Below are 72,089 nucleotides of genomic sequence, written 5' to 3'. Positions count from 1 at the left end.
TTTGTAATAGGACCATAGAAGCATTGTTGAGAAAATACGGAGTTCACCGTCATGTAACCCCGTATCATCCCCAAACAAATGGCCAAGCGGAAATCTCAAATAGAGAAGTGAAAAATATTTTAGAAAAGATTGTGAATTTAAAAAGCAAAGATTGGAGTTCAAATACAATGATGCACTTTGAGCTTATAGAACTGCTTATAAGACGCCTATACGTACAACCCCGGATAGAATTGTATATGGCAAAGCATGTCATCTCCCAGTAGAGGTTGAACACAAAGCCTATTAGGCAGTTAAACAATGTAATTTGAACTTAGCCCAAGATGGAAAGGAAAGACTCTTAGAATTACAACAATTATAAAAACTAAGAAGAAATGCTTATGAAAACTTAAAAATTTACAAGGAGAAAACCAAAATCATTCATGACAAAGGTTTAATAAGAAAGGACTTCAAAATAGACAAAAAGTTTTGCTTTACAATTCTAGGTAACAATTGATCCCAGGAAATGGTTAGGTCCTTTTGAAATTACTAATGTTTTCTGTCATGGTGCAGTGGAAATCAAAAGTCTTGAAACAGAAAAGATCTTTAAGGTGAACGGGCATAGGCTCAAAGTCTATAATGAAGGGCATGTTAACCAAGTCGAATTCAACTTGTGTTTAGCTAATCCCTCGTACACACGATACCTCTCTTCACCAATGTCGAGTAAACGACGACAAAAAAAAAAAGGACAAATTTTATTTTTCTTTTCTTTTTTTTTCATTTTTTTTCTTATTTCTTCTCATTCCTTTTCTCTTTCTTATTTTTCACATAAAGAGAATATTGATTCTTTTCTTTTTCTTTGTAGGTCAACCTTCCACCTTAAAAAAACACACACACACATACAAACAAAGAAACTCTCTCAAGAAAATAAATATCAACAATGAAACCAGGGAAGTTTCTCTCTACATCCCTTCTTTTTGCTTTCTTGAATTCATTTGCTTGTTTTAAACATTGAGGACAATGTTCCATCTTTAAGTTGGTGGTGGGTAAACATTGCATGTTTTTGGTTATTCTAGTGACTATTCTTTGATGAACTTAAATTTAGCCATCTAAAATTTTTGCATAGCTGGTTCGGGCATCTGAGCTCAGGATTAATAGATTGTTGATTACTTAAGTTGATTACATATATTTTTTTATATATGAATAGATTTGAGGCTCTAATTCATCTCGATCATATAATTAGATTCTTTGATAAATATGTCTATTGAATTCTTTAAATCTTCAAAAGACCTTTTTTTCTTTGAATTCAATAAATTCATATTTCCACATTCATGAATCTCATTCACTTTGATTCTATGTATTAATTTTTTTTACTCAATCTTTCGATTCTTATCAATGAAATTTTGATGGCGCACTCTTTCTAATAAGGATACAAATGAAATTTTAGATTTTTAAAGTTTTTCAACCAAAAATTTGAAACTCATTTTTCAAAAGAAACTTTCTTTTCCTTTTAACTTCATTAAAAAAATTGAATACTTAGTCCTTAGATTTAGTTAGAACCTTTAAACTCTTAGAAATGTCATATCTACTTAATTTTCTTTGTTACCCCGATATGACAAACTTTGGTCTAAGAACAACCATCTTGTTTTAAAGGCAAGTCTAGACATGGAGGAATAAAAAGGGTCTAGTGTATAAAAATTGCTAGTGTAAAAAGAAAAAGAAGCGAGCTTGCGTATTGACATAACAAAATAACATAGCCTTCACTAACGTGTGTGTATGTGTACATGGGTAGAGGTGAAAAGAGCTACCTTTATCGTGTTTCTGTTAGAGTCTGCGAGAAAAGAGTGATAGGTTCCCGACGGTGCAAGTGTGAAAGCTATCCCTCTAAGTAAAAGAAATGTCAATTACGTTTGGTGTGTGTGAGTTTATAAAAAGGCACCCTTGTATTAGAATTGCCTCTATCCAATGCAAGTTAGGTACATCATAGATCGATAACCAGGCCAGTGTAAGTCGAAGAGGAATTGAAGGTTGGATATCTCCTTTCTATTAGTTTAGACTTTTAAGTAAACTAAAACTAGGTAGTCTTTTCTTTTATGATTTTGCAAGAAAAATATCTTTTCTTTTAAAAATAAGTTTCAACCTTTTGTTAGCAAAACTTTAAATTTCTAAATGTTTGCTTATATCCTTATTTCCTTGGTTGTTGAGAAAAGAGATGAGAATCAATTCATTGTGTGCAAAACACTTCAACGTATAGATCATTTGGATGTGAAGATGAAAGTGTACCAACTTGAATTTGTCAAATTTGAATGAAACTTTAGATAAACAATAAAAAAAAAACAATCATGATTTTGCTTGAATGTATGCATGTTTCTAGTTTAGGCTTGCTTGGGACGACCAAGAGTTAAGTTGAGGTTGTTTTGTTAGGTTCTTAAACAATGTATATTTTCTACATTAATTCTCCCAAAATTGTGTTGATTACTTGCTTTAAGTGCTAATTTTGTAGGATTAAACAATCCCATAAGCATTTTGGAGTCATTACAAGAAAATTGTGCCAAAAAGATAACAATGACCAAGAAAAGCAACAAATTGAAGAGAATCGAATAAAACCTAGGAGAGCATCGAGTAAGGCTGTTGTAGCATCAAACATCGAGTATTTAGCAGAATACTGTCAAAAAGCATCAAGTAAAGACTACCGAGTATTCAACCATCTTCCATCGAGTTATCGAGTTTCGTCTGATTCATCTTGCATCAAGTTACAGCAATCAAGTAAAGAGCATCCAGAGCATCGAGGGTCGAGTATTGACCGTTGAGTATCGAGGAGCGAGTATTAAACAAAAAAACTCGACGCACTCAATCTTCTTTTCGGAGTTTGACGCGATCCATCCGTGCACTTCGCGATGACTTCTTGTTGGTATAAATGAGCTTAGTTCAGAGAGATCATTTTGCAGAAAATCCATCATTTTCTTGAAAGAAAAACTTAGAAGAAGAAAAACCCCATTTTTTTAGAGAGAGATTTCAATTTCCAAGAGCGATTTTTGTAATTTTCTATGAGATTGAGTCGATTTGTACTTAGACTTGTATCAATATGCAACTATCAATGGAATGTTTAAAGAACTTCAACCTCCATAAGTAGGTAAATCTTTTTCTTGGGATACTATGTAATTAGGCATTTTCTTGAGACTTTTCTTGAACTTTCTTTCATGTAATTACTTTCTTTTGAATGTTCTTGTTGAGATTTAGAATAAAACTGATTAAGATTGAATTGAGAAATCAAGATTAATCAATTTTTATATGAAAAAATTACATAGTTCTATAACAAAATTGTAATTGTAGTTACAAAAAATTGTAGTCTTGATAGAAAATTTGGATTTCTTTTCCTCTTTTCTTTAAAGTATCTATTAATTCATAACATTCATGTAATCAATCTTGAATTTTCAGTCTTTTGATTTCAAGATTGGAATAGTTAAGAAAACTCATAAGTTCAATGCAATTTAGGGATTAGTTGTGAAATGTCTTTAGGAAGCAATTAAGACCTAGATTAGAGTTAATTATGAAATTAGCTAATTAGGGCATTAGGAATTTATTCTTAATGAACTATTGAATAATCTAATTGTATGGTTTCTTATTAAGTCAATAATAGAATTGCCTAGTTATATAAAATCCCCAAGATTTCATTTCCATTGAATTTTATCTCACAATCTCTTTCTTATTTCTCTTATCAATAAATTTCCTATATCAATTATTGCTTTTTGCGTAGTTAGTTTCTTTTAGTTCTTAAAATAAACAATCCCTCCCCCCCTCCCCCCTCCCCAATTTAATATTTTGAAATAGTCAATTTTTAGGCCAAATATTTGCAGTTCTCTTGGGTTCGACCTCTTACTTCCACTATTACTACATTTTAGTTCTAGTTATAGTTAAAGTTTAAATAAATTTCATCTGTTTTGGGTAGATAGAATTAACAACACCTACTTTACACCGAACAAGCTACCAAGGGGACCTCATGGACCTGTAGCTTGAAGCTTCAATGGTACATGATAATTAATTAAACTCTTTAATTACATTATTCACCATCTGTTAACTATCGAGCACTCCACTAAAGACCGACAACTGCATTTTTCGCACTATAGATATATTTCTGTGTCCATTGGATATAACCAATCAACAATACGGTTGTTAATGTTGATGTCCTAAATCTTGTAGGGTCCTATAGTTTGTAAACCTTGTATGAATAAACATTTAAGTGATTTATAATATTTGATATTTGATTCACTCTATCTATAAAATATATGATATTTTAGTTGCATTAACCACAAACCAATAAACTCACATCCATGGTTATCATTATAACTTAAACATGTATGTGGAGACATACAGGTGGATCATGTTTAAGTGATAATCTAAATGATATGTACTATATGGATAAGGTTGGGTACCTTATCCTGGTGACACTACGAGTATGGCCCGCTTTGTATGTGTTATAAATGTTGTAAAGTACTACAAATGATCTGATCCCGATCATTCATGTATTAGATATACGAGTTGGGATATTCTATACAAAGGAGTTTGTATAAGACCAAACCACGAAATATTTAGTCTCCTTATATTATGTCGTTTATAATTGAGACTTTCATTTCACTAGGATGACTATAGGTAACATGATCTTAATCCTGAGTGAGTTGTGAACTCCTGCCTAAGAGGGCGGTCCTTTGATTTGTATGGGTGAGAGTAGCCAGATCGTCAACTCAACAAGCCTACCATTTTGCAGATTCGTCTGATCGGGGAGCTAGGAACTCAGCTACACAAGATGGAATTCACTCCTTCCTCAAAGCAGGGATAAGTAGATAAATTACTCCCTTAAGGGCTGATTCCGAGTCTTGAACAATGTGGCACCACATCCTCTCTTGGGTCGAGAGGGGTTAGTCATTGTGGGACTATGATCTATTGTTTATTAAAGGGATCGGTCGTACTTAAGGAGTTAGATATGGGGCAAAACGATAATTTGGCCCAGCTGTACTTACGAGCAATTTGTGAAGGGTCATTGTACTATTGATTGGTTATATCCAATAGATACAAAAATATATCTATACTGAGAAGAATGCAGTTGTCGGTCTTTAGTGGAGTGTCCGATAGTTAACAGATGGTGGATAATATGATTAAAGAGATTAATCAGTTATTCACGTACCGTTGGAGCTTCTACATGTTCATAAGGTCCCCTTGATAGCTCAATGGATTAAGTTGAGAATCAGTTTTTGGGTTAATTTGAAATGTTCAAATTAATAAGAGGGAATTTAATTATATATGATATAATTAAATTAATTCAATTATATGTGATATAATTGACATAATGTATTTGATATGTTATTGTTTAATTGGAGGAACAAATATTTTCTCTATGAATAAGATTTACAGTTATTAAATTTAATATAAATATAATTTATATTAAATGCCATAAAATGGAGAAAAAAGAACAATGGTTTATATATTGTATATGATGCAATATTAAAACTATAGGTTATAAATAATGATAAGTTGGTTATCATATTTATTTATAATTTATTAATTATTTGAAAATGAACCCTTTTTTCTCTACCCACCTTTAGTGGGGAGTTATTTGGTTTTATGGCAAAAATGGAATAAAATAAAATTTTGATTTTGTTATTCCAGAGAGAATTGTTACACGATTTGTCAACTACTGCACAATTTCCTTGAGAGACTATACGATCGAGTAAGAAAGTCTATGCGATAGACTTGACCGCCTACACGATAGCTTTGTGTCTTCCTCGATCGTCTTCCTCCTCCAATTCCAAACTCCCCTCTAACCAAAATTAGCCAGAGCTCACCACTCCTGGATTCTCACACCAAGAATACCAAGACCACTAAGTGGTAGTGTCTCTTTTGGTTCGAATTCACGTTGCTGTTTGTTGTTGTTCGTTTGGAGTGTTCATGACTTGTTCGATGTGTTCATGAACGAGTTAGATCGAGGGATTAATGCAAAGAAGGGTTCTTCAAACGTATAACCTCTAAACCTTTGTTTATTATTTCAATAGCATGCTGTAATTTAGTTTTATGCATAATCTGTTCTTATTGACTGTAAATGTATGCATTCAATCAAAATGGGATTTGGACTATCCACTTCCGCTCATAGGTTCTCTGTCAAAAGAGTTCCTTCAACGATGATCCTTCACAAATTGCTCGTAAGTACAGTTATGCCAAATTACCGTTTTGCCCCTGTAGTTACATCTAACTCCTTAAGTACCACTGATCTCTCTAATAAACAATAGATCATAGTCTAACTATGACTAAACCCCTCTCGGGCCAGGAGAGGGTGTGACGCCACATTGTTCAAGACTCGAAATTAGTCCTTAAAGGAGCAATTTATCTACTTATCCCTGCCTCGGGGAAGGAGTGAATTCCTTCTTGTGTAGTTGTGTTCCCAACTCCCTAATCAGACGAATCCCTAAAATGGTAGGTTTGTTGAGTTGGCAATCTGGCCACTCTCACCAATAAAAATCAAAAGGTCACCCTCATAGACGGGAGTTCACAACCCACTCAGGATTCAGGTCATGTTACCTATGGTCATCCTAGTGAAATAAAAGTCTATATTATGAACGACAATATATATTAAGACTAAACATTCGTTGTCTGGTCTTATACAAACTCCTTTGTATAGAATATCTCCGCTCGCATGTTTATACAATGAATGATCAGGATCAGATCATTTGTAGCATTTTACAACAATTGTAACACCTATAAAGCGGGCCATAATTGTAGTGTCACAGGATAAGGTACCTAGCCTTATCCATTTACTACAGATCATTTAGGTTTATTACTTAAACATGATCCACCCATATGTCTCTACATACATGTTTAAGTTACAAAGATAACCTTGGATGTTAGTTTATTGGTTTATGGTTAATGCAACTAAAATATCATATATTTTATAGACAATGAATAAAATATCATATATTTTATTAAATACATAATGGTTTGTTCAATAATGTTTACAAATTATAGGATCCTACGAAAATTAGTCATTAATCCCAACAACTTAAATGTATGCATACTTCTATTTTTGACTTGTTCTAGACAACCAAAATCTAAGTTGGGGTATTTTTGATAGGCCTTGTAAAGAGCTATCTTATTTACTAATTTACTCAATTATTCTTCAATTATTTGCTAAATTGTCTGTTTTGGTAGGTAAATTCCAATCCTGACACAAATGGAGTTATTTCGAAGGATTTGGAGCTAATTCAAGCCAAACAACACCAAAGAATCACTTAAGAAGAAGACCGAAGATAAAATTACCATTTCGCCCCTTAAGAGGAACAATTCAACACACTTCAGCAATACTCGGAGTATACAACGCTCCTCACAACACTAAGCCTGATGCTAGCTCGACGCTTTAAGACAGAAGCACCCATTGTTGCAAAACAGGTCAGCGTCACAACACTTCACTCAGAGTCGCAATGCTCCAGATATTGACGGAATCGTCCACGCACGCCTTGTGCACCGAGCGTCAGCGCAACGTCAAGACCCTAAGCCCAACGTTTCTTGGCCTTTTTTACGATTTAGCATTGCAAATGCTAGCCTGAATCATGACGCTACACCTACAGATATAGATTTAGTTGTTCATTTTCAGCAGAGAGGAACGAGAGAAAAATATTTTCTTTTTCTTTTTTCTTTTCTTTTCTTTCTTTTTTTTTCTTTCTTTTTTTTGTTGAAAAGAAGTTAGAATGAAATTAGAGAGAAAATTACCCAAATTTGTGTTTGTATTAAGAGATTTTTTTTGCAAATTTACAATTCCTTAGTAGAATTGCTTCATGGAACTCATCATACTTTCAAGAATTCTTTCAAGACTTCTCGTCTCTTATGGCTAGCTATTCTTTGATAATTCTTATTCTAGGTTTAATTCTTGAGTTTTTTTGTATATTTTCTTGAATTGTCTTCATTCTTGAATGTTCTTGGCTAATTGAATAGAAATTAATGGAGGATAATTGACGCTTTGATTCCATTGAATTCTTGTATGTAATTCTTGCTTGACACTATTGCATAATGGTGAGATAGGTTACAAAATTACGTTTTCTTGTGTTAATTAGGATTTTTTTCCGAATTTAACTCTTGAAATTCTTAATTAGAACATTCATTCAATCATTCTTGAAATTTACTCTCATGTGTTTCTTGAATTTCATAATCATGATAACATATGTCGTTAAAACAATCTAAGAAAAGAACATGATAAATGTTATATGAAAGTGTTTTTTACCTAGATTAGGGTTAATTGATGGGATTCATATTAATTAGCTATATGGGTTTTTAAGGGTTTTTGTTTATTGGATTATGGGATGTTGAGTCTTCATGTAATTGTTCAAGAACAATGATAGGATTAAACCTAGTAACATGAATTCCTAAGAATCCTTTTTTATCAATTCTCTTCTAAAAAAAATAGTGAGTTTGTATCTTATATAATTATGTTTTCTTGTGTTAATTAGGATTTTTATCATTTGCTTGGGTAAGATAGAATTAACGACACTTATTTTGCACTGATCAATGGGGATTTTACGTAAGAAATTTTGGTAATGAGATTAATGAGAGAGAGTAGGAAAGAAATTATGTAAGAAATTCAATTGAAAAAGAATCTTGGGGATTTTATGTTGATTAATCTAATTCCATCATTGACTTGAATGATTTCATTCAATTTAATTGTTCCATAGTTCATTAAGGCTAGGCCCTAATACCCTAATTAGCTAACTAACCTAACTTGTTCAATTAACCCTAATTTAGTTCATAAATGCTTCCTAAAGATATTCCATAATTTAGTTCCTAAATTGTATGAATTCTTGGGTTTTCTTAACTATGACATTCTTGAAATTAAGAAGACTAAAATCAAGATAGATTAATTTGAATGTTCTAAACTAGGAAATCGTTTCAAGAAAATAGGAAAAAGTCCAAATTCTCATTCAAGATTACTAGTTCTTGCAACCTAATTATAAATTTGTTATAGAGCTATGTAATTTTGCATTCAAAAACCTATTAAATTTGAGTTTTCAATTCAATCTTTAAAAGATTTTATTTAAATTTCAGCAAGAACATTCAAGAACAACAAATTGTAAGAAGAAATTAAAAGAAAAGCCTCAAGAATTGATTAATCAAACATAATCCCCAAGAAAAGAACTTACCTACTCATAAAGTGGCAAAATATTCAAGAAATCCATTGAGTCTTGCAAGAATTTGTACAAAGATTGAAGAAATTATGGAATTTCTCAAAAAAAAAAATATAGAGAAAAGCTTTTGAAATCGTAAAAATGGGTCTCTCTCATAAAAATGGCTGAAAAACTGCTTTTACACAGATGTCCTAACCTTGCAATGCTCCCTTGCGTAGGCGCACACGTATTTTTATCTTTTCGTCAAAATATGTAGCGTTATAACACTATTTTTCAGCATTCCAATGTTGCCTTATATAACAGCATTGTGCTTTGACCTTTTAATGACAGACAAACAATGACAAATAGCAGAAATCTGCTTTTAATGACCCACAAAAGGTGTCGGTTGGTAAAAAAACTACACATCTTCATATTTTCTTCCTTCTTTTCTTCTCTTTCTTTGATCCATTGCTCGGTTTTTCCTTTTTTGGCTATATATTTTTTACCTTATAAGAGTTTCTAAACACGAAAAAGTCATCCATAAATATTTCCACTAATTGTTCCAGATAATCAGGAAAGATAGGCATCATGCACCTTTGAAAGATGTCAGGTGGATTTACACAGCTCAAATGGCATGCGCCGAAAGGCGAATGTCCCATATGGACAAGTGAATGTGGTTTTCTCTTGGTCTTCTGATAATGATCCCAAATTTTACATTATATCTAGGGATGTTAATTTCCAATTTTACCATTCATTAATCTAAGTCTATTAATTTAAAATCAATCAAAGAAGGATAAAAGAGGAACACTATACCACAAAAAAATTACCTTAAATAACAAATAAAAAGTACCAAAACATATACATTGTGGAAGCTCCTATCTAAAGAAAAATTAAAAAAAAAAAAAAAAAAAAAAAAGTAAAACTCTTTTGAAACAAAAGAAAACACGGTAACGCCAATGGTCACTCCTCGACGTTGTCCTCTTCATCACCTCGGTCACCATCCTCATCGATACTTACAAAATCAGGAGAGGGGTATAAGTACACACTTGTACTGGTACGTAACCTACACTTATTAGACCATCAAACACACATCATTTCGAAATCATGCAACATTCATAGCTATAAATCTCATCAAGCAAGTCTCACCATTCTAATCTCATGATTATAATGCATACAATCTTTCATAATAAGTATCATGTTAAAATCATAAATCTCATCATGCTAGACTCAACCAGTTTTCAAACAAATAAGCATGCATGGTTCTAGCCAAACTCCCCAAGTCCACTAGATACACCTATATATCGGTCACTAATTAACTGAAGCATGTATCTCAGAAATTCCGCTGGCCCTCGACCTTACTCAAGGCTACCAACGTTAACGATGCTCTGCATTCAACCCGTAATTGTACTTACAGTCTTGAACGTATACCAACCTGTAACCATACTGACGACCTTGATGTTTCCACCCAGAGCACCCAGCGACCACCCTTAACCATACTTAAGGCTCGACCATCTGTCAACCAGTAATCGTACTTACGGTCCTGACGTTTGATACAACACTTTCAGCGTTTGACCTGCAATCGTACTTACGACCTTGAACCGTGCTTCGACCCTTAATCATACTTGAGGCCTCGATGTTATGTCGTCACTCCGTAGTCTGAACCTTAACATACTTAAGGTTCCCAGACGGTACACCGACCCGTAGCCATACTTACGGCCTCAATCCTCGGATAATCTCGACTGTGACGTCACATTTCTCACATCTTCCACACACCATGCATGAACCCTATGACATAACTCTAGAACATGCTTTTACATACAACTCCATAAAATCCATACTCCATATGCTTTACATACAATAAGAACAATATTAATTGAAGCCCATAATAATATAATTTAAATACATCAATCCTAAATCACTTAACATGCTAAACTGACCTACTTTAAAACTAACAATAAATTACCCTAAAACATACAAGAAGGCTAAATCTTGAGTTGTAATCCTTAAATAACTTTATGAAAGTTTTTAGACGATTCTTGAACTACAAGCCTTTTGACTTCAAGAACGTAAAAGTTCTTAGATGGTGAGAAAGAGGAGAAACTTAATTGGAAATTGTGAAATCTAAGTAGATTCAACTCTTACCTAGGAGGGACTTTTCTCTCTAAATTGCCTCCCTTTGGAATGAAATGAGTGTTGTATTTATAGAGAGGAGAAATAATTCTAATCCTTAATTATTTGGGATCCCAAAATTAAAGTAGTAGATAGCTTGAATTTGCTTTTTAAATAAAACATTTTATCTAATTAGGTCAGTAAGAGTACATCTTATGGCTCAGTTGTACTTTTTCAAAACCTTGAGAAAAGCTAATTCATTAGCTAGAGTCAAAATAGTTGAAATGATGACTGGTAAAGTGTTTCCATCGCCAAGATAAGCATATTTCAAATAGGTTGGAAGAGCTTTCATCTCCAAGACTAGAGGTTGTTCCAGTGATGGTTTAGTTTTATGATCTAGGTCGCCCAAATCAAGAGGCGTAAAGTTCCTCTAGACTTCCTTCACAGCTCAACATGAGTCAGATTATTGTCCGTCCAATTCTCTTCTTCATCTTCTGCAACACTATCAGGATCTATTTCATATTCCCAATTGCCTTCTATGTCAATCATGTGGCACGTGTCTAATTCGTCAGGCTATTCTAACGCCTTGAGTACGTTGAATTTCACACGTTGTCCATTCACTCTCATGATTATTTCTCCTTTATGGACATCGATCAACGTTTGCCCTATTGATAGAAATGGTCTATCCAAAATTATGGGCACGTCTCTATCCGCATCATAATCCAGGATTATGAAGTTTGTGGACAAGATAAACTTATCAACCTTTATCAAGACACTCCGTTTTGCCCTCTAGATGCGCTAAGGAACGATCTGCCAACTGTAATGTTATTGATGTTGGTCTTGCTTCATTAATCCCTAACTTTTTAAAGATAGATAGTGGCATTGGGTTTATACTTGCCCCTAAATTGCATAGAGCTTTCCCTATGTCGACGCCTATAATAAAACATTGGATAGTGAAGCTCCCAGGGTCTCTCATTTTTACTGGGATGTTCTTTTGCATTATGGCACTACAATCCTGTGTCAATGCTTCAGTTTCAAACTTTCTTATCTTTCTCTTCTTGGAAAGTATATCTTTTAAAAACTTCATATACGAGGGCATCTATTTCAGGAAGCGTCGAAATTGACCTTCATCACTCTTTTTCTTTAGCCTCTATGGATAAGAAGATGAATGCATCTCTAATGACACTTTTGAAATTGTTCGTTCGGAGATGGTCTCTGCATTCACTATCTTGTTGTTCTTGCATCGAGTCTTGTGTTTCGAAATTCTTCGTTGGTTGTTGATTGGTTGCAAATTAGTGGAATTGTTGTTTTCCTCAATTGTTGGTCTAACTGTTGGGTTACTTTTTCCAAATTTTTTAGCCAATGTTTTTCCATTTCTCAGTGTCATATGACACTGCTTCTTACCTATATTTTTCACATGATGAGGGGCTTTGATGTTGCTTGGTAAAGTTCCATGCAGTCTGTTCTTTAGCTCACCAGTAAGTTACCTCATCTGTAGTTCTAAATTTCTAATTAACAATGTCTGACTTTGCAATAAGGTATCATTCTTCTACATATGCTCCTATAGATTCTCTAGTGAAGATGAAGAATGTGAGAGTGTTGTAATGAATTTTGCATTTGCTGGTGCCTTTGGTGACCTTGGTGGAACCCAATGGTCCACCTCAGTTCATATGCTAACTGTCTTGTTGTTCCACTTGTGACTGCTGATTCCCCCTCCCTCCAAGAAAAATTAGGAAAGTTTCTTTAACCAGGTTGTTTGTGAATGGGTTGTTTCTGATAAAGCACATAGATTGTGGGTTCTGCAGGTACATCGCGAAACTATGCAGTTTTCCGCATCCCACACATCCCATATCAGTCATTTGATTTACAAAGCTTATATGGTTGTCATTCCATGCGTTGACTTTGTTCATTGTCATAGTCTGTAATAGACTAGTCATGGCAGCCAATTGCGTCTGTAATGCGGCTATTGTGTTATTTCCAGTTGTCTTTTCATTGTTTCCTCTTCTAGTTGACCGAAGCCATAACCATTGTCCTTTAAATCCTCATGATTTTGTGAAATTCGATCTAGAATATCTTTTGCTTCAGAGTAAGTCTTATTTAGCAGACAGCATGGGGCAGCAGCATTTGCTATCGTTTATTACACTTCATTCAAGCCTTCATAAGAGAGTTCCATTTGTAAGAAAATCGGGACACCGTTATGCAGAAAATTTCTTACTAACCTTGCCCATGCATTACTTACCATTTCTTTGTCGTTTTGTTGAAAGTTTGTAATTTCTCTCCTTTTTGCATTCTCCGTGGGAGGGACGTATTTCTTCATAAACTTCTCTAATATTTGATCCCAAGTTGTAATCTCGTCTAGTTCGAACGAGTATGCCTACTACCTCGTTTCATCTCATAAAGAGAATGGAATAGAGACAGCTAGATTTTGTCGGCAATAATGTTTGGTAGCACGAAAGTATTGCAAATCTCAATAAAACTTTTCAGATGTGTATGGGAGTCTTCACCTGGTTCACCTCCAAACTGTCCAATTATCTAGATTATTTGGAGCATTATGAATTTCATCTCAAGTCTGGCCCTATCAAATGCAACACGCATGATTCTACGTGAGAAATCATATAAATTTGGCAATGTTAATCTCGTATAGATCTGTTTTTGTCATTGGCAAAGAGTATAAGATTAGTTTGTGCCAATGCATTGTTGATCAAATTGTTGGCCATGTTATTATCCACATTATTGTCTGCATTTAACATCATTGGATTGTTTTGTTGGTCTCCCGACTTAAGCTCTGTTTCTCTGTCTTCTTTTTCAATTCGTTCTGATCCGTCTATGATAAGTCCTTTCAATCTCAGGGTCATATAATAGCCCAGGTGTAGTGCCTTCACTCATATAATATTTTGCAACTCTTCTCGATCAAGTGCACAGTACTCCCACGATCAAGTAACTGCGAAAATCAAAGCAAAAATTTCAAATACAAATTAATTATCGAAGTCCCCGACAACGGCGCCAAAAACTTGTTGCATTTCCATTTGATTGATGAAATTATAGCTTTATGTCGTGCCTTAATCTCTAAATTAAATTAATAATATACTTTAAATACAATGTTTTATCTATTCAGACCCGAGTATAAGTCTAAATAGAGTTCTAGTGAGTTTAGGGTCGAACACAGAGAAAATCGATTGAGATGCGTTTGAATTTAATGTTTGATCTTAACTCGATGAGTTTTTATTTTAAAGTATGTGTTGAGAATGTTTCATTTTACTAACTAATGGATTAAAGTACAAGTGCGATGGAAGCGGATGATGGTGATTGATGTGAATGGTAGTTAATGATGATGTGTGGGAATAAAGTGGAAATAATGGTGGTAATTACAACGACAATGAAGTAGTGTGCGAAGAAATTGAATGAAATATCAATTGATAAAGCAGGGTTGAGAAAGGTTCACTGAAATTTTCCTAAGTAATGCATAAGTCATGAGTTCATGTTATTAACTCATAAAAATAAAGAACTCCCCTCATGGTCTTTTTAAGCCACAATACCCTATTTCTAGGATGCATGTCTGAGTTAATTTAAGACAAAACTTCTCTCCTTATTTAATGAGATCCACAATCACTTACTTTCTCAAGCAGATGATTATTTCTTACTTAAATCAATCTCTCGATTAGATTCAAGCAATATAATAGGCATACAATAAACAAGATGGAATTTAACTTATGCAAAACTTTAAAAAAAAATGCCAATTTATCTTCCTCAACCCATTAAAGACTTAGTTACTCATGATAAACAAAAACGAAGATATGAATTGATGGAATATGGTAGAAATCGTATTTATATTAAGAAAATGAGTTTTTCAATCTCAAATGATTTAATACAAATGAATAATAAGAACAAAATGATAAAGATGGAGAATGAAAGTGTCAAGCTACCGATCGCAATCTCTTGCTTCCTTTGGCTCGTATGGTGGTTACTTCGATGGTGGTTGTAATGGTGGTGATTGAACTATCTTTCTCCTTTTTCAGACTGAGTTCTCACTCAGAATTCTCCAAAGAAAAGCTTGAAAGATCGATGACAATGGTGGATTTGAGGTGGAGTTTAAGCATAACTTTAACTAATCTCTCGATGGAAAGTCTGATACTTAGCAAAATTCTGATGGGCTATTTATAGGCATCAAAAGGGAGCTTCTTTGCCTCTTTCTAATGATTCACTAACTCATTTGTATTTAATCCATACCATGCTGTGTCGACTGCTCACATCACAAGTTTATTGGTTCTGCTGCGAATGTCTCAAATCAGCTACCAACTTGTATTTTGATTTCATATCCACCGCCCACACATTTGTCGTTTTCTCTAATGTTTTTCTGCTCAGTGCATGGTTTTCTGCGTACAAATTGAGCATCGATCTTATCTCTTTCTATGTGTCCAGGGCTGCAGTTTTTGTTTCGTTTGTTATTGTTGCTTCTTTTCATTATAATCATGCATTTAATGATGTTAGATTCTATACTTTTCAAGATATTGTGTTTTGTGAAGCATAAACGCAAAGTATAATTATATATATTAATTTCATTTCAAGTTAATGCATTTTTCTCTAATTTTTTCTAATTATTCTAACTAAAATTATACTTTTATTTCTACAATTACTCTCCTCTTCCAATTTGGATTGTTGGCAAACTTGTTATTGAAAATGTGTTAATGATAATGAGAGGAAATTTGGATTGAGGGCAAACTTGGATTGAATGGGTTTATTTGTTTTAAATTTGCTTTCACATTTAAGTTTATTTTCTCTTATTTCTTTCAATTTTGGATTGTTGAAGGGTGATATAAGAGATTTAAATTTTTAGTACTTTCTAATGCTTGGTTTTCTCAATTTTGTTTCTTTGCGTGACTTATTTAGGCCCATTTAGTAATCATTTAGTTTTTTATTTTTATTTTTGAAAATTAAACCTATTTCATTTGCATCTTTCTTAAGTATAATAGTTGAATTCTTAGCCAAATTTCAAAAACAAAAACAACGTTTTGAAAGTTTTTTTTTTCCCCCAAAATTTGGTTTGGTTTTTTAAACCATTGATGAAAAGTAGATAACAAATGAAGAAATTTGGAGGTGGAAGTAATATCCATAGACTTAATTTTCAAAAACAAAATAGTTACCAAACGGTGTCTTAATTAGTTTAGTTTGTTTGGAGGTTGAGTCATGAATATGTGTTTTGATGTTAGGTTTTCTCTACTTTATGTGTTTTGATTTTAGGTTGCTCTCCTTTAAAACATCGATTATATGGATCCTGAAGAAATTGATTAGTTTATTTAATGCAATTACATGGTGCTTTGAAAATCTAAAACAAAAAAGAGTGATGAATTGAACAATACATGCTTTGAAAAAGCCTAGTTCAAAGAACTAAAAAACACATAATAACAAGGATGTGAAATTTGAATAACCCATAATTTGCCGATAACATACACAGTACCCTCAATGTTAAAATATAAGTTAAATATCGACTTGGAAATGCCATGGAAAATTGACATTTTTTATGCATAAGGTTTGAGGGCCAGCAATTTAAGGTATGCTACTTGAATTAATGTGTTTCTTTTCTAATTTTATTTACTTGACTATTAGCTAATTTACAGCTTTATAAGAAAATTGTGCATATGAACGAGAGGAATCTAGAGGAACTTGATTTTAATCATAAAACTTGAGGACTTTTTTGGTCAGGAGTTAAGCAATGTCTGTTCTTTTTATTTTGCTAATTCTAATGCAAATTGACTTTTTTGTTATTTAAGTATAGACAAAGAGTAAGACGGTTAAAAGAACAACTTGAACAACACGATTCAAGAACAAAAGGTAGAGGTAGAAGGCTTGAAAGATTTGATCAAGCAATTCATTAACTCACATGAAGGAACATCAAATTAGGTATGAACTAGAAGAATATATATATACATACACATATATATTAATGAAAAGTAGATACATAAGAGATTGTTTGTGAATTATGTTTGCTATCCTATAGTTATGATGGCAAATAGAGTACTTTGTATGATACATATTTTGAATAATTATTTTTGTTATTGTCGGCAAGGATAATGTAATTGTTCTGAATGTAAGGTGAGAATTTTTCTTATTGTGTTTTTAAACTTGGGGTGAGATGTGTTGATTTTTTGTGTTGTTTTGAATATGATGTTGATAAATGTAAGTGAATAATTTTTGTGTTGTTTTGAATGTGAGTTGAGAATTGTAAGTTGATATGTCTGTGTTGTTGGTATTTTGAACATGTGTTGATAAATATGAATTAATGATCTTTTTGTTGTTATTGTTATTTTGAATATATGTTAAGAAATGTGAGTTAATAATTATGTTGTTTTTGTTTTGAATGTGAGTTAATGATATTTATGTTGTTGTTATTTTGAATATGTGCTAAGAAATATAAGTTAATGATTTTGTGTTGTTTTTGTTGTTTTGAATGTGTTAAGAAATGTGAGTTAATGATTCTTGTGTTGTTATTGTTGTTTTAAATGCATTAAGAAATGTAAGTTAATGATTTTTTTTTGTATTGTTCTGAATGTGTGTTGTTTTTTTACGAATGAATATATTTGTATATATATGAGTCGAGAAATGTTATTAATAGAATTTATGTAAGTTGAAAATGTAATTTAATTCTAGTTGTTTTAATTATAATTTAAACTTCATTTGTATTATTGTTTGTTTGTTTTCAAGATCAATGTTATGTCCATGACTTCATCCCCCAACAAGACTCGAGTGTTTTATGTTAATGAAATGTCATTTAAACTTATGTGTTTTCTTTTATAAAGATTCGAGTGTTTTGCTACTTTTAGTTTATATATATTATTTTGTTTTTATTTCATCGTGGAACAACATAAGTTGTAACGATACCTATGACTATTTAAATGAAATTTGATTGTTTTTTCTTTTTAAATATTTTGCCTAATACAAACTGTTTAAATAGTTTATAAGGATATATAGTACAATTGAAGTAAGAGAAATAAACTATATTTAAAAAAAAAATAAACAAATAAAGTCAACGTTAATGTCATATGACGACATCAACAAAAGGTACCTATCCTGATGCAATCTATCAAGCATCGAGAAAAGGGTAATGTTTGCATGGACTTAAATAGATGGCATCAGGAAAGATCACTGCCAATGCCTATAAATGGCGTCGGCAAATATGGGTCTTGACCACCATGTGACCGATATCAGCAATAGACAGTCTATGCCGATGTCGACCAAAAAAGTGTCAAAATAAGGTCTCCTTACGGACCTGTCCCGACGATTTTTGCCAACGCCCTGTTGGCATTGGCAAGACCGATGCCGACGAAAATCAAGGCTTTCCCGACGATTTGCGGCGTCCGTAGAAGGTCAATGTTTGTAGTGAAATAGTCTCATTCCACCACCACTATGGATAATCAATATTCTTATGTGTTTAACTAAGCTAAACACTTCGTACACTTAGATGTCATAGTATACTTGGCTTGAACAAACCAATGATAAATTTAGGATCCAAGGAACTCAAATTTAATATATATATATATATATATATATATATATATATAATATATATATATAATATATTAAATATATAATATTAAATAATTTTAGCTAGCCGAATAATAAAGGTATGTCACAATCCTTCCTTAACCCCAAGTTTGAATCCTATTCTTTTCATTTATTTTGAGTGACTATTCAAGTATATTTTAAAATTAATTTTATATGTCTTTTTGTTTTTTTTTTTATAAAGCTTCAATTTGAATAAATCTTCAATTTCTTAATTTCTTCTTCAACTTCTTCTCCTAATTTATTTTTAAATTTATTTTTCTTCTTCTTTTCAAGTTTATTATTTCATTTATACATTTGGTTTTCAGGTTTCAAATCATTTTTATTTTTTAAATTTTTTAATTAATTTTTTAAATAATTTATGGATCTTAAGTAAAGATTTTAAACTCTACTTATTAGATTGTTTAAATTATGATATTTTTATTAAATTGGAATTTTTTTTCTTTATTTATTGTCGTTGCAATGTTATTTTCTGCTATGAGTATTATAAAACTCAGTTGCGTAATCGAATGGGAGACAAATTGATGAATGATTATCTTGCAACATATATTGAAAAAGATTTATTTGATAAGATAGATAATGAAGTTATTATGCATCTATTTCAAAATATGAAATCTCGTAAATGACAATTGTGATTTTCGAAAGTCAATAAATTTTGAATTTTAGAATTATTCATTTATAAATTATTTTTACTAAATTATAAAGTCTCCATAAATAAAATTTTTGGATCTACTACTGGAACAAACCATATTGGTACGAGTTCTCTTACCGATTTGCTCATTCAAATTCCTTGAGCAAAATGAGTTCCACTAGGAAATAGACGGCCTAAACAAATATGTGTGTCACAATTATATTTAAGTAACAAAAATTTTAAAACATCCTAGATAACAAAACAAAGAAATCCATATGGAGAAATGTTATTTTATGGAGTTAATATTTTCAATAACCAAATTCTTACCAAGGTTTTAATTTTTTTCAAGTAGAAGAGTTGAATTCTTAACCAAATTTGAAAAATAAAAATATTTTTTAAAATTTTTAAATTTTGGCTTGGTTTTTGAAAATATTAGTTGAAAGTAGACAACAAAGCAAAATTTAGAGGTGGAATATGCGTTTATAGACTTAATTTTCAAAACTAAAAACCAAAAATCAAAAATCAAATGATTACCAAACGAGACTTTAAAAATTAGTTTTTGAAAACTTTTTTTTTAATTTGGTTAAGAATTCAAGTGTTTAGTTAGAAAATTATATGAGAACTGTAGTAAAAAACCAAAAAAAATAGTTATCAAACGGGATTTAAAGTGTCATTCAATAAGTTATTAAAATTAAGTTGATTAAAATATCATGTTGGTCTATGTTCTTTAGAGTTTAATTTTAGTCAATATACTTTCAATTAATCTTAAACTCATTCTCTCAAATTAATTTTTTTTAATTAGTTAATAATAATAATAATAATTTCCGTGCAATAAAATACAATATGTGAACATGTTTACAAAATTCATAGAATAAATGGTAATAGTTAATAAAAAGTTTTTAAAAAAATAACAACTAGTATCAATGACTAAATTTAAGATTTATTAAAAATACAGAGAAAAATTGAATATTTGAAAGTACAAAAATCAAAATAGTATTTTAACCAATTAAATTTATGAAATTAAGTTTATAAAAATTAGTAAATTATCTTTTCTATTTTATTTTATTTCTAGCCATGTTTTAAAAAAAATAGAGTTAATTTTAATTAATTAAAAAAAAGGATATTTGTAATAGATAGAATAATAAAGAAAAAATCTAAAAATATAGTACATTTTTAAAATATTTGCAAATATGAAAATATTGACCAATCAACTTATAATTTTTCTCTAATTTCTAAGTTTGCCCTCGCTATTTTGTTGCATCCCTTCTTCTTCCCTTTCTTTTTTTTTTTAAATTTTTAATTTTTTTTCCTTTTCTCCATATTTTCCTTTTTTTCCTTTCTTCCCTTCCTTTTTTTTTAATTTTCTTTCATTTCTTCCCTTCTTTTTTTTTAAATTTTTTTCCTTTTCTTCTTTTCTTATTTAATTTCTTTATCCAATTTTTTTATTTTTAAAATTTTCTTTCCTTTCTCCGACTGAGTTTTATTTTTTATTTTCTTTCATTTCTATCTCCCCAATCTCCTCATCTCTTCAAACATTACATAATACATAAATACTATCAGTGATATCATTTACATTGATAACAATAAAAAATATCACTGACAGTTGCTATCAATGATATCCTTTATGATTATCAATGTAGAAAGATATCATTCTACACACTACATGTATGAATAAATTAATCAAAATACTCCGACTATTTACAAACAAGTATAACATGATATCAAATTCAAACAACAAAAAGCATCAAACATAACTATTGATAGAAACATATCAACAATAGCCACTATTTGGCTATCATAGATAGAAACATATCAGTGATAACAATTAATAGCCTATTTCTCAAATTGAAAGTTATGACTAATAGCAACATCACTAATAACAGCTACCAATGATAGCAACTTATAGCACATTTCTCAAATTGAAAGCTACAACGGATAGCAGCTATCAGGTGTTATCACTAATAGCAACTATTAGTGATATTCACAGATAGCAGCATCATTGATAGCAACTGATAGCACATTTTTTAAATTGAAGATTATCACTAATAACAGTATTACTGATTGCAACTATTAGCAATAGCAATTATTAGCACACTTCTCAAATTGGAAGCTATCACCACTATCACTAATAGCAGCTATCAGTGATAGCAACTGATAGCACACTTCTCAAATGAAAAAGCTACAACTAATAGCAACTATCAATGATAGCTAATGATAGCAACTATCAATGATGGCCACTTATAGCACAGTTCTCAAATTGAAAGCTAGCACTGATAATAGCTATCGGTGATAGCATTCAATTTAAGAAAACCAGGAAGTAACGCACAAAATGGTGGTTGGGTTTGGACTTTTTGGTCTTTTGCCTTTTTTGATTCTATATATGCAATTATCTTATACTTATACTACATATTCTATTGTTTTGGGCTTGAATTCTATTTATACAATTAGCACTTAAAAAATAGTTTTGTATTTGAAGTTTAACTAAAGATTTAAATTGTTTCTAGAAAAAAAATATGGCAAGAAAATTAAAATAAAATATGAATAAATTTGAAAAGCAAAAAAACTAAAAACTATGATTGTTAAACAAGTTAAAGTATTAATAAAAGAGTAACATTCATATGCAACCTAAGTTGCACTCATTTCCCATTACATTTCTTTTAATATTATAAAAATATAAAATAATATTTTAAAAAAAGAAAAAAAAATATCATGCAATAAAACCTCAAATTCGATACTTAAATGGACGGTACAAAAATAAATGCAACTAAATATTTTTCTTAAAAAAATCGAGTCCAATGGTTACTTACATGTACATTGTTTTTTTAATCCAGGAAAGTTGGAGGAATGAAGAAGGGGAAAATAATAAAAATAATTATTATTATTATTATTTTTATAAAAAAAAAAAAGGAAAGAAAAAGACCGTTTTGTCCTCCGTTGGTGCTTTCTCCGTTTCTGCCAATTTCCGCAGAGTTTCTTAGTAGCTTCTGGAATAGAAGCTTTGTTGTCTTCTTTTCCATCGCTATCAGCCTTCCCATCTCCATCTTCTTCTCTCTTCACTTCCAATAATATTTTTTATTTTTAGTGTTTGCAAAATCTTTACCTTTGCTTTCTACATATCAATTATTATCCACCACAATCCCCCATCAAATTTGCTCAAAATAACTTATCAATCTTCAACAAAAATCCAAAATTAATTACTTGTTTTAGTTTAATTACTCCTCTCCTTTATATTAGGTTTTGTTTCTTTTATAATTTTTTTAAAACATTGATGCAAATTGAAACTTTTAATTTAAGTTAGATTTTAAAGTACAACTATGATTACGTTGGTATACACATTCAGTTCAGATTGCAAATCTATGGATAGAATTCCTTTTACTTGAAAAATGTGTCCAAATTGACTTGTTAGAGAACTCGCACCAATCAATCAATCATATCATGAAGGTATAATTTCTTGGTATCGACCACTTATAGGTCCACTCTCCATTCAAATCCATATCCACACGATTTGATTAGACCATGATTCTAATTATACCAATTAATAATTAGGACAACAAAGTCTCTACCTACCTCTACAATAATGATATAACATGTTTGTTCACTTTAAACATAGATTTTCCTAATTTTACTTTTGAAACAACTCTAAAAGATTTGTACTGATAGAAATACTCATTCTTACTTATATTTCATTTATCTCTATTTCCTCATCAATATAAATTTTTTGCAATAATGTTTGAGTTGAGGAAGTAAAATTTTGTATAAAAAAAACTCTCTTTTTGTGAAGCTAATGCCAGGGAGATTTGTAACAATAATGGTTTTGGTAACTATTAACTTTTATTTTATTTTATTTTATTTTTTGAAATCTATGTTTGTTTTTCTTCAAATTTCTTTACAATGGTTTTTTTATATTTTTCAAACAAACATTTGAAATCATACCTAAATTCTGGAAAGAAAAATAAAATCAGATCTTATGTATTAATTATCTAAATAATCCCCAACCACCAAAGAAAACTCATTTAGTATTTGAGAAAAAAAACATGTCGGTGAAATTAGGTTGTTAGAAATGACAATTAGGAAAAGGAAATAGAAAAACACTTTAAGGAATTAGGTTGTTTTTAAATATAGAAAATTGAACTAAAATATTTACAAAATATAGCAAAATTTTAGAATTATCAATGATAGGCGTTGATAGACATGGATAGAAGTCTATCAGCGTCTATCATTGATAGTTTTAAAATTTTACTATATCTTGTAAATATTTTCAATACTATTTGAAATAATTTCTCTTAAGAAATTATGGATATACGTTAAAATTTAGAATAAGAGAGGTTTTATGAGCATATAAATATATGACCATACAATTAACTAAAAATAACTTAATAGGAATTCATAGTTCTATTAGGTACAACCAAATTTTAAATATGTATTAGACATATACTTTAAATTTAAATATCTAGTTTTAGAATAAACTTGTAAAATAACCTATCAAATATGTGATTATCATGGGCTTTAGGATCCAACATAAGTTTTCTCTTTCTAAAACATCAATCAAGTTTATCAAATCATTCAGTAAATCAGTGACAAATAAAAGATTCAGTAACATTTCAAACACGTACTGGTAAAATGGCGATATGATTAATTTTCATAGAAAGTACATTATAAAGCAATCAGGAGTTATCAGAAAACCATACCAACTCTGTACCCATATACTCGTTTACAACAACGAGTTACTCTAGACAAGGAATGCCCCCCACGGTGTAAACTAAATCACAAAGTCATACGTCCACACAGAGCTGCCTCCAAGACTAAACATAGATACACACCACAGGCCCAGATTTCTCTAGACTCCTTGGTGTACTCTGGCCACATCTAACCTCGATAACCCCCTGTTAACCTGAGCGGCGCTACAGGTGCAGGTTCCTCTAGACATCCCAGTATACTCTTGCCACATCTGACCCAGTAGCCCCCTGATCGCCTGAGCGGTGCTACTAAAACACATTCAAGTAGCACGAAAAAATAATCATCTCTCAAGTACAAGAATCAATAGTTTGAAACCACTTTCACAAACCATTCAACATCATTTATTCCACCATCATGAGGTTTTCTTACAAAACCATACAAATCATAGTAAAGTAAAATCAGGTTCCAAACTTCATTTTTAAAACTCTAGTTCATGTAAAATCAATGAGAGCTCAGAAATCATGAGTCGATACATTTCTAAAATAATAGTCAAGTAAAATAGATCATGCCAACACATTCACAAATCATAACATACTATCATACGTATATATTTTTATATCAAAATACTTAAAATAAAACAACCCACAATTCAAACATATAGTTTATATCAAGAACATTTGAAAATAAACCACTTATTTACTTTAGCTCATACTTTAATTGTTTTATGTTTTTCCCCCTAGGTAGCGACAAAGTTCCAGATGCCCGTTGAGCCGTCAAACGGCACTAGTATTGTTAAACATCTGTTGTATTGTTTGTGCATATATTTGAGAGTATTTTGGGATGGTTAAACTTGTGAGTTACATGTCATGGGAGGTTTTGTTAAAAATAATCCTTAATGTTGGTCTGTAAATCTTTTTAAATAGTGTTGTGATTTAAACTAAGTTGAGCTCTTAATGTTAATGAATGTAAACTATTTTTTGAAAATTGGTTTAAAAAGTCTAGTTTTGATCTTAAGTACAGTATATATGTTAAGAGTTGGGACGTTAAGTGTCATGGAGAGAAGTGATGTTTAACTTCTTCATGTTTCATTCTAGGTTAGAGGAGAATCTGGAACGGAGTATGACAGGTTAGTATCAGAGATTCACGTCGAAGTTTTGGCCAAGCTTGCAACAAGCTCTTAGTACTAAACTTAAGTTTAGCACCACCTTTCATCCCCATACTGATATACAATCAGAACGGACTATTCAAACTTTGGAAGACATGCTTGAAGGAAATCGGAATCGAGATTTCCATGAGCAGCGAAAGAAAGATTATTCCAAATCACAATCATGAATGAACAATATATTTACAGTCGACTTCAAACAAAAGGTTATACAATTAAAATGTAGAAATTACAACATGAACAAGAAATTAACAAGGAAGAACTCTACGGACATTTGTCAGCTCGTCACCACGTTCCTTGCTCACTAACGCTCGAACAACAGCAACCTTGAACGCTCGATCTACACGACCGCAACATCGCACGAACACTTCGCGCTCGTCCTCAATGATCGCCTCGGCCGCAAACTCCTCAGCAACACGAACGGCCTCCAGAATACCTCGACGGTGTCAAGTTGAGTCTGACACCACCAACAAGATGACCTTGGTATTCTCGGTGTGAGATCTAAAGGGTGGACTCTGTTCGGACTTGGTATTGAGGCAAATGAACGGAGGAAATACCGATCGCGTACACGACTGGGCAAGTGGAAAATGGCAGAGACCTATCGTATAAGTCGATGCCCAATCGTTTAGATAAAGCTAAGCGGATCGTCTAAAAAAGTTATGTGATCGTTTAGCTCATCGTTTAGCTTGGTTTGTTGCCTACATACCCTATACAATTATTTATTTTGGACAAGCGATCTTCTAGTAAAACTATGCGATCGTTTAGTAAATACTGCACGATCGTTTAGCTCGCCCAGTCTTCGTTTAGTAAATCCGTATTTACTGACGACTATGTGAGTTTCTTTTACGCGAGAGAGAAAACTCAAAAAACTTTTTTCAATCGCTTGTAAAACTCTTTAAAAAAAAAAAAAAAAAAAGGAAACCATTTTCCTTTTAAACTCACGGTTACCATGAATCCAATAACCACCCACTAACTTGGTTATTAAAGAAAAAGAATTAATTATCCAATAATTAATATTATTATAAATATAAATGATAACCAACTTAACATTACTATATTTATAACCTATAGTTTTAATATTTCATCTCATGAAACATATAAACCATAGTTCTTTTTCTATTCCATAGTACTTAATGTAAATCTCATTTACATCAATCCTTTACTAGATGTATCTTATACATCATACCGATTATATCATATATAATCAAAATACCTCTTGTCAATTTGAACATTTCAAATCGACACCAAGAATTGATCCTCAACTGAATCCATTGAGCTACTAAGGGGACCTCATAGACCTGCTGCTCGAAGCTCCAACGGTACGTGAATAACTTACTAAACTCTTTAGTCACGGGATCCACCATCCGTTAACTGCCAGGCACTCCACTAAAGACCGACAGCTAAACTCTTCTTACCACAAATATATTAACCAACAGCAGTGCAACAACCCTTCACATATCGCTCATAAGTATAGCTGGGCCAATAATTATTATGTCCCTTTAAGTATCACTGGTCCCTCTAATGAACATAAGTCATAGTCCTACTATGACTGAGTCTTCTCTTCCAAAGAGAAGTTATGGCCACTATGTTCAAACCCCGAAATCAGCCCTTAAGGGAGCAATCTCTCTACTTATCCCTCCTTTGGAAAAGAAGTGAATTCCATCTTGTGGATTGAGTTCCCAGCTCCCAGATCAGACAAGTCCCCAAAAAGGTAGACATGTTGAGTTGCCAATCTGGCCACTCTCACCCATACTAATCAAAGGACCGCCCTTAAAGGCAAGAGTTCCCAAAACACTCAGGATTGAGGTCGTGTCACCTATAGTTGTTTAGGTGAGATGAATGTCTCTAGTATCAACGACGTTATATACAGAGTCTAGTCATCTCGTGGTTCAGGTCTTATACAAACTCTTTGTATAGACACCCCCGCTCGCACGTCTCCACATGAATGGTCAGGATCTACCATCTGTAGCAGTTTACAACACTTGCAAACCTCTACAAAGCGGGTCGTATCCATAGTGTCACCAAGATCAAGTATCCCACCTTAATCCTTATACTACAGACCTATTTAGGTTATCACTTAAGGCATGATCCATTTGTATATCACATATACATGCTTAAGTTCAAATAAGATAACCAAGGAGTTTTGTTTATTGGATATGAGTAAATGCCATAATTAAATAACACTTATTTTATTCATTGAACAATGTGTATCTTTACAAAACAACGAGACTCCGGGAGAATTAAGACACCAATCTCAACACTTTGAGCCTGCGTGCTACAGTTTAAGGGCAACTGGGATTCTCATCTCCCACTGTTGGAGTTTTCATATAATAACAATTATCATTTCAATATTTAAATGGCTCCAAATGAGGCTTTGTATGTGAGGAAATGTAGAACCTGAAGGGATCGAATCCCGCAACGAAAGCGTTTGTGTGAGAACGACTTGCATCCCGTAATTTAATTTTTATATAAAAAAATTCATTATACTAAAACAGAATATAAACATATAAATTAGCATGCTTTGGGAAAATATTAGAACCATTCTTATCTTTATAGATTCATAAGTTTTACAAACAATCCTCTCGAAGTTCTAACGAACGGCTCCTCCAATGATCTTGATCACGAATGATTTCCTTGAACAATTCGAACACTACCACGAGAGTAACCTCGTTATTCTTTAGGATTCCAATAAAGGGATAGGTTGTTGGGATTAGTGTCCTAATTCTCCCAGAGTCTCGTTATTTTGTAAAGATACACATTGTTCAATGAATAAAATAAGTGTTATTTAATTCTAGCATTTACTCATATCCAATAAACAAGGCTCCTTGGTTATCTTATGTGAACTTAAGCATGTATATGTGATATACAAGTGGATCATGCCTTAAGTGATAACCTAAATCAGTCTATAGTATAAGGATTAAGATGGGATAGCTGATTCTAATGACACTACGGATACGGCCCGCTTTATAGAGGTTTGCAAGTGTTGTAAACTACTACAGATAGTTGATCCTGATTATTCGTGTGGAGACATGGAGTGGGGGTATCCTATACAAAGAGTTTGTATAAGACCTGAACCACAAGATGACTAGACTCTGTATATAACGTCGTTGATACTAGAGACTTGCATCTCGCTTAAAGAACCATAGGTGACACGACCTAAATCCTGAGTGTTTTGGGAACTTCTGCCTTTGAGGGCCATCCTTTGATTAATATGAGTGAGAGTGGCTAGATTTCCAACTCAACATGCCTACCTTTTTGGGGACTTGTCTGATCTGGGAGCTAGGAACTCAATCCACAAGATGGAATTCACTTCTTTCCCGAAGCAGGGATAAATAGAGAGATTACTCCCTTAAGGGCTGATTTCGGGGCTTGAACATAGTGGCCACAACTTCTATTTGGAAGAGAAGACTCGATCATATTAGGACTATGACTTATGTTCATTAGAGGGATCAGTGGTACTTAACGAGACAGATGTAACTACAGGGGCATAACAATTATTGGCCCAGCTGTACTTACGAGCGATCTGTGAAGGGTTGTTGCACTGCTGATTGGTTAAGATGGACACATAATATATCTGTAGTGAGAAGAGTTCAGTTGTCGGTCTTTAGCTGGCAGTTAACGGATGGTGGATCCCATGACTAAAGAGATTAGTTAGTTATTCACGTACCATTGGAGCTTTGGCTCTACAGGTCCATAAGGTCCCTTGGTAGCTTAAATTCTATTGAGGATCACTTCTTGGTGTTGATTTGAAATGTTCAAATTGACAATAGGTATTTTGATTATATATGATATAATTGGTATGATGTATGAGATACATCTAGTGGAGGATTGATGTAAATGAGATTTACAATGAGTACCATGGAATAGAAAAAGAACTATGGTTTATATGTTTCATGAAATGAAATATTAAAACTATAAGTTATAAATATAGTATGATAAGTTGGTTTTCATTTATGTTTATAATAATATTAACTATTAGATAATTAATACTTTTTCTTTTAAATAACCAAAGTAGTGGGTGGTTATTGGATCAAGGTAACCGTGAGTTTAAAAGGAAATTGGTTTCCTATTTGAAAAATGGGGTTTTACAAAAGTTTGAAAAGAATTTTTTAGTTTTCTCTCCGCGAAAAAAACTCACGTAAGTCGTCAAGTAAATACGGATTTACTAAACGACGGCTGGACGAGCTAAACAATCGTGCAGGTGCGAGCTAAACGATCGTGCAGTGTTTACTAAACGATCATATAGCTTCGCTAGACGATCGCTGGCCCAAGGTACACAATTGTGTAAAGTCTGTACGCCGCATAGCTTTTGCTAGCGATCGCATAGCTTTATCAAAACGATTGGGCATCGACCTATACGATAGTCTCAGCCTTCTCCCACTTACCCAATCGTGTACACGATTGTTCTTCCTCCGTTCGTCTGCCTCACACAAGTCCGAACAGACCCACCCTCTAATTCTCACACCGAGAATACCAAAGGTCACCTTGTTGGTGGTGTCAGACTCAACTGGACACCGTCGAGGTTTTCTGGAGGCCGTTCGTGGTGCTGTGGAGGCCATTCATGTCCTGAGGCGAGCACGTGTGTTCTGTCGTGTTGCAGAGGAGTTTATGACGGAGGAAAGATCTGAGCCGACGAGCGCGAAGTGTTCGTGCAGGGTTGCCGGGCGTGTAGATCGGGCAATTCGTGGTCGCTGTTGTTTGAGCGTTTCGTGCGCCATCGGAGCGCGTAGAGATGCTCTTCTTGTCGAGTTCGATAGAGGTTTGAATCTCTGTTCTTTCTGTATTGTTATGCTGTAATTTCTGTATATGTATATATCGTTTGGGTTGAAAGTCGAAATGTAAATGTTATGTTAATTTAATGATTGTAATTTGGAATAGTCTTGCTTCCGCTAGCTCAACGGAAATCTTCTTTCCTGAAATATCCTTAAATAGGTGGTATCCAACTATTGGAAGAGGGAGAAAAAAAGGGTTTTTGAAAGTAAAAGAGGTTCCTCTTTGTGGCTTAGATAAAATTTACACGATAACACTTTGTATTGTCTAATGTCAGTGTCTGTATTCCCAAAGGCGGACCATAGGGAGGTCTTTTAATAAGAAGGGTCAAGGCCCTTTCCCTAAATCTTTTCTATTTTTCTTTTCCAACAATTAATTAATTAATTAACATTTATTTAATTAAATTAACCAATTTAATTAAATAATACTTAAGTAGCACAACTAAATAACAACTTATTTAATTTGCACATTAATTAAAATAACTATTTATACATTAAATTCAAGTATATTATATATATATAATATATATATATATATTATATTTATTATCATAAACATCGTATATATATGTGCAATACCTCTCTATTAATTAATTCTTTATGAATCTAATTCACTTGAATTAATTAATTGAATCTTATTCAAATATTACTTTCCAATTTAATTTGAATTATAGATCATATCTATAATCAAATATATATTCACACTAATATATGGTTTTCTCAAATTAATTTGAAAAGTTTAAATCATCCCTCTTAAATATCCTCTAGTGAGCTAACACGAGGACCTGGTGGACCTATAGATCAAAAGCTCCAACGATATTAGATTAATTGGCTAAACTCATTAACCAAGTTAATCAATATTCGTTAACTGTGGGTACACTCTACTAAAGACCAACAGATGCACTCTTCTCACTACAAATATATTTTTGTGTCCACGGATATAGACCAATAACAACAAGTTAGTCCTTCACGAGTGTTTGTAACTCCAACTAGGTCAAATTATTGTTTTACCGTTGGGTTACTTCTGACTTCTTAAGTATCAGTGTTCCTCTAATAAACAACTTATTTATAGTCCAACCAATAAACAAAAATCCCTCTCGGGCCAACGAGAGGGTAGGGCTCTTTGTTCAAGTTTCAGAGACACTACTTAAGGGAACACTCGTCTACTTGCTCTTAAGATGAGAATGAGTGAATTCCATCTTGTATTATTATGTTCCCAACTCCCCTCTCGGTCTTGTCCCAAAAATGGTAGGCATATTGGGTCGGTGAACTGGCCACCCTCACCCATACAAATCCAAGGACAATCCCTGAACAGGAGTTCATAATATAGTCAGGATTAAGACTAAGTTGCCTAAGTCATCCTATTGAAATAGGAACTTGACTAGTTAACAGTGTTACATCTAGTGGTTACTATTTTGCGATCCGATCTTATGCAAACTCATTGCATAGGATACCTCCACTCGCATGTCAACTACACGAATACATTAGATCATTGTGTTTGTATCAAATACAAAGTGGGTCGTATCCATAGTGTTACCAGGATAAGGTACCCAACCTTATCCCTATACTATAGACCCTTCAAGTTGTATCTTGAACATTGATCTCTATATGTCTCCACATATAGTTCAAGACTTATAAGGCAGCCTTAGATGTTAGTTTATTGGATTTAGTGTTATTAAGATAGGATAGACAAATAACACAAACAATAACATTTATTGAATTAATATCTGTAACTCTTTATTGACCACGATTAATTAATAACATTTACTATCTACAAGTTTTAGGGCATAAAACCCAAAAAACTCCCACTTGAACTAAAACTCTAGTCAATGGGATGTACATGATATCATAATCTAAAAGGCGGGATTTTTGTAAATAAATACAATAAACTAGGACATTTATATACCCATTACACACTTTCACGTACCCTAGATTATACAACGTACATGTCTCGTAGACCTAGACTCTCTAAATGACCCTCAGAAAAAGTCAAGAGACAACCTTCATAAATAGATTAGTAATGGCTACTGCCTCACTGTTGTCATGGTATAAGGTGATGGGCAAGTCCATATTTGGAACCATTTCCAAATCACTTAGTAACTTCATTAGCCAGATTGCTTCCTTTGCTACTTTACAAGTAGTTACATAATCGGCTTCCATAGTGGAATCTGCAATACATCCTTGCTTGATGCTACGCCACACTACAGCTCCCCCGTTTAGGGTAAACACTGATCCTGACGTGGATTTCCTATAACCCTTGTCAGTTTGGAAATCAGAGTCAGTATATCCTGTAAAAATCAAATCCTTAGCTCCATATATCAGCTTATAGTTCCTCGTTCTCCTAAGATACTTGAGGATGTTCTTAACCACAATACAATGGTCTAAGACTAGATTGGACTGGTACCTACTAAATATTCCCATTGCATAGCAAATGTCTTGCTTAGTGTAGAGCATAGCATACATTAAGCTACCCACAACTGAGGCATAGAGAATACGTTCCATATCCTCAACTTCTTGAGGTGTCTTAGGATACTGTTTCTTAGACAAGTGAACCCCATGCCTGAAAGATAATAAATCCTTCTTAGAGTTTTGCATCGAATGTCGAGTCAACATTTTATCAATATACGTTGCTTGAGATAGAGCCAGCATTTTATTCTTACGATCCTTAATGATTTGGATCCCAAGTACATATTATGCCTCTCCCAAATCTTTCCTTTGGAATTGGGCTACCAGCCATTCCTTAATGTCAGTAAGGTACCCTACATCATTCCCAATGAGTAGGATATCGTCCACATAAAATATTATAAAAGCTACTTTGTAATATTCGTAGATAGTAAATTTTATTAATTGACCGTCATCTTATAGATATTAAATCAATAAATGTTATTGATTTTATTGTTGTCTTTCTTTTCGGTGACTCAATCATAAGAACTCCAAAGTTAAGCATGCTTAGTTTGGAGCAATCCTATGTTGGATGACCTCCTGGGATATTTCCTAGGATGCATGTGCGTGAGGACAAAGCATGTTGAAAGGACTAGTATTGGTTTATGGGGACAACTTTCACTTCTAAAAAACATTCAAAGCAAGGGAGGATGACGTAGTCAGGTCACAGGGGAATACCAGGGCCATTAGGGGCCGAATCTGGATCCGAATCCTGAGCCTAGGGTATTATAAATAGACCTTAGACAAGCATGACCATGACACCCACCATCCCATTTGCACACCCAGCATGCCTACATGCATGCTTATGCCTCATTTTGATGCCATTTACTAGTTTTGGGCCATTTTGAGTGTTTATGAGCATTTTTTAAGCCCAATTAGGATTTTCTTGATATTTTGACCTAAAATGAATACTTTTGGATTAAAAATTGATTTTTGGGCCATTTTGGATAATTTGATAAAAATTAATCTAAGGAGCAAAATGTGAGTATTTAAGTGCTAAAATGAGTTCAATTGATCACATTGAATCACCAAGGGTCGTTTGAGATTGATTTGACCTCTTGTGAGTATCTACTAACCTCGAGACTTTATTTCAGGTCAAATTGAGGTTGGAAAAGCTTATAACCCAAGGAGTTCGTGCCAGTAATCATGAGTGGTTTATTTTTAAGTATTTTCAATATAAATTATATGTTTGAGCCGTGAAGGGTTTTATTCTGAGTATTTGATATAAAAATATATATGTATGATAGTATTCTATGATTTATGAAATGTATTGGTATGTTTTGCTTTACTTGATTATTATTTTAGAAATGCATTGAATCATGATTTTTGAACTCTCATTGATTTTATATGAACTGGAGTTATAAAAATGTAGTTTGGAATCTAGTTTTACTTTCTTGATTTGTATGGTTTTGTAAGAAAACCTCTTGACAGTGGATTTAAGAATATTAATTGGTTTGTGAAAGTGGTTTCAAACTATTGATTCTTGTACCCGAGAGATGGTTATTTTCCCATACTACTTAAATGTGTTTCAGTAGCACCGCTCAGGCGATCAGAGGACTACCGGGGTCAAATTTGGCTAGAATATATTTAGAAGTCCATAGGAACCTGCGCATGTAGCACCACCCAGGCTAATAGAGGACTACCGGGATCAGATGTGTCCAGAATATACCGAGGAGTCCAGGGTAACCTGAGCCTATGATGAGGATCTATGTCTAGCCTTGGAGGCAGTTCTGCGTGCATGTATGACTTTGTGATTTGGTTTACACCGCGGGGGGCATTCTTTGTCTAGAATAACCCGACATTGTAAACGAGTATTTGGGTACAGAGTTGGTGTGGTTTCTGATAACGCCTGATGCTTTATAATGTGTTTTCTATGAGATTTTATCATGGCACTGTTTTACTAGCACGTATTTGAGATGTTGTTGCATCTTTTATATTTTGCCAATGATTTACTGAATTATTTGACCGACTTTGTTGATGATTTAGAAATGAAAATTTTATGTTTATATTAAATTACCACTCACTGGGCATTAGGCCCCCCCCCCCCCCCCCCCCCCCCCAAGCAACGATAAAGTTCTAGATCCAAGCTAAGTTGTCTACTGCCACCTGACGAGGGACTCCTACTACATCTTAGGTCTATATGTTTAAAAGTTTTATTGTAAATAAGTTGCATACCACGGTCCATATGTAATGAGTTTTGGGAGTGTGGGACAAGGTAGTTGTGGTTGTACAGTATGAAAGGTGTTCTTGTAGTACTTAAACTTTGTTGATGTTTGTATATAACAGGAGATGGAAGCTATGAAATGTGTTTGTGAATGTCATGATATAGAAAATGTTAAATGGGAATTAAATGTATTAAATGATCATTGTGTAACTGTTCAAGTTCAGGTAGAGGTTAAGTTGGTTTGTTGAATGCTGTCATAACGGGAGGTGATATTTAGCATGTGACTATACAAATTATGGAGGAGTCTAATTGAATAGTTTGTCGATCGAGTCAATATTCAAAAGGAACAATTGAGTCGACTCAACTATAAGATGATTAAGTGGCTAAGTCCCTTGGATAAGGAACACATAACTCGATTAGCTCCAAACATATGGCTATGTCAATTATCGCAATTACTACTAAAATCGTTTAGATAATTTGACTTCGAAACGACTATTGTGACTAAATAGGCTTGACATAGAGACAAAGTCATCGTTATAATTTCTTGTATCGAGTATACGACTCTAATTACCACTATTCAACTTGACACAACTAAAATCTAACTTTGTGTATTATTAGTGTGTGCATTGTCTCTCTTTAGTGCAAGTGTCCAAAGGAGCACCAACCATCAAAGTCATGCAAACCACAACGAAATAGTTGAAAGATACAAAAATAATAATAAATTAATTAATTAAAAATTAAAAATTTACGATCAAAATTTAAAGAGGAATTGAAAATGACAAATATGGTTTCATAATCACATCGATAGACACTCTAGAGATGATAAGCGCCAGAAGCCTCCGAAGGGCAGAGTTGTCCAAACTAAATTCCATCTCAAGATAGAAACAAAAATTACCAATAAAAATAATTATAAATAATTATAAGACACAAAATTATAATCGCACTATCAACCTTATGATTTGAGGTTTGATTCTCCCACACCACACTTCAATTACAATATTTTTTTTAAAAAAAAAATTATATTAGTTGTTAGTAGTTTGCCAATAAAAGCGTAGCTCAACTGACATAATGCTTATACAATCGACCTTGAAGTTTCAGATTCGATTCTCTCATCCCACATTTTAATTACAATACCTTTAAAAATAAAAATTGTCGACAAGAGCGTAGCTCAACTGACATAGTATTCATACTATCGACCTCAAAGTTTGAGGTTTAATTTCCCACTCCATACTTTAATTACAATATCTTTAAAAATATATATATATTATAGTCGCACCCAAAAGCCTTTTAATCCATTACAAAAAGAGGGGGAAAAGAACAAGAAAGAACTAAAGAAAGCTCAAAATAGCTTTGAGTTTGAGGAAAAAGCTTTCTAATCCTTACAAAGTAAAAATTATAAATTTACTATTTTGAATCGTTGTTAAATACTTCAATTTTTTTTCAAAATTAAATACTTGAAATGTTAATTCAAGCACGCTCGTATATTTATTTAGTTTATAAATTTTCAACTCTCTGTCTATTTGGTTCAAAAGTAATATATATATATATATGAATCAGTGTGTTGTATTGGTTGTGGATTCGATGAAGTAAGAGAGCTGAATAGTCGAGAAAAAATCAATGGCAAATTAGAAATATTGAGACGAAACGACGCCACAGGCTCCACTAGTGGTGTCGTTTTAATTGTCTTTATTGAGAGACGTACTTGATTAAAGGCGCCTACAATGGATTCGAAATTGCAAGCTTTTTTCCTTTTTAATTTTTTTTAGTAGAAATTAAAAAGACAATTTGAAATTCAGAACTCTTCTCTTCTCTTCTATTCTCTTCCAGATAATGTTTTCCTTACAATTCCCGATCCCCGTCGAGAACCTTCCAAATCCGCCCAAATTCCTTTTCGGTGGTTGCGCTCTTCCAAAGGCCGCCTATGCCTTCGAACGGCGCCGTTTCTCCAACCACCGCCTGAGGGCGGCGGACGTGGCGGCTCCGGTGGCGGAGGAAGCGGCTTTGCCGCCAGGGCTGCAGAAGGAGTTCCTGCCGAGACACGTGGCGGTTATTATGGACGGAAATGTGCGGTGGGCGCGGGGGATGAAGTTGCCGGACTCCAAAGGACACGACGCCGGCGTACGGTCGTTACGGGAAATGGTTGACCTTTGTTTGGATTGGGATATTCCAGTACTCTCTGTTTTTGCCTTCTCTTATGATAATTGGCTTCGCTCTAAGGTAACCTCACCTCTCCTTTTTACCCTTTTTTTTTTTTTCCTTTTTTTATTTAGTTAAAAGTCCGACGATAACAAATATAGTAATTAAGTCTAAAATATTTGTTGATGTAGGAAAATTTATTTTGCTTTCGAAAGGGGTGGTATATTAATTTATCACTAATAGATTTTAATATCTTTGTAATTATTTAAATTATTATACACTTAACTATTATCCCTAAAAGTGATATTCATTACAATTAGGGATGGGTATGATAGCTGACCGAGATTTGATCGAAGAAGTAGAGAGATAGGTCAACGTCGGTTTGGAAAAATTCTAAATTGTCATATTTGTAAAAGATAAATAAAGAATAAAATCGATCGACTTTTACTCCTTAACAGTCGAGGTCGATTTGAACATTTACTAAATCGATCATAGTTGGCGGTTTGGAAAAGCGACTCCAACCGACCGATACTCACCCCTGATTATAATTATCCTTTACTCTTTTTTTTTATTTATTTAATCTTTTAGTTTTTAAAAATATAAATTTGATCTCTATAGACTTTTAAATTTTGAATTTAGTATGTCTTAAAATTTTAGAAGTAGTTAAAATATTATTTATCTTGAAATTTGTACGTAATTTTAGTACATATATTTTCAAAGTATTTTAGATTTAGTCGCTACCACTAGTTTATCGTTGATTTGTTATATAACTTTTTTTTATAAATATCTATCCATATATATATAGTATTATTTCCCAATTATAACCATGAATTTTCTGTTCACCATAACTTTTTTTTTTGGGGGGAGCAGCGTGAGGTTGACTTTTTGATGTTTTTATTCGAAAGAGTTTTGAAGTCTGAGATGGAAAAATCTTCCAGGTAAATTCTATTCCCATCTGTATTATATATTAACTAATAGAAAATTCTTATAAATAGAAAAATCTAAAAAAATATTTATATTTTATAACAAAAAAGTTTCAAAAGTATTTTTGGAATTTTTTGCTATAAAATTTAAATATTTTTTTATATTTAAAAAGATCCATTTTCAAATCTATTTTGATATCTCAAAGTTTAATTTTTAAGTGTGATAATTATTGAGATAAAAATGATTACTTTAAGAAATATAAAAATGGTAAGGACTAGATATTTTTAAAATTTAGAAACCGAAATAATATTCCTTAGATTTAAAAATCTTAGATATGATAACTTAGACACAAAAGATTAACTAAGTAGTACTTGATGAATAAATGTGTACTAATTGTCATTTCAAACATATGTCATATAATTGTTCGCTTCACCTTTGTTAGAACTAAAAATAAAAAGTAATGATAATGATTTTATTAAAAAAAATGTATGAGATGTTTAGGAAGGATGAATTTATTTGTGTTTTTTTTTTTTTAATTTGTCTGATAAAACTTTCTGGTTTGAATAAAAAAACTATTTTAAAGTTAAATTTATTTTAATAACCATTTTATTTTTTAAAATTAAGTTTATGTAACTTCGTTGGTTTTTTTTAATCAATTTTAATTTGTTATTCACTCGATTCTAAATACCAATATTTTAAGAAATTAAGTCAAGTTTTTTTTAAAAAAAAAAAAACTTTTAAAAACATGTTATTGTTTTTAGAACGTAATTGAAAATTAAATATTCTTTTAAGAAACTGAAAGCTGGTAAAAAAATTGTGGATTTATAAAAATAACCCAAATTTCACAAACAAAATGTCGTTTGACCCAAAATTTGAGATTAGAGATTTATAACTATCTTTTCCTGAAACTTGCTCTCCTCTCCTCACACTTCTCGCCTTGCACTACCTATTTTCATACATTACCACTTTTTCTCTTCACGAAAATTTTTCTAATACTACAAGAGTACCATGGTACTATCATACTTCCTTGGTTCACATTATAAATTTGCCTTCATAAATATATTTGTGGATCCCATATTAATGTCAATAGATTATACCTAAAATTACTTATACTATTGTAATATAGAAAATGTTCTCCTTCTAATAGGTTATTTTTCATTGTCTTTAAAACTTGGATCAAATATTTTAGACGTAATATATAGTCACATATATCAAAATCTTTTCAATTTGTTTTAAATTTTAGTCAATGTCTTAAATTTAGTCTCCAATAATAATTTATTGTTGATTTTTTATCTATTAGGCATTTTAATATAAATTTTCAAATCATATTCACATATTATATTTTTTGAATGAAAATTATTGTTATTATTTAACCAATTTTGATAATAAAAATAATTTTAATGAATTTAATTTGAGATTTATTAAAATTATCGAGACTAAAATTAGATAATTGAAAGTACGTGAATTAAAATTGAACAAATTTCAAGGTGTAAAGACCAAAATGATGGTAAGAAGAAAAAAAAGGCAAATATTAATTTAAACCCTGAACTTTAGGTTTTGTATCAATTTAAACTATGAACTTTTATACCTGCATCGATTTAAACCTCAAATTAATAATTGTATCAATGGAACTTCACAAGTGGATCAATTTAAACCTTGAAATTTCATAAGTTTATTAATTTAAACCCTCTATTACGTTTTATTTGGATACACTTATAAAAGTTTAAGATTTAAATTGATATATTTATGAAACTTTAGGGTTTAAATTGATACAATTAATTTGGGATACTTCAAAATTCAAGATCTAAATTGATATAAGTATTGGTTTAGAATTTAAATTGATACAACTCCCAAGTTCAAGGATATAAATTGGTATTATATAGTATGCTAAAAAAATAGATGGAAAAAAAAGTATATATTTTAAATTATTATAATGATAAGTTAAGACTTAAGACGGTCAATTTAACATTTTTGTTATTGTTTATTTTGCTTTTAAATAACAGAAAGGGAATTAGATTATCGGTAATTGGGGATTTATCACTGCTTCCAAAATCCCTCCAAAACCTAATAAACGAAGCAGTAGAAAGAACAAAATCCAACACCAAGCTTCAACTTATCGTTGCGGCGAGCTACAGCGGAAGATACGACGTCGTTCAAGCCTGCCGAAGCCTTGCTCGCAAAGTGAAAAACGACGAGATTCAAGTGGAAGACATTGACGACAGCTTAATCGAACAAGAACTTGAAACCAAATGTACGGACATTCCTCACCCCGATCTCCTCATCAGAACCAGCGGCGAACTCCGAATCAGCAATTTCTTGCTCTGGCAATCGGCTTACACCGAATTCTTCTTCACCGAAACGCTCTGGCCCGACTTCCGGAAGGATGATTTTGTTCAAGCTTTGCTTTCTTATCAGACCAGGCAGCGGCGCTATGGCGGAAGGCAATCTTGAGAATTCATTATATGAAATGAACCCTAAGAAGAAAAAGGGGGGAAATGGTATACCATCAATAGAAAATATAGTATTAACAACACATAGGAAATTAAATTACGGTGAAAAGATGCGCATGGATGTAACTTCAAAATGTAATATACCAATCAATAATAAATCCCATCGTTGTATTAATTAAAATCTTTAACTAATAATTTATATTTTCTTTCAAAATTCGTTCGACTAATATTATGATTTAAGTAGAGAAATTAAATAAATTTGGGCTAGTAAACGTTAGCCAGGAATTTTATATAAAAGTCACTATATATACAAGTCTAACAAAAAAATCTATAAATAGATGTAAAAAAAAAAAATATATTTATAACTTCATATATTAACTAATTTATTACATTATAATTGCCTTCCACGAGTTTCTCTTTGCTGATCGACTCTTTGCTTACTTATTGCATCTTTGAAATGTTATATTCTAACCTACTAATTAGGTTGTATTAAATCATTTTGACTTTGTACCAAATTCTTTGTTGGAAAAATATGATTTCAAGACTGATATGGACCTTTTAATAAATATGCTATAATCATAAGTGGATCTGCAAGGTAGTTTTTCTAGATTAATTTCGGTATAAGATTCAAAACATTTTTTTTCTTTGATGATGATATCTCTATAGTCTCTATTGTTGTTTTTCATTTACAGTCTCTCCAATTAATTTTAAATTAACTCTACAAAAGAATTAATAATAAGAATATTACATTCTATTATATAGATTTAAAGACATAAAAACTTAAAGTCTAACTTGTCAATACGCATATCCAACCGTGTGACAGCAAATAATCCTCTTGTTTGAACTCTAAAATTAATTTTAAAAAAACTTATACGAGTAAATGTAAATGTAAAAATAACATGAAAACAAAGAAAAATATATAAGGTATAATGTGAATATAAACACTATGTTCAAAAAATGAACAATACCTTTTAAATCGAAGGTTTCTAAGATTGAAAAGTAAATTTCAAAAGGAAGAAAAAAAGTTTATAAACGGCTAGATCTTGTTACTAATAAAAACAATATTGTTTGATTATTTATTAAAAATGACACAATATTAATAAAAAATTCTAGATAAAAACTCATATAAAATTTAAAATAAAATATTGCAAGCAGTAAGAGTTGAACCGCCAGACAACGCTACACGCCAACAAGTCAATGTCATTCTTGTTATTTAATTTGAACTTTTATATATGTATTAATATATATTACTTTAAAAATTATACTAAAAATACAAAAGACAGATAAATTGAAGGGACACATGCCTGTTTTTTGAGAGATTGCATCAAATAGAATCTAAATATATACAAAAAAAATAGGATTATTTTCAAATAAAAAAAAATGAGCTAACTTATTTACAAATGTAGCAAAATTTCAATATGTCTATCACAATTTAGACATTGCTATATTTGAAAATATTTTTCAATAATTTAACCATTTAAATCGATTACCCGAAGGAATATATATTTAAAAATATAAACACAAATTCATATCGAAGTTTTTTTTGTAGGTTACAGGGCAAAATACTTGTCTGATAATAGTTCTTCTATGCTGGCCGTGTTACATACAGATAGCAGCTTCAATACTATATATATCCCATCCCTATTCTTGTATTTACAACTTGGTGGATAAATCAAATCAGATCGTTTCGACAAACCGACCGGAGTCCACCGCTGCCGTTCGACTGGTTAGGGACGGCCTCATGGTGACAATGGCAGACTCATTAGCTCCTGCCAGGAGAGCAACCCTTCCAGCTTCAAGAAATCTTTTGACTGCATCTTCTGCATACTTATTGGCTTCACCAACAGTCATATATTTGCCAATGTTAGGGTAAGAATTCAAGACATGATCACCATTAAGCTGCGATGCAAGTTGGATCAATTCGACTTGGAACTCCGAGAGTTTTGCGTGTTCTTTCGGTCCCCATGGCCGCAGTGGTGTCGTTACCTTTGGAAGAGTTTCTGACATAAAGATTTAAGATGAATCGTTAGAGAGAAATTTGCAGCAGATGCACAGAATATGTATGCATCGTGTTTGAGTTGTTACAAAATCCTGATAGCTAAGGCGTCTTTTAGTAATCATTTGATTTTTAGTTTTTGGTTTTTTAAAAATTAAACCTATAAACACCATTCCCATCTCTAAATTTCATGCTTTGTACCAATATTTTCAAAAGTCAAGCCAAGTGTTGAAAACAAAAGGGTTCTAAAACTTGTTTTGTATTTAGAATTTGGCTAAGAATCCAACACTTGTCTTTACAAAAGACGATTGTAAGAAATTGAGAAGAAACATGTTTAATTTTCAAAAATAAAAAATCAAATGATTATCAAACGGGACCTAAAGTAGTATCGAAAGATGAAAGTTAAAAAGATACAATTACTTGAATGACGAGTAATTCAAGTTCCTCAAACTCATCTCTGGAGCATTATAACGTACCAACAAACTTCTCGACTAATTAGATTAATATGTCCTTAAGCCTTTAATAATATTTCAAGCAACCCAAATAGCATTTCAATGCATTCCAATGAAACCATTGAAGATGTTAATAATATAAGTCTCGATCAAGATCGATAAGTACCTGGACAATCATCTCGAGGACGGTCGCGAAGCTTCAAATAATGGTCGAAAGTAGCAGCCCATGCATCCCGCTTCGTGAGGAAGTTGGATTTTAGGTTGAAAAGCTTCTTCACAGTGGCAGGAACGGAAGAGTGTTCAAATTGCGAGGTAGAAGTTGGTCCAACAGGCTCATGGATCACTGCACCAGACAAATTACAAATCAACAATATTGGCAGTTAAACTACTCGGGTTGCCGGTTTTTCCCACCATGAATGTAACCAACCACTCAGAAACTAACTAAAGAACAAAATCAACCAGTTCAACGTATGAAACAACCAACCAAATCCACTTCTTTGAGTAGTTTTAAGTAGGATGTTAAAAACTTGTGTCTTCTACATGACAGCTATGGTTTGATGTACCTCTCAAAACAAAGTCAGTAGGTAGACAATTCAATCTAAATAGATACTTCTCAGTCCTCAAACTGGCCTGAACACTTACGGATGTATATATTTAATAATAAAAAAAAAAAAGAAAAAAGAAAAAACCTACATTAAACGACCAACAAACTACCATTGAGCACTTAAACAACCAACAAACTACCTTTCCGAGTTACAGTTGCCAACTTACCATGCTATTAAACGACCAATAAACTACCTTATCTTTCAAACCCAACAACTCGGTTTCAGCATATCTTATGTAGTCCTAATCCAGAAAGTTTGGGAAATATCTTAATGTAGCAAAAGTAACAAACACACAGACACAGTAAACAAGTAGCCTCCGCAGTTGTAGTAGACAACTAAACGTATAGAAAGGTGTCTCTCTCACACAAACATACACAAAAGTCTGTTTGGAATCACTTTCTAAACATTTAGAAAAGTGTTTTAATTTTTTTTTTTTAAAAAAGGTTGTGGAACACGTAGAAGGTCATCTTAAACGAGTCTAAATTCTCTAAAGTCCAAACACAAATAATTATTTCTCGAACAAACAGCTGAGTTAGCAGACTGATTTCTTTCCTATCTAAATTTCATTTATAATCAACCATTTGTGAAAGTATTCTCAACAACCAGAATCCACAATGAGAGTTGAATTCTTATCCAACTGACTACAGCTAAGTCAGGAGCTTAAACAAATCCAATCCAAGAGGAAAAGATGACTGAACATAACATAAGCTGAAGTTACTGAACTAGCAAATCTACAATAATTCTATTAGTTAAATGAAATTCATTGGACGGAAGTAGTTGCAAAATGCTTTTAGAACACTTGCCAATCTCGATAAACAGAAAACCAATATACTAAAGTGCCAAACAATTTGGTTTTTTGTTTTTGATTTCTAAAAATTAAGCTTATAAACAAAACTTACTTCCACCAATGACCAATAAGTTTTTATGTTATATTATTCATTTTCTACTAATATTTACAAAAATCAAGTTTTGAATAATAAAAATATATAATTTTTGTTTTTAGAACTTGACTAGAAATTCAAGTACTACCTCAAGAAGGGTGAAAATTATACTTGAAAAATTGGAAGGACAAAGAGCACAAATTTCAACCATAGAAAACTAAAAACGAAAGCATTATTTGGCCTCTTATATACAATTTACTTCCAAAAATGCTTTTAGAATTCTAAGACAGAATTTCAACTAAAACAATACTTTTAAAAGATCCATTTTGTTAAATTCGAAACCTAGTTAACAAATCCACGTTTGTATAGGAATAGGAGTGAACATAATTAATTTCCAAAAACAGAAAAGTAGGATCGAATTTATTATGCAATCTTTTAAATATTTGGTTAAGATAAAAGGTTTAATTATAAAAATAAAAATAAAAACCTTTAAATTCATAAATGTTCCAAAAATACTCCTGGAGTAAAAATTCTTTAAAACTTTGGATGAAAATTAAGATATGAAATGGTGAAGTGATAATATAGAAAGAAAATTTAGATCACCACCTTCTTTTAGGTAGGGATATTCGAAAAACTCAATAATCCAAAAAATTTGATCAACCCAACCCAATTCATAGAGTTTGGGTTGATTTCATTATTTAATAAAGAATTATTTGAATTAAAAAAATCTTAAAACTCAAACTATTACCCAACCCCCGGATACTCTAGTTCATCCTTATTCCTCACACAATTCTAAGTCTAGAATTTCAATTTCCAAGATAGTTTGAAATGTTCGTAATGTTTAGGGATAATATTGCAATTTTTTTAAGGTATTAAATAGGGGTGTTCATGGGTTGAGTTGGGCTGGGTTGAAAGTCTTTTTAGACCCAACCCAATTGTAAATTTTTTCAACCCAAATAATCCTTATTAAAAAATGAACTCAACCTAACCCAACCATGAAATATTTAGGTTGAGTTGGTTCGGGTTAATCGGGTCATTTACTTAAAATTTTGTTCTAAAAAGAAGTAAAATGTAAATATGTAAAAATATAATTTAATTATTCTCATATATTGAATTAAGATTAACAATTCAATTTGGAAAATTTTCTAAAGTGCAAAAAAACTACTTTCAAGAGTGGTTGAAGAATAAATTATTCAAAAAAATATTGAAATTAAATAAAATCAAAATCAATATATATATAAATAATTGTGATATAAATAATAAAAAATATATATTTTTAAAGTTAATAATAAATTCGGGTTGGTTCGAGTTATATTAGGTGAACCTATGAACCAATCCAACCCATAAAATTTTCATTTATTTGAATCCAACTCAACCCAAACCGCATGAGTTGGGTTGGGTTGATCGGTTTTTTCGGATCATCGAGTTTTTTGAACATCCATAGTATTAGGGATATTTTTTAAAGTTAATGGTATTGGTTATAATTTAGCCCTGGATAATATATTAATAAACAGGCTGAAAACAGAAACAGTAACGGGAATAGAAATCTAACTGAAAAAAGGAGGAAGATGCGGCGACAAGAGGACTAAAGATATTGAATGGTGTTCTAAGCAAAACTGTGAAACAAAAATCAAATTTCCAGATTCATAGTGACAAAAAAAGAAATTCTCAATTCTCACCTGTTCCTTTCTCGACCCACGGCGAAACCAGAATCGTCGGAACCCGAACGCCCAGCCGGTCAAACCGGAAGTAGTAAGGATCCGGTCCAATTATGCCGTCCGGATTAGGCACGCCGGAAACCGGCGTCGGAACGTGATCGTAAAAGCCGCCGTGCTCGTCGTAAGTAATCAACAGTGCCATTTCCTTCCATTGAGGACTTGCCCTAAGAATTTCATATACTTCCTTCACGAATTTCTGCCCACGCGCCACGTCGTGCGACGGATGATCGTCGTTCGCCGGATAAAGATCGACGTCGAAGTAACGCTGTTCAATCACAGCGTAATTTGGGAGCCTTCCAAGCTTGGCGTGCAATTTGAATTTCAGAGCATAAGAGTGAAATTTAACTACGTGCTTCAGCCTTCTCAAGCTTTTGAAAAATAGGGTTGCAGGGATATTTTGGTAATAAATGCCAAATGTGAGGCCATTTTCGTCCAATGAATCGAAAATTGTTTTCTGAGGGAAGCCATGGATGAGATCCTTCCTTACGTTGCTCATGGCGCCGTGAGAGGTTGCGGAGTGGACGTAGAACCGGTTCGGTTGAGTCGACGCCGGAACTGACGCGAACCACCGGTCGAAGATCGCGAACTGGTTCGCTAGCTCCGTGTAGACCGGAACTCGTTCCGGTTTGAACCCGCTCATTACGGTTTTCGGCATGTCGATTTCGTCCATAGCCGCCGCCTGTTGTGCAAATCCGTTCATCGGAGCCGGATTCGCTGAACTGTCGTTTGATCCGAAAATTTGCTCTCTGATCGCCTGAAAAGAATGGCCAGGATCCGAATCTATGAAGATAGCATCGTTAGAGACGAAAATTTCTTCAGAGTTCGGATCGGAAACCGAAACCCGGTTCGATTCTTTACCAGTCAATCCGTCGATTTCAGGTCGGACGGATTTCAGCCAGCCTAAAACGTGGTCAAAGGAACGATTTTCCATGACTAAAACCACCACAGTCTTGATAGGTCCTTGGATTTCATGTCGCCTCTTTTTGAAATCGAACTCGAAAGCTTGGGAAGAGAATAAGAGGTAAATAAGAAAAAAGGAAGTCAAAATCGCTCTCCGGAGAACCATCTCCGACGGCAAGAATCGACAACCGCCAAAGGCGGCGGAGAATTTGATCGCCGACTCTGAGAATCGATAGTCAAAGCAGACGATAAAATCCAGACGACAGAGGACAAAGGAAAAATGAATAAATTCCGACGGGCTTTTCAAGAAAGTAAAGTACCAAATTAAAAACTGAGGATTATTTTGATTGATTTTTTAATATTAATAATTCGAAATTTGAAGTTTTTGAAAAATCGTCTTGAAATGGAGTAGTTGGTAAGAAGCTTAAAGATGGTAAAGGTAATAGTCAAAGGCAAGCCAATCAGGTAAGAAAATTTTCAAAATTTTTTTTTTTTTTTTTTTTTTTGGGAAATAATCTTCAGAGATGTAAAGTGTTTAAAATTTTATATGCGGTTAAGCTTTTATTATTGGATATTTATAATATGGTAAAAGAAAGTGGATATTTTTTAATATTTAAATATTAAGTATCAGTTTATTGAAATTATAAAATTAAATGATGTTTCACGAATTTAATATGTATAAGAGTTAAATTTTTCAATTTTTCAATTTTTCAATTTGAACGAGGTAGGTATAATTTTAGTCCAACAATAACGTAATTAAGTTAAATTTGACTAGTATTTTAATTTCGTATTTATTTGATTTTATTTTTTTATTTTAAAAATGGACTAAATTGTTAACCTAAATATAGACCTTGTTTCTTCATTTGAAAGATTTCATTCTAATCTGAAGAATTGTCTCATTTCTTTCTTTTTGATCTTGGTTGAGTTGAGAACAACTATCTAAGAGCTCTGTTAAATTCAAGTAATTCAAGATTGTAGTTCTACCAAAATTAAACGTTGTAGTTTGATTGATGTGATGATTATTGTAATCTAAGCGAATAATTATTTTCAAAATAACATTATATGTTGATCTTTCCACAAGATAGGGAGGTTTTTATAAGTTTGTGGTTATTTCAAATTATATCGTTTATTTTATTCTGAACATTATTATTGTATACCGTGTGTACTATAATAGTTAAGATGTGAACAGTTTATTTGTGGATTCAATTCTTATACATCATTTTCTCCCAATATTTATAACATAAGGTAAAGTAATTTCATTGTTTTTAGCATATTTCAAAATTTCTCATCTCAGTTTGAGTATATTTTAACTTCATTAGAATTTTTATTAACGATGCAATAATCTAAGATATATATACATACACACACTTCAAACTTCAATACTAAAGTCTTTATAAAAATTGAATTATACTCTCACTTAAAATTTTAATTTATCAGTCAAATAATTGAATTAAATCACTTAAATTGTAACCTAATGTACATTTAACGTGTGGAAAATCTAAAAGAAATCTATGACCTTGAGACAGTACATTAAATGAAAGATAAAGACGGGTTATATGTGGTAATGTTGTTTAATTCTCGTACAACCAGATGGCACGATGTTATGGTTCAAAGCTCACGAGGATAAACTACAAATCTATTCATCAGTTTAAATATTATTTTGAATTTTGCTTTGTTTTGATGATGTAATTTCAATTATCCAAGTATTTCTAATTCTTTTTTTAATTTAATCTTTCAACAATTTAATCTTCAACGTTAATTTTTTTTCTTTATCGAAGTTAGTTAAATAATATTCACAGAGACTTCATTTTAAAAAAAAACAAAAAAACAAAAAACTAATTACAATAACTAATTTTTGAGATTTATTAAAAATATAGAAACTAAAATTTAATATTTTGAAAATACGATGAAAATAAAACAAAATCCAGAATACAAATACCAAATTGATATTTTAACTTTCTTTTAGTGATTACATTTGTCTAGCCTTTCCAACCATATAATAATGAAAGCTTTAAAAAATCCTTGGAAATTTTGATTTTTTTTCTGTTCTTCAGAAAAGAAGGGAAAAAACATAACCTTTTTAGTCTAAAAATTTGAGTCTAGTTCATATTTAGTTTGTAGGTTTCATATTCTCACACCCAAATGAATTGAGACATTTTACATTACTAGTCCAATGTACAAGTCAATTGACAAATATTTATAATAGTAAATACTCATCCTGGCAATCATAATGAACCAAGATTCTTCGTCAATCTAAGTCTAACTCATCAACCAGTTCAACCACTTTACATATACCAAATAAGTTTCATCAATGTAATTTTTACAAACACCTAATTTTCAATTCCGTATGGGTGATAACTAATACAAATGGGTAAAAAGCAAAATAATCATCTATTTTTTTCCCCCTCTTTTTGCAAGTAGATTGCAAATCAATTCAAACGTGCTATTTAGGTGAAGTACTAAAATCAGCACCATCAAGAGAACAACAACCAAATCAAACGACTGGAAACAGTTTAAAGCAAAATATAAATGAAAAAGAAAAACGTGGATTAGAAGTAAGATTGAGAATCAACCCATTACGGAATTGGAGGGTAAAAAAACGTCGAGTTTCCATCAGAAAAGATGAAGGGTCATCTTGAGCTTGTTTTGTTTCCATTTTGGAAGCTTGTAAAATGCTATTTTTCCCATCCCAAATTTCTCTTCAAACTCTTCTTCGCTTAAATAAGCCTGAAGAATTAATCAGATAGAGTGCAGATTTCTAAATTAAATCTGGTAAATTAAATTAGGCAATGAACGAGGAAGAGAGATACAGCAAAAAATGAAGCAACACTGTATAACGGACCCCAAAATTTGGTGTCATCAGTTATAGATGGTAGATATGAAATAAAAAAGGATCCAAGACGTGTTTGATGAAATTAAAATTTAGTTCATAAATTTTGAAATTTGTGCATACTTGGTATCTTCGCTTTGAAAAGGGTCGATGAACTTACAAAATTCAATGTGTCAAAAAATTTCTTAAATTTTCAATTTTGTATCTAATCAATCCTCGAACTTTTAAGATGTCTTTGAAATATATTTTCAAATTGCTTCGGAAGAAATTGAAATATTTGGCAACAGCTCAAAATAGTTTTTCAAGTATATTTTAATTAGTTTTTATCAAATATGTTTAAATAAAAATAAGATTTTTTTAAAATACTTTTTTCTTAAATCAATCCAAATGAACCCTTAGTTTTGCATCTAACAAATTCTGGCAACTTAGAATTTTGTTTATAATTAATTGATCTACTAGACGTAAATTTGAATTTTATATCAAATAAAACAAACTTTAAATTTTGTGTCTAGTAGAAAGATGATAAATTTTGAAATTTCAATTTGTAAATTGAAGGTTCAAGACCAATATACACATACATCAAAGTTAGGACTAAATTTGTTATTTAACCCATGTTTTTTCTTATAATAATTCTCATACTATTTTCCCAATACTTTTATGAGTTTGGTGTGATGGGTGTTCGAACAGGTTGGATTTTAGAAAAATATTAGAAGAGTAGTTGTCACACATTGGCAAACCTTTAAACTTAGGTGTGCTAACTCTAGTTAAAAGGAACATATGGCTTTAATTTTAAATTGTCCGGTTAGAAATACTTTAAGCTTGAGTGTATCAACTCTAGTTAAATTTCTTTTTGTATTTTCTAGTTTGAGAGTGAAAAAAAATGATATGAGTGATACAAAAGCTTTGAAAAAGTGCTCTTGTAATTGAAATCGGAGAGAGAATTATTTGGTATGATTCTTGTGTTTCCTAATTTTATTATTTTCTTTTAATTTCTTAATTATTTTCTACTCATTCCTCTATTGCAGGTTTTTCCTATCAAATGGAGAAATCCGCTATGCCCCATTAAGGCTTTCATAATAGCAAAAAAATTAGTTACCTCTCGCCTGGTCACATCTATGTCCCCAATTGGGTCTTTAGATATCACGGTCAGCCGTTCATATGGATATATTGATAGATTTTCAGCAGCCATATCTCCATTATTCTGTAAGACATCACTACTTTTACTAGGAATCAGCGAAGGTGATAATGATGCTGCGGTCGAGGAACCTGCAATGGACAAACAGGTCAGTTTATGAAAATACCTGTAGATAGTGATAAGTGTAAATCATTGATTAGCCCAAAACCTTAAGATAATTGGGGAAAGTAAATTTAATATTATACCAATACCCTATCAGTGAGAAAGATTGACAAAGTTGAGTGTCGAGAATTCCTTTTCCTGTTTGAAGTTCGCAAAACATCATTCTCTAAACACCACACTCTACAGTCTAATTATGGTTAAAAGGTCTACTCTACCGTGAGAGTTAGCCATCGCAAGAAAGTTGTTTGAGATTTAAATGTATAGAACCTATTTTAATTTGTGCTTCAATCAGACATTTCCATAATTTGAAGTGTGGTAGGGAGAAAAACAAGAAAGTTGTTTCTTTTTTGTTAAAATTGGACAAATTTTCCCTTCCCTTACCAGCACATTGAGAAGGAGAAGATGTCAAATCGAGCTTTCTGACAGCTTGCGTTGGAGTGGAAAAATGATCTCTGTTTGGAGACTTTAAATGTGATCCTGAACCTCTTAATGCAGGAGATAGACTTCTTTCGTGCTGAAAGGGACTTAATGAGGTGCGTCTTGATCCATCTGGTGTAGTTTCCCTTGAGAGTGCTTTCCATGATTTTCTTACAGGTGACTGGATGATTTAAAAACAAAAGAATGAGACATAAACATTGTGCTGCAATCAAACTCCAATAGATAGTCACAACCTCCTTTTCTTTTTTATATAGAAACAATAAACAACCCGATGATAATAATATTAAATTCGCCTTCACCCACCACCTTAAGTTTTTTGGTAAATTGGTGATTTAAGCTTTTGGCCCAACAACATTCTTGAACCACCTTCTTTGATACCATTTTAAATCACTGATTGACCCAAAAACTTGAGCTAATTTGTGAAGACAAATTTAATATTATAACATCTAACTACATTCATTTGAAGCTATTAGAATGATACTTGCATTATAGGACGAACAACCTCCATAAAAGCCACTTACATCAACATTATGTAATTTTCCTTTCAAAACAGCGAGCTTTCTCTCAAACGAATTACCGTGCATCTGCAAGTACAAACAAAGGAACACACTAAATGATAATTCACAGTTCGTGTCTAACATGATCTTCCATCCAGCCCATCCAACTTGAAATTGAAGTTAGACATGTAGCTTGTGTAATTATAATATTTTGGCAAATAGCTTGTAAGAATCCAAATGAAAACGAAGATTCTAACATGCTTTTATTACTGAAGATGTAACGCCAGTGGGGCTGTGGTATGACTTTCATGTCTAACACAAGATGCGCGTACCCTTGGTTTTTAATTAGTAAGAGAAGATTCTTACATTTGCTTTTGAGAAATCCCATTGAAAGAACTGAGTGAAAAGTGGTGGCTCGTGACCTTCAGTGACAATATATATGGGAGTGTCAAGAGAAATTCCTTCATCCAAAACATCTTTCTCTAGAAATTTCTGCCAGCAGCAACACCTTTGTTACAAGAACTTTAGGTTTTTGCATGCGGTAATATAAATAAAAATGAACATGAACACGAACATGATTATGAAATATGCTGGACTATTTCTGTAGTACACCATTATTTGATTTGTCCATCTAGAGTTTTACATAGGTGGCCATGAGCAATAACAAAACACCAAGATTTTCGGTCATGATACCTCTATTTACGACATTTTGAATATTTTCCAGAAAAAAGGTTGTATGGTCTGAAATTTGTACGCAGGTACTCCTAGGAGATGCGTACGTGGTCAAATTTGAAAATAACTCGTTAAGAAATTTACCACAGCAAATCAAAACATACGAGGAAAATATATATTTACATGGGCAAGGTCGAGTGCTTGTTCCTTCCCCCCAACATTTGCGTGGCATCCCAGCCAAACATAAATCTCATTGTGGCAATTAAGAATTAAAACATCTTCGGTTGTTAGATCATCTTGAGTAAAATTGTAAATCTCCTTCACCTGAGAATAAGCCAAGAGCAACATAAACGTTTAATTGTAGAAACCTAGAAGGGCTGGGCTTTAAGATGCATAAAGCACCAAGAGAATATCAGTGAGCGATAGCATTTAATAAAAAAATCACATTTATCGAGCCAAGGTCTTGAAACCAAATTTCAGACATCAAATGAAACTTTTAAAAGAATAGAGAAGATATACATTAAAGGAGACTTTTACAATTGAACTTTGGCATGATATAGGCCAAAACAGCATCAATGGCATGCATTTCTAGAACATCGAGAGGACTATACCTTGAAATCACCTGAAAGGAAAATTTCAACCAAATACCAAACAAGCACAACCCACCATTAGACATTCTTCAGTACTAATTTGGATTTCGATAACAATCAACCAAGCTGAGGTAAATTTCCTCTCAAAAATAGATTAGAAGATTAAACATTGCCAATACCTTCACTGATGTTCAAGACAAATAAATGTGGATCTTCAATAGGCCCTTTGACCTCTTTTCCCTTTTGATACTCTGACTTTCCACCAAGTATTTCCCAGAATAAATCGGGCTCACTCCCTTCCCTGACTGATACAGGTTGCCATGTTGGCTGCAAATGATATCAAACATTTAATTCTTTGGAGAGAGGCAGAACAGTATCTAGTCAGTAAAAAGTTGCCGGTCACATTGCCTACATAACCAAGGTTCTATATTCCAATTATTAAGCCTGTCTTAGATCCCTTGTTCTCTTCAAACATGGCTTCCAAAATTTGGAAGTCTTGAGAAATGGTTGCTTATTGTATCCAAGCACCAAGAAAATAGTTCACTTACATTTATCATTTCCACCATCCTGTCTAGAATTTCATGGTCTCTGGTTGAAGAGAGACTGCCAATCCAAGTGAAGACGCATGATCCAGTTTGAAGGATGTAACAGTAGGATGAATTTAGGGAATCTGAAACCTGCAATACTTTCTTGTCAAATTATCTTGATACGGCACAATATTGGTGAGTGAAAGAAAGTTACAAAATAAGTTTCCATTCATAGTGTTCTCTCCCTTGTAATCATAAAAGAGAACGGATGGACATTAGCATAAATATTCTTGAAGGTTCAATAATACTGAATTAATAAACTTAAGTCCAAGACCATACGATATTAGAATCTTGTGCTCAATCAATGACAATGAAACAATTACCAAGCTGATTATTATAGGAAAGTAATATACATTTTTAAGTACAACCTCTTCTTTTACTTCTTTTTATGGGAAATGTTCGATCAAAATTTCATTGATGGTATGAAATTACAAAAAAGCAACTTGTGCCATCAGGGATCAAATAATGCTATTTGACTGAAATAAGAGAAGTGAGATTGTACTCAGGAAAATAGGGAGTGACTTTACACCAAAAGAGAGATGTATCCAAAAGGTGTTCAAAAAATTGAGGGAAATCCAAATCCTTGTCGTCGAAGATGCGATGGTTCCACTCAATCCAAACTCACTAGATCACCTTGGATTGCCTGCATAGTATCCAGGCCCATCTTTTGAATTTGGAAAAGTGCATTTTTGCTTTCATCATGTGTATCATCATCAATATCTTCGTCTTAAAACGTTCAGTATTTAGGAATATTAGCAACTATTAGCAAGAATATAGAAACCTTAGATTAACTAGAACCTATATAAGGCTTGGTTGCCTCAGAAAAGGTCCACACTATCTACTCAAGAAAGAGAGTGACGGTAAGCAGCTATAAATAAAGGCTATAGAAGATCTCAGTTCTAAACTCACTAGATTAACTTGGATTGCCTGCATATTATCCAGGCCCGTCCCTTGAATTCGGAAAAGTGCATTTTTGCTTTCATCATAGGTATCATCATCAATATCTCTGTCGTCTAGATTCTTTTTGTATTGTGTACTCTTGCCTCCCTAAAAAAATGCAAGGTTAGCACACACACGAAAGGCATAGGGGAAAAAGAAACTCATGATGGCTCACCTTAAAAATAATTAATATCTCGAAAATAAAGAAAAATAGATCTGGCTCCTTATCCTGAATTACTTGAGCCTGTAAATAAGAAAGATAGCAAGTTGGGAAATTATTGCCCATTGCACAAAAAGCAAAATCAATAGGCCAAGCAGATAATCATGTGCAAGAAATTATATAAATGAGCTCTCATAAATGGATACACTTTTTTTTTTTCTTTTGAGGAAAATGGATACACTTATCGTCTGTAGGTTTTTGACATCCCTAATTTAACTTGTTGCAATCAACGACCCAATTAAAAGTAGTCAAACTAATTTAAATGAGTCCTGGTGAACTTGAACATATAAATAAAAACTTACCACAACCGAATCCCCTTTGGTCAAATTGACAATGGTGTTCAAATGGGATATGGCTTCTCGTCTGTCCTCCTAGATATCCATGAAGTGTAACAGCATTTAGTATTTATTGTTAAATAGAAACAGACAATGTGAAAATGTCGTAAAAAAATAATGAAAAGAAAACCATTGGGAGTGAGGGGAAAAAATCAATGTCTGGTAGTACCAGCAATGTCTCTCAAATTATGTGAAATCCCATACTTGTTAGGGATAGTTATATAAATTTCTGTAAGATGTTTAATCACTTAGATGCTCTTAGTTAATCAACAACTTGTGAGTATTTGAGCAAAACAGTCCTTTCCTAACCCCATAATGATTATGAAAATGCAACTCTAGAGCATACATTCATTCTTAAGGAGACAAATAAAAACCTTAAGGGGGTGTTTGTTTCAAGGGTTAGGCTTGGGATGGGTTAAGCATCCTAAGCCCAACCCTTGTTTGGAACAAGGGTTTAGGAAGCCAAGGCTTCCTACCTTCTTCCTATAAGTTTGAATAGTAAACACTATTCAAACCCATGAGTTACACTTTTTTTTTCTAATTTCATTTAGGAAGTTTGTCGGCCAACTTCCACACATCACCTCCGGCAGCCGCTATAGGCCAAAACCAACAACCATCGCCGGCCACCTTCGCTCACCACTTCCGGTGACCCTGCCGGCAAACTTCCGGCGACTCTGTCAATGGACTTCCGGCCGCTGACTGTAGCCAAACTTCGGTCACCGTCGGCCAACTTTGACCACCACCTCTGGTGATCGCTATCGGCCAACTTCAACGACCACCATCAGCGAGCCTTGCCGGCGAACTTCCGACCACCGACTCTGGACAAACTTCGGCTACCATCGATCAACTTTGGAAAACATTAATAAAAACATTTTTAATATATAACAAACCAAACAAACTTATATATAAAAATACTTCTAAGAAAGAGTTGTCAAACACATGTGTTTTTATTTTAAATCAAGAGTGTTTAAATAAAAAAAATTCTAATTCATTCCAAACAAGCCCTTAGCTTAATGATGATAATATTTTTTAAATATTTTTTAAATAAACTCTCTTTCTTCTATTATTTTTCATTTGGAGTTTTTTCTTTTTAATTATTATTATTTATTAGATTATCTTTTTTAATTTGTGCTCTTCCCTTTGTTTATATGTTTCCTTTATTTCCCGAGATTTCTTTTATTTTTTTTTTCTATTTCTCCTAGCTGTAATCGATCACTACAAGAAGCATCCCTTATATGCTTTTCTTCTTCTTCTTATTATTATTATTATATACACATTTTTAATAAAAATTGAATAGTAAGGAAGGGTAAAAAGTAAATTGAACTAGATTTTTGCGTAATTAAGTATATTTATTTAAATTATGTGTAGAAAACCCCAATTTAAATAAGTAAAAGAGACAAATGTCTGTATAATATTTTATTTCAAAATCTAATAAAATCAAAATATCAAATTATAAGACAATAAATTAAATAAAATTATAATTTTAGTCAAATCTATATTTCAAAATTCAAAAAACAAATATTCTTCTAAATTTTTTAGATTATTTTAAACTTGACTATATTAAAATAATTAAGATGACAAGCTTGAACTAATCTAAAATCTAACCACGGATTAAATACAAGAAAATACTTCACAAACTCAAAATTTATAAATCTGCAATTCATTCCCATGCTTCCTAAGCCTGCACTCCAAAAACAGATTTCTTAAACCCAAACTTCCAAAACCTGCACTCCAAACACAGTTTTCTTAAACCCAGACTACCTAAACCTCCCAGTCTAACCCACAGGCTTAACATTCCCAGGCTTAGCATTTCAAACCCGCGCACCAAACGCCCCCTAAGGTTTTGTTAAACCTCTTGCCCTCATTGCACTTGAAGTCTTTTCTTTTAAACTTCAAGTAATAATCTAGCAAGTATCCGAGTGAATCTCCCCCTTCACTTCTAAATTCATGCAAGTAGGTCTGATTCCACTTAAAGTTATTTTAAAAATTCTTGTCCTGTGATTAGCAGTGAAACACATGCTTTTCTTATTTTATTTTCATCAAACATTGAGTAGATTTGCCTTTAGAGCTTCTACAATGAAAAGGGGAGGTCTTTTGACACTTTTTTTTAACATACTATCTACCTCGCTATAACTTGGTGCAAATGTACAACGTTTTTCAATTCATATGATCTTACATCTCTTTTGACCAATTGGAGAAATCTTTAATAATTCCTTTGGCTCGGGCTTCTTGCCCTCTCTTATAAATTTCATACATCAATGAAATTTGTTTCTTATTTAGATGAAGGAAAAAAAGGAGAAAAAAGGAGGGGAAAAAACCTTTAAATTGATTGAACTGGTGGTTTGTTATTTGATCAAAGACAGAACAAGCGAAGGAAGAAATATAGGGTATCTTGGTTGAACCTTAGCCAATGTGTTCAAGCCACCTAAGAAAATGGTCTAAATAAAGTCGTTGATCTTTTCTGATATTTGACCTTCCATAAAAACAATGCACAGAGTCTTTTGTATAACCTCACGAGAAGCTTTAAGATCAAGGAAGGACTCACAAGAGAACGTTCCACTGCCTTCTAACAACCAACTCCAAGAGTTGATTGTTAGGTTTGGCTGAAAATCCTCCATCTAAACCATCAATCTTGGCCACTCCACCCTCTATCGTTCATATTTCTCCTGCATTAGATTCCAAGGTCTAGAATTTGGAATCCATGATGCTAGCCTGTATTCTATCAACAAGGTTAAAGTATTAAACGTAACAAACTTAATGGGATCCTTTGGTACCACACATCCCCCCAAAATTTAATAGTATACCTCTGCTCCAAGATCTCTATTCTGCATTTTGAAATAGAGTCCCCAGTCTACAATAGGTGTGCACATGGATCAGCACTTAGTTGCAGTTACAGGACCAATACTTCTGTTGCCCATGTACCCTTAAAGCTTTTCGCTCTCTTGGAAAACTTCACTATTTATGAAGGGGAAATTCTTTCTTACTCTTGACATTACCAATGGCCAACAAATATAGCCACACCAAATGAAGTTTTTAATCATCTTTTCAACTACTATAACATATTTCAGGGGAATTTGAGGATATGACTGTATATGGGCACACTGGACTGAATTTTGATGAGCACTACAGCTTTAAGTATGGAGAAAGGATTCATTTCATTCTGTAATTTCAGATTCAATTAACCGAAGAAAGATTCCCCAAAACTAAGAATTATGAGATCGCTCCTTTAAGGGGAAAGGAAAAAGGTACCACTAACTATTGAGATTCAATATCACCATGACTAAAAGTACCGAACATAGTTTTGCCTTCATTGACTTCAACTGAGATATATGAACTACTCAGAAGAAACTCCTTATTGGAATCAAGCTATATTAGGAAAGTACGTTGTGTCAACAACAAATTTAAGATGAGACATGGGAAACACTAACTTGATCTCATTCAGATTTCGAACCATCAATAAACTCTGAGTTGGCCGCCTTTGAAGCAATCAACTCAATATATCAGCCACGAGAGATGGGTGACACTGAAACAGACCTCTAGAAGATCCTAGTGTCCTTTTTGGCTTAGCATTGATAATAAGATAATGAGAAAATTGGAGAGGTGACCCTGAATTCATATCCTTCATCTGCAAAAGAAACCCTTTTATCCAAAACCATAAAAACAAAAGACCAATAAGCCATTTTTTTGGCCTTCTCAACATCCAGTTCGATGGTATTTGTGGCAAATTACTTCATATTGCCATTGCATATTTTGGATTATTAAACAACTCGTTAGGATTCATAGATGAGTCAGAGTTTTTATCATGATGAGCTAGTAGATGTTCTTTATTTTTTTATTTCGAAAAATGTCATACTAAATCTAAATCTAACTTTAAGAATGAAGTAGGGTGGCATTCTTGTGAGACATCCATCGTTTTACTATCATGTTAATATTTGGATTCTCTAATTAGAAAGAATGTTTACGTCAAAAATTTGAGACATTTGACAATCTCAACTCCATCATATGAAATTTTTTCTAATTATAAAATGGACTTAGAGTTTGAGTGAATATGCATGAAAACAGTATCAGTCTTTAAAATGATGTGGTGTGACAACTTAACTAGATGCAATACCCAAATTAAAGCACAAATATCTCTTTAATAAATGTCTGAAAACCTTCAAAAAATAATATTAATAATAATAAATATAAAAAGTAAAGTAATTTGAAAAGGATATATTTGCAATGTATACTGTTTTACAATATGAAGTTCTTACCATCACACTCCTGCGACCAAGCCAGGAATAAATTATATTCTCATCCCTACCACTTCCATGATATGTATATTGCACAATATAGCAATCCCCAGTGAAAAGTTTTTTCTGTTCTACCTCTGGAAGAAGAGTAGTACTATCACCATCTACCCGCCAAACCTGAAATTCCGACATTGCGCCCACATGAAATTGTCACACTGCTAGCAGCCATAAGTCATAAAAATCTAAATTTGTTTACACTGAGAACCTACTTTGATCCTGCCTTGCAAGTTTATACATGGCTTGAAGTCTAGTTCAGGAAGCTCCTTCACATCATAGCCATGTTGCTTGAAAATTGCTGAAATGATAAAATAAAATTAAACAAGGAAGTATGTTGCTTGCTAAGTTATTTCCCCATTATGGTGCAATACAAACTAAACCTGCAACTTTTCCTCGGCCTTCATCGTATAGTTTTGGCTCCACGGTGTTGGGCCAATCATCAAAACAGACCTTAAATGCAGCAATTTCTAACCCTTCAGTTAGGAAAGTTAAGTGGGTGCCAGTTGATCTGTCCTGCTTTCTAACGAAATCCTGTGAAAAGTACAAGATTGGAAGAAGTATAAGATATTTCAAGATGGAACAGACGATGGATGAAAGTTCAAATTGTTACCAAAGGCACAGATGATGCTCAAGCTATTTCTCCTACACAAGTACAAGAACTAAAAAGAGGACAGGAACATGCTAAAGTAGGTGCTAGATATAATCCTCTACAGGGCCCCAATAGAAATTGCCTCTCGGTATTTTCTATGTTTCTGCATATGACATTTCCCTTCAATTCAACGTCTGCATTGGAGATTGGGAAATAGAAGCATAATAAGACTAAAAGAAACCCTCACCTCTACAGCTGATATCGATGTCTTGCGTTCCGTAACAGAAGTATGTTTCCCCATCCAAACGAATAACTGTGAATCACAATCTAGCATATAGCATTTGTCCGTCTCAAGCATCTCTCTGCTCAAAATATCATTTCCTTTCGGATACAATTTCCCTTGAGTGTTTATCCTGCGTACAAGAATATTCTAAACATTAGATAAAATTGAAAAAAAGAATGTGATACGGGAGGATGCTTTTTCTTTTCATGTTGTAATGCAATTGACTGGAGCAACGGCTGATTGAGTCTAGTAGAATTGATCTTTGTTAAATATCATAGGAGTATGCTTTCAGAGACCAATTGGTTTTATAGTTATAATTATTTCTCTTATTTTTTAAAAATAAAAATAAAATTTAAAAAAAAAGAAAACCCAACAACAACAACAACAACTCGTCAACCATATGTTTCCTTTTTTTTTTTTTTTTTAACAAGTAAAATCAAGAACAAACTCCGTAGAGATAAATAAATGAAAACTTATCAGAATCACTAAACAGACAAGGACAAGATTGTTAGCTAACCAAAATAATTTAATTGATGAATCAGATGATGTCTGATCAGAAGACACATCACGAGGAATGGGAGCAAATCCACCAAAAAAGCTCCAAAACTCACCAACATCAGAATCACCCACAAATTTTCCATCATCTACAGCAATAGATAAGAAATTGCTGATTGTTATAGAAAAAAGAAAGAGGAAAGAAAGAAATAAAGCGACCTATAGTTACTAAGTCACAGCTTCGTTATGGGAAAGGGAATGGGGAAAGAAAGAAATATACCGACCTATAGTTACTAAGTCGCAGCTTCCACTATGATTATTCTCTTTAATGTACTGAGCAACATCCAACGCTTTAGCCCTTTCTTGTATGCTAGAATAGCATCCACTAAAGAGAAAAACTTTTGATGCAGTGTCAAGGATGAATACATCATTGTGGTTTAATGATGACCGAGAAAAGGGAACCTAAGGAAGATAGGTACAGATTAGTCTTATCTCGCCCGATCAAATGAGATTAAGTCAAGACAAAAAGCATCCTCATCAGTCATCATCAATAACAAAAACGAAGACTTCTTTATGACTATATAAATTAATTCAAGCGAACTCAACAGGGTAGATTCCTGTAACAGGTGATGCAAAGGTTATGCTTATACAAGATAACAACATTGTTGAAAATTGAAATAACTAAATGAACTAAAAAGATAAGAACATTGTTGAAAATTGAAATAACTAAATGAACAAAATATCTATATATACGTAGCCCCTTTTTGCTGCTTACTTCCTTAACATGAACCGCACGGTCTCCCTTGCAGGTCAGAAGTCTGATACGGTATGTTTTATCTTTGGGATGCTGAAGCTGTGAGCAGTATACTCCCTCTAAAGGTATGATACATGGTTTAAAATATGATAAAAACTTCTCCGTTTCTTGCCCTCCAACTTCCCTGTATTGTACAGTACAAGAACCTAGAGCTGCATCTAGTTCCAGTGCTTTGTCTGATGCCAAAGCTGAATCAACCTATTAATGCACAACACCCACACACCACTGTGTTATCCTAATATTGCAACAACTTTTATATATTAAAAAAATATGCATATATAAATTTTAAGCGCCAAAACTGATATACTGCATCATAGGATAAAGAAGAAATGTTGACTTTCAGATTGACCTTTAGACAGGTCCAAAATCCATGTTTCGATCATCAATTCATAGGCATTTATAAGATACCGAATGTATATATATCATGTATTTTTTATTCAGACTAGCCAAGTGCGTCTATTTGGCTACTCTCTTCATAAAACTAGTGATTTGGTAGGTATCATTTGCATAAATGTTTCTTTCCATAACCAAAAAAAGGAAGAAAAACAAATTAATTAGTTGAACACCTTGTTTGCATTTTCTCCCACCCAGTAATGCACGTCATGCTGGGGAATTCCACATTTCGGCACAGTTGTCTGCTCGAGCAACATACACATCACAAATTGACAAATTCCACGAAAAACATGTTAAGAAGGGCAGTTAATATCAACAAACACACACACGAATCGAGATTCTGGAATCCACAGATTAAATCAAAGACTTAAAAGTAGGAATTATGAGTGCTACAACTTTTCAAACGTCCTAAATGAAACAAATAAGGAGTGCAAAGCTTGAAAAACTTACGTTCAAAACTATGTAAGCACTTCCAGAGTAAAACTTCCCGTGTGAAGCTTTTGGGACAGGAACTACTTCAAGGTTCTCGATACACCAGATTTCCAGCCCACTTACAAACGAGAGGTTAAGAACAACTCTATATACTTCACAAACGAGCACAGCACACCATGCTGACAGTCAAAAGAACAACACACGTACACACAAAATAGTCGCGTTTCTTCCTCATAAGGAGATCGAAAGTTAGGCTAAAACTCGAATGCAACAAATGAGACGTTCAGGTAGAATAAAAGCTATGAAAATTTTCATAAATTGAACAGTAAGGAGAAATTAAAAGGAAAATCAAAAATCGAGAAACAGAAAACAAACGTTAATGATTAGGATACGCTTTGGTCCCTGCGCCTTGAAACACTGGATCGGCGTCTTTAAAGAAAAGCGACATTATCGCTCATAGCTCTGCACAAGCTTCTCGGCAGGGGCTTGGAGAATGAAGAACTCGTCAATGGAAATGATCACAAAGCAAAAGAGAGAAAGAACTGACAGAAGTTCAGAGCAGAGAGGAGAGAGATGAAGGAAATGGAAGACCAAAGTTTAAGTCTGATGGTTTCAGCTAACAAAAGGACCCCACAATCCACCATGCGAGAGAGAGTGAGCTTTTTTTTTTTTTCAACTTTGTTTGACAGAGAGGAAGAAGTGGGGAAGCTTGACCCCGCGCCTTTTTATTAGCTGTGTCTTTTTAAATATAAAAAAATGAAAAATAGACTTTCTGTGCAGCTTTTGGTAGCTTGACATAATTATTTAAATTTTTGCAATGTTTGTTTTTCACGAAAAGAAATTATGAGTTTCAAAATTGTTGGATATATTTATGTCCGTGTATTTTGGGATATGTGTAGTTGCACGCACGTCTTGATGTATGAACATTTGTAGACATGATAAAATTTTGTATTCCAATTTTATCCTTTTAATAAATACATTTTATTTCTCTTCAACTTTAATAGATAAAGGGAAAAGAGGGTAGAGAGTGACGTATTTGATATGAGTCTTATTGGCGACAATTCAAGTAATGACTGTCAGTGGCTAAACGTGTGACAGAGCTACGGTGGGCGACGGCGAATGGTGTGAACAACAAAGTGATTAGCATCATTATACTATATGAACAAATACATGATTAACAAGTATATCGGTCAAATGTGTCATTATTAAATATATTAATCAAGTGTATTAAATGTATATCCGTCATTGAGAATATTTATAATATTTTACATCTTTATATGTCAGTTGGATTTCATTTGGTTGTTTTATGATAACTGATTTTTATGTCTAACTTTATCATTGAGTAAGAAAAAAAAACAAAATAAATAAATAAATCTTCATGAATTAAAGAAAACAGCAAACTTGATACAAAATTAATAAATCCTGCAAAATAAAAATAACAAAACAAAAACCATCCTTTTCAAAAAGAAAACAATGATAAAACAAAAAATCATGCTATGTCAATTGTATTATAAATATTATGGTAATAGATGCTCGTTAGATGCTCGTGCTCAATATCCACTATGTTAGGTTTTATGTCCTAAAACTCGTGATTTGTAAATTATAAACTTATTATGTTATCAATGAATATGTTATTGATGTTTAATCAATAAAGTTGTTATTGAATGTATGAATGGCTCAATTCATTTTAGAAATAACCTAAATCAAATAAACTAAGATTCATGGCTATTACATGAGTACTTTGACTTTATGTGGAGACATAAGAGTTGATCAAGTTCGAGTAAATAGCCAAAATGGTCTATAGTATACGGATAAGTCGCCTAGGTACCTTATTCTAGAGACACTATTGGATGTGGCTCACTTTGTATTTAGTACAAACAACGTGATCCCAAATCGTTCACGTTGAGATATGCGAGTAACAGATGGTCACATGTGTGCTTATTATCAAGTCAAAATCTTGCATTTGCAATATTACCTGCTCAAATAATTAAGTTAAGAGTACAGTTTTCTGATTATACAATTAAGGTCATTCGTCTCGATAATACTTGTGAATGTATATCTCGAGCTTTTGAGAATTATTGTATGTCAATTGGGATAAGTGTTGAATATCCTGTAGCTCATGTTGGTACACAAGATGGTTTAGTAGAATCCTATAGCTCATGTTGCTAATGTTGCTATGATTTATGTTACTATGGGTTCACACCCATGACTATTTTGGTGTTTTCCTACGAGAGCATTACTTATGTCATGTCATGCTATGTTATATTATGTATATTATGCTAGTGTTAGGTGGGGTTTAACAGTTCACCCAAATGGCCCCAGTAGGGGGTACTCAACCTATCATATTTTATGTTTTTTCAGGTTAGGACAGAAACAAACCCGCGAGTGATGAGAGGATCGTGTGATCGTGCCATATGGGGCAAAGAAATCACTTTCGCTAAGTTTATGTTTTAAAGTTATTTAAAAGTTTTGGTGTGAAACTTGATGATTGGAAAAAAAAAAATTATATGTTTAAGTGTTATTTATTATATATATTTTTGTTGTTGTTTTAGGAGCCCTGAACAAATGGTTTTATCTATTTATTTATTTTATTAAAATTACAAAATGTTTTGAAAGCTATCTCCGTTGTTTTAATGAGTCTTACTTCAATTGTCAAAATGTTTTGAATGTAAATGTGTAATTATGAACAACGATTCTTGTCAGAGTACTCAAAAGGTCGGGTCGTTACAAATTACTAGACCATTGCTCATAAAAGCTGATCTTCCTACATCTGTATGGGGACATGCTATTTTGCATGCAACGACACTTATACGCATTAGACCAGTAGCTTATCATAAGTACTCGCCATTACAATTAGCTTATGACCATTAGTTAAATATTTCCCATATGAGATTTTTTGAATGTGCAGTATATGTTCTACTTGCTCCACCACAGTGTACTAAGATGGGTCCTCAAACGAGGTTAGGGATATATGTTGATATGATTCTCATCACTTATCAAATATCTTGAACCCTTGATGGGTGATGTATTTACTGCACAAAAGATTGTCATTTTAATGAGGCAGATCTTCCAACATTAGGGGGATGGAATTCATCGTTATTGTCTCATTTAGATCCCCGTACAGATCAATGTGAAGCTGAAGTTCATAAAATAATTTTGCAAATATAGCAGATTAGTTACCATATGCATGATAAAAAAAGTGACCATATCACATATATCAATTGTAAATGCTTCATTAAATATAGTAAGTTGTCACTAATGAGTATGAGACACGCCATACCACAAGTTATAAACTTATTGTTTACAAACCACGAGTTTATGAGAGATGTGTGGTACAAATTGTTAGGTTTTATGTTCTAAAACTTGTGGTTTGTAAACAATAGGTTTATAACTTACTACATTTAATTTAGGGCTCGTAGTTTAATTATTGTCTATGCTTCAATTAATAATTAGGGCGTATAATTAGCTTGATCGAATGAGTTGTCTGCCACTGTAGAGGCGAATTTGGTTATGTTATATATGTCATTGTGCAAAGCATGATCAAATATGAGTTTGATTGAAATAATTCAATGATAGACAAATACGTAGAAATCCAATTTAATCCCAATACTAGATTTTATAATTCTTAATCAAATTTACTTGCTTTATATTTTTTTCCCCATTTAAATTCATGCTTATTCATATCCACACCAATTCCCTCATCTACCGCTCTAACTAGATAATTGGCTTAACAAAGCATTAATAGCAATCTTCCCTGTGGTTTGATCTAAACTTACCGTTGTTGCTACGTAATCCTAATAATAGGAGTATAGTTTTGATACTTTATAAATTTTGTTTGATTTGCAATCCTTTTTGGGAATAAAACGACACTAAAAAAGATTGTTGTTAAAGCCTATTTAGGACAGTTGATATACTTCGCAGCTTCAATCTACGAACTACACCATCATAACCTTCTTCTTGCCACTTCAAATTTTTCCTCCTCGCCACTTTCGATATTTCAAAGAGAAATAGTGTTGTTGCCCGACTAAGGGGTGAGAAATCTATATTCTACACTAGTTTAACATTTTTCTTTTAATATAATGAAGGTAGAAGATTCAAACCAAACATAATATATACCAATTAAACTATGTTCATTTTGACTATGTAAGTTCAACCCATTATATATAATCAACAAAATCTTACCCTCAATAATTCACCCTCTCATCCTCCCTTCTTGCAAATAATGGATATAATAATTTACTATCTTAGCATCATTTAGGGGTCTCACCCAATAATGGAAAGTTGAAAGGCTGATCGAGTAATATTTACTCTTCAACCGCTTCTCCACTATTTTGTGTTCTATCCCAAGTGCCATTTCACCTACTATTTATAATTATTATTATATTGACAATTCACCTACTCATTCTTATATTTGCATAAAAGATATCAATTAATTGAAGATGGTTGAATATAGAGAACTTTTATTATTACACTAGAAATATTGTCCGTCACTGAAAAGTTTGTGACCAAAAAGATAATTTTCTATGATATTTAAAATTTTTGAATATGTAAAAAATTTGCTAGACCTACCTAAAATTAAAAGTTCGTAAATGTTAGACATTTTTTAAAATTCAATAATTTATTAAACATAAAATTAAAAGTTTCTTTCTTAAGAAGAAAACGAAATTGATGAAATGAAATTTGAAAATAATATAAATAGCGTTGAATTAAAACTCAAATAATCATATTTTTTTAAAACTAATTAAGTTACATTAACACAAAAAAAATGATAAATATTTAGCAAAAAATCAAGATTGAAAATATTATTTTCAAACGTGGTAAATTAAAAGGGAAACTCAAAATTCAACAATAAAATTATAATATTTTGAGATAAAGATAACAAATTAAGGTCACTTTTAGGGAAAATTAAAAGGATATTGTTCTTTTAGAAACTATTTAGGAAAATATTGTTGTTTTCAAACTATTTGTAAAAATATTGTTGTTTTTTTTTTAAAAAAAATAAGTCGAGGGTTGAAAATTTGACCTAGATAGGTCGAATTTTGAACCTTCGACCTTCCTTTCATTTGTACGTCGAACTTTGAACCCTCGACTTTGCCCTTCATAACATTATTATTGAGTATGTTTAATTATCATTTCGGAGATCTTCCTCTATCAAAAGATCGTATTTCTAAATTTTCATAAGGTCCCCTGGAATTTCTTCCAAAGCTTGTTGAATAATTTTTACGGATTCTGTCACCTCAACAAGTCTGACTAAATAACGAGCTAATGAATCTCCTTCTTTTTGCCACTGAACTTCCCAATCAAATTCGATAGCGAGATTATGAGAGAGAGCGAGAGCTAGAATACCGTACAAATTTTCTTTTTTTTTTTTTTCTTTTTTAATTATTACACATTCCACCTTCTTCTTTCTTTCTTTCTTTCCTTTCCTTTTTTTTTTAAAAAAAAAATCTATTTTATAAAAACAATTTCTAAAAATATTTTATTATTTTATTTAAACTCTAAAAAGAATAAATTTTTAAAAAATAATATATCATAAAATAAAAAAAAAAAATGTAAATTAAATATCTCATTTATATAGAAATAATATAAAAATCAATGTGTCCACAAGGCGGACGTCGTCGATTTCGAGCTGGTTGTCATTGTCGACTTCGAACTTGAGGTTGCTCGGGTTCTTCTTGATGTTGCTCTGGTACCTCTGCAGGCGCTTCATAATATAAAATATTCATTATGTTCTCCACGATCCCGACCATGTCCATGCACATATGAAGACGAAGGACCAGCCTCTGAGTCATAATGTCCTGAACCAAATGTTGGCATCATCATCAGACTAAGCCAATCAGTTTAACTCTGCGTCACTCATAGGGGCAACTTTCCACATATTGTGCAACCTCATCAAACTATCTCTTCCCTAACAGTCCTCTACATCTAGGAGCTGGTGAGGAACAATAGGTATATCGTACATATAATGAATTTCCTCCATATAGCTTTGGTTGTCACTACATATACAAGAATCGGTTCGGATCATTCACAACCTCACGGAGTCTACTTGTTGTTCGATCTCTGTGAATTATAAAACAATTAGACGATATTTAAAATAAATTTAAATTAAAAATAATTAGATAATATTCATTCATTTACCAGATGACCCACAACTGCTTCCGAACGAGGGACGTAGCGCTTGTGATTATTATTATACCAATGAATATTCTCTTGGAGTGACATCTGTGTCAAACTGTTCAAGAAGAAACCCCTACTGCAACAAATCTTGCACGATAGTGCCATCGCGCTACCAAAATGTGCAACTTTTTCGGGACCAATCTCCAGTCCTTAGGTCAATATCATGCAGTACGGGTTTAGTATTACACAGGCGACGAGACATCCTGCTGAAAACTGAATTGTCTCATCACCCTGTCAGGGAAGATGCCACTCACCACTGTGAAAAAACATGAGAGGACTCATCGTCCCGCCATATGTTTTGACCATTCGTACAAAAATTAGGGCAAAGATATGCATAATAATTTTGTACAGCTCCCAAATAACCTCAAACCAAAAATATTATATTAGAGAATATTAAAGACAAATACAATAAAAATGTGAATAAAATAATCAATTAGGTTTAGTGTAATGTACCTGTTTCAGGTTGAAGCAGATCAAACATGTTCTATACTAGTTGACTACATGTGTGGCTGTCCTAGTCACACAAAATTTGTCTCTCCACCTAAATTTTTTAAATTGAATAATTTAGAATTTAAATTAACTAGATCGGTGAATATAAAAATTAAATTGAATTAGAACAACATACCGAGAACCCTAGGCTCGTCCAACTAACTGGAGCGTCATTACCATGATGTAGTTGTGGAGCCATTGTTAGAAATCGCTCCCAAGCTCATAGTTGCAAATAGTATGAGAGGCTCAACTATATCTCTTGAACCTTAGGTCTTGTTGCTTTGCATTAGTTGTCTATTACAACCATGCCAAGCATGCTCCACCTCACGAATATCGCCCCGCATCATGAAGGTTAGCTAACAGTGGCAGGAACATCAAGTGAACAAAATGACTTGATTATCTTTGAAAACAGGACTTTCACCCATCATTTTTAGTATATATGCTCGCGCTTAGACTCTTCTTTCGTCCATCATTTGTGAGCTCACATGGGATCCCAAAACATATTAAACTTAACCTTCGATCCCTTAATCTTAATCGGCAGGTGGGGTCGCACCAAGGTACAGTTTGATAAACTTCTAACCAGTTCATCGTACATCACTCCGGTGACCGGCTCACCTTCAACAGGTAACCCAACAACACTTCTATGTCTTGTAGAGTGATAGTGCACTCTCCAACAGACATATGAAATGTGTGCGTCTCGGGCCTCCATCTCTCGAACAAAGCTGCTGAATCAGATGTCAGTCCACGTGATAGGAAAGTAAATCCTAATTATGGCAACCCTTATAGAATTCCAGATGTGCGCAGTAGCCGTGCTAGTATTCGAGGGTGGAGTGCGGATAGTGCACTGGAGAAATGCCTCTCGACCGTCATGCAAGTTATTTCTCAGTAGTACGATCTCGCCATACACAATATATGATCGATTGATTGGATGGATCGTAACAAGGACATTGGAACATAACAGGTTCCTGGTTTAAAAAGCCATGATTCTGAATATATATTATATATATATATATATTATATATAATATATATATAGATATATTACTATTATCCTCGTATATATATAATATATATTTAAAATTGATTATTAATTGAATAGTAGAAAAAGCTGTGAGGGTTAAAGAATAATGTAAAAAACTAACGCATTTGAAGAATGTATCTTCTTTTCTTCGAAAACTCGATACTCGCAATACTCTGAATGACAATCCCTATTTCTTTCTTCTTCTTTTCTCGAAATTAGTTCACGTAATTTGAAGAATGTTATCTGAGCAATAAGGCATTTATAGGCAAACAATTCGAGCTCCTTTGAGACTCCCATTTAATGCACTCTGATAGATTGTCGTTATCCACCCATATCTAAATCTCCATCATGTTGCTTGAGTCCATTGCTCTTAAACTAATGTTGTAAAAAACTCAGAACAGGCTCCGATTTATTTCCTTTTGATATCTTCAATTGCTTTGTTTAACTTTCAAATTTGAAATTTGACACCCGGCACGAAATAAACATAATTTTTCTGAATTAAATTTATACTTTTATTTTGAAGTTAACTGGCGATATGTCGTAAAGCAGAAACGATGGTGACCAATTTCGGTCTCGTCCAACCATTTGCTGGCGTTGTTCCATGCTTGTAATAATATACCAGCATGTCAATCTGAAATAAACACACCTCTTTTCGTGTGTTTACAATTTCTCTCAAGGTGTTTCATACTTAGTGATCTCGAACAAGCATTTATACCGAGCGGTCTGTTCATTGTAACAAAGTGGCAAGCATTTCAGCATTCCATGCTGCATTTTATGGGTCGTTTGCTCACATTTTAACATGAACTTACGAAGATTTATCGGAGAACTACTACAAATTGTCAACGTATTGTTGAAATGTTACTCTCTCAATTTCAACCCTGTTACCGCCATGAAGGATTATTGGATCACGCATCTAAGTATGCCCGTCTTACATCCTGATTCCATCGTTTTTTAGAATACCTGGTAGACCTAAAAGTTCACGTTATTCACAACGAGATGGATGGACAGAACCAGCACTTCGACAACGATGTGGATTTTGTAACCAGTTAGGACATCTAATCGAAGGAAGTGTCCCTTCGTTACTAGACAGGCTTCAGATAGTTATGGATTGAATAATAAATAGTTTTTTTTTATTATTATTTCATTATTATTATAATTTATTGTATATCAATTTTTTTTTATAATAACTACTGTATATTCAATTTTTTTTTTTTTTTTTTTTTTTGTAATCAATAAAGTTTACATTATAATTAATCTAATTATTTCAATTTATAGTATTAATAATCTAATATATTTAATTTGTTGTTCTTAACGATTTATATAATTATAGTATAATAATCTAATATATTCAAATTTTGTTGTCTAATAATTAATCAATTATAGTATAATAATCTAATATATTCAATTTATTGTCTCATTGATTATTCAATTATAATTATAATATCTAATATATTCAATTATAGTTTATGATTATTTCCAATTTATATATGCTTATTAGCTATTTTTTCCTCTTTTTTAATATATTATTTCTATGGAAAGTTCAAATAAATGTGAAGACTCTCGCCTCTCTTAAGATCTCGCTTCCTCTCATAAGATCCTTGCTCTCACTTCGCTCTCTCCTAAGATCTCGGCTCTCTCAGTATCGCTTCTCCTAGATTCTCGCTCTCTCTGATATTGGTTGTTATTTTCAATTAATGATTACTAGCTTTCATTTTTTGGGAACAATCACAACACTTTTCTTATTATGGATCTGCACTTACCAATCATATGCGTTAATCTTTAACATTCAATGTGTAATTCCTGAAATAATCTCATTTTTTTCAATTATTCAACCATTTCATTTTTACCAAGTCAATGTTAGTCAAATAGTCAAATATAAAACTAAATCTCGCTCTCTCCAACATTCTCGCTTTGAATCTCACTCTCTCCTAATCTCGCTCTCTCTTTAAAATCTCGTTCAACATCTCGCTCTCTCCTACTATTCGCTTTTGAATCTCGCTCTCTCCTTAACCTG

At 32.7% G+C, this 72,089-nt stretch overlaps 3 protein-coding genes and 1 long non-coding RNA gene across 5 annotated transcripts; 2 read left to right on the top strand and 2 right to left on the bottom strand.

Moving 5' to 3' along the window:
* Positions 1 to 36,212: 36,212 nt before the first annotated feature.
* LOC120089205 (dehydrodolichyl diphosphate synthase 2) lies at positions 36,213 to 40,318 on the top strand. Its single transcript, XM_039046616.1, has 3 exons — positions 36,213 to 36,844; positions 37,634 to 37,701; positions 39,691 to 40,318. The coding sequence occupies exons 1-3, from the start codon at positions 36,458 to 36,460 to the stop codon at positions 40,136 to 40,138; spliced, it is 903 nt and encodes a 300-aa protein (XP_038902544.1). The 5' UTR covers positions 36,213 to 36,457; the 3' UTR covers positions 40,139 to 40,318.
* A 1,266-nt stretch (positions 40,319 to 41,584) lies between these two features.
* Positions 41,585 to 47,039, bottom strand: LOC120088242 (non-specific phospholipase C1). The gene is made up of 3 exons (XM_039045395.1): positions 45,751 to 47,039; positions 42,752 to 42,928; positions 41,585 to 42,137 (listed from the first exon to the last, which is right to left on the bottom strand). Exons 1-3 carry the CDS (start codon positions 46,853 to 46,855, stop codon positions 41,815 to 41,817), a joined length of 1,605 nt encoding a protein of 534 aa, XP_038901323.1. The 5' UTR covers positions 46,856 to 47,039; the 3' UTR covers positions 41,585 to 41,814.
* Positions 47,040 to 48,930: 1,891 nt separating this feature from the next.
* On the bottom strand, positions 48,931 to 63,125 carry LOC120088399 (villin-1). Of its 2 annotated transcripts, none has more exons than XM_039045667.1 (22): positions 62,782 to 63,125; positions 62,408 to 62,507; positions 62,131 to 62,199; positions 61,526 to 61,762; positions 61,035 to 61,212; positions 60,773 to 60,899; positions 60,220 to 60,385; positions 59,764 to 59,914; positions 59,596 to 59,681; positions 59,462 to 59,503; positions 55,062 to 55,130; positions 54,715 to 54,783; positions 54,510 to 54,647; positions 53,562 to 53,690; positions 53,193 to 53,340; positions 53,035 to 53,045; positions 52,607 to 52,747; positions 52,118 to 52,243; positions 51,776 to 51,838; positions 51,198 to 51,414; positions 50,616 to 50,785; positions 48,931 to 49,416 (listed from the first exon to the last, which is right to left on the bottom strand). In XM_039045667.1, exons 1-22 carry the CDS (start codon positions 62,835 to 62,837, stop codon positions 49,303 to 49,305), a joined length of 2,607 nt encoding a protein of 868 aa, XP_038901595.1. In that variant the 5' UTR covers positions 62,838 to 63,125; the 3' UTR covers positions 48,931 to 49,302. The 2 variants fall into 2 exon arrangements, with proteins under 2 accessions (XP_038901595.1, XP_038901594.1); XM_039045666.1 differs by having other exon boundaries at positions 59,348 to 59,503; positions 62,782 to 63,124.
* LOC120088400 lies at positions 50,669 to 63,672 on the top strand. Its single transcript, XR_005484913.1, has 3 exons — positions 50,669 to 50,802; positions 61,560 to 61,629; positions 63,394 to 63,672. It is a non-coding gene; the product is annotated as an uncharacterized LOC120088400 (long non-coding RNA).
* Positions 63,673 to 72,089: the final 8,417 nt, after the last annotated feature.

The sequence above is a fragment of the Benincasa hispida genome, chromosome 10, assembly GCF_009727055.1.
Source record: "Benincasa hispida cultivar B227 chromosome 10, ASM972705v1, whole genome shotgun sequence".
In the NCBI taxonomy this organism is placed as follows: domain Eukaryota; kingdom Viridiplantae; phylum Streptophyta; class Magnoliopsida; order Cucurbitales; family Cucurbitaceae; genus Benincasa; species Benincasa hispida.
The sequence above is the reverse complement of the archived record's forward strand: the minus strand, read 5'-3'. Positions and strand labels throughout refer to the sequence as shown.

Coding starts and splice junctions, on each gene's coding strand:
- LOC120089205 (XM_039046616.1), top strand. CDS start 36,458: ATGTTTTCCTTACAATTCCCGATCCCCGTCGAGAACCTTCCAAATCCG. Junction 36,845..37,633: donor ATAATTGGCTTCGCTCTAAG/GTAACCTCACCT, acceptor TGGGGGGAGCAG/CGTGAGGTTGACTTTTTGAT. Junction 37,702..39,690: donor GAGATGGAAAAATCTTCCAG/GTAAATTCTATT, acceptor TTTAAATAACAG/AAAGGGAATTAGATTATCGG.
- LOC120088399 (XM_039045666.1), bottom strand. CDS start 62,837: ATGTCGCTTTTCTTTAAAGACGCCGATCCAGTGTTTCAAGGCGCAGGG. Junction 61,763..62,130: donor TGGGAGAAAATGCAAACAAG/GTGTTCAACTAA, acceptor GTGCATTAATAG/GTTGATTCAGCTTTGGCATC. Junction 59,682..59,763: donor AGGCCGAGGAAAAGTTGCAG/GTTTAGTTTGTA, acceptor TTATCATTTCAG/CAATTTTCAAGCAACATGGC.
- LOC120088242 (XM_039045395.1), bottom strand. CDS start 46,855: ATGGTTCTCCGGAGAGCGATTTTGACTTCCTTTTTTCTTATTTACCTC. Junction 42,929..45,750: donor GTGGGTCGAGAAAGGAACAG/GTGAGAATTGAG, acceptor TGTCTGGTGCAG/TGATCCATGAGCCTGTTGGA. Junction 42,138..42,751: donor TCCTCGAGATGATTGTCCAG/GTACTTATCGAT, acceptor TCTTTATGTCAG/AAACTCTTCCAAAGGTAACG.